Raw genomic sequence first — 72089 nt, forward strand, 5'->3', positions numbered from 1 at the left:
ATCTTCCCAACCCAAGGGACAAACCCGCATCTGTGTTTCTGCATTGGCAGGCGACAGAACAACAACAACAATTAAAGTGCTTAGAATAATGTGAGACGCCTGGAAAGTGCCATGGAAGAATTTGTTCTTCGCAGTGGTGATACTACAATTACTTTTGTGGTGATCCCTAATGGAGACATTACTTTGCCGACTAAGTTCCATCTAGTCAAGGCTATGGTTTTTCCTGTGGTCATGTATGGATGTGAGAGCTGGACTGTGAAGAAGGCTGAGCACCGAAGAATTGATGCGTTTGAACTGTGGTGTTGGAGAAGACTCTTGAGAGTCCCTTGGACTACAAGGAGATCCAACCAGTCCATTCTGAAGGAGATCAGCCCTGGGATTTCTTTGGAAGGAATGATGCTAAAGCTGAAGCTCCAGTACTTTGGCCACCTGATGCGAAGAGTTGACTCATTGGAAAAGACTCTGATGCTGGGAGGGATTGGGGGCAGGAGGAGAAGGGGACGACCGAGGATGAGATGGCTGGATGGCGTCACTGACTCGATGGACGTGAGTCTGAGTGAACTCTGGGAGTTGGTGATGGACAGGGAGGCCTGGCATGGTACGATTCATGGGGTCGCAGAGTCGGACACGACTGAGCGACTGAACTGAACTGAACTGAACTAATGAAGGAAAGCTTTCCTCAGTCAGCCTGTCAGATCAGTCGCTCAGTTGTGTCCCACTCTGCAATCCCATGGACTGCAGCATGCCAGGTTTCCCTGTCCATCACCAACTCCTGGAGCTTGCTCAAACTCATGTTAATCAAGTCAGTGATGCCATCCAACCATCTCATCCTCTGTGATCCCCTTCTCCTCCTGCCTTCAATCTTTCCCAGCATCAGGGTCTTTTCAAATGAGTCAGTTCTTCGCATCAGGTGGCCAAAGTATTGGAGTTTCAGCTTCAGCATCAGTCCTTCCAATGAATATTCAGGATTGATCTCCCTTAGGATTGACTGGTTTGACCTTCTTGCAGTCCAAGGGACTCTCAAGAGTCATCCCCAACAATACAGTTCAAAAGCATCGATTCTTTGGTGCTCAGCTTTCTTTATGGTCCAACTCTCACATCCATACATTACTACTGGAAAAACCATAGCTTTGACTAAACAGATCTTTGTTGGCAAAGCAATGTCTCTGCTTTTTAAAATGCTGTCTAGGTTTGTCATAGGTTTTCTTCCAAGGAGCAGTGTCTTTTAATTTCATGGCTGCAGTCACCATCTGCAGTGATTTTGGAGCCCAAGAATATAAAGTCCCATGCTGTTTCCATTGTTTCTCCATCTATTTGTCATGAAGTGATGCGACTGAATACCATGATCTTAGTTTTTTGAATGTTGAGTTTTACCCCAGCCTTTTCGCTCTCCTCTTTCACTTTCATTGAGAGGCTGTTTAGTTCCTCTTTGCTTTCTGCCATAAGGGTGGTGTCATCTGCATATCTGAGGTTATTAATATTTCTCCTGGCAATCTTGACTTCAGCTTGTGCTTTCTCCATCCTGGTATTTCGCATGATGTTTTCTGCATATAAGCAGGGTGACAATATACAGCCTTGATGTACTCTTTTCCCAATTTGGAACTAGTCTATTGTTCCAAGTCCAGTTCTGTTTCTTCTTGACCTGCATACAGATTTCTCAGGAGGCAGGTAAGGTGGTCTGGTATTCCCATCTCTTGAAAAATTTTCCACAGTGTGTTGCGGTCCACACAGTCAAAGGCTTTGGCATAGTCAATGAAGCAGCATAGCACTGAAGTTGCTTAGTTGTGTCCAACTCTTTGCGACCCCTTGAACTGTAACCTACCAGGCTCCTCCATCTGAGGAATTTTCCAGATGAGTACTGGAGTGGGTTGCCATTTCCTTCTCCAGGAGATCTTCCCGACCCAGGAATCGAACCCAGGTCTCCTGCGTTACAGGCAGACGCTGTACCGTCTAAGCCACAAGGGAAGCCCCAGTCAATGAAGCAGAAGTAGACGTTTTTCTGGAATTCTCTTACTTTTGCTATGATCCAACAGATGTTGGCAATTTAATCTCTGGTTCCTCTTCTTTTCCTAAATTCAGCTTGAACATTTGAAATTCTTGGTTCATGTACTATTGAAGCCTTGCTTGGAGAATTATGAGCATTACTTTGCTAGCATGCGAGATGAGTGCAACTGTGTGGTAGTTTGAACATTCTTTGGCATTGCCTTTCTTTGATATTAAAATGAAACCTGATCTTTTCCAGTCCTGTGACCACTGCTGAGTTTTTCAAATTTGCTGGCATTTTGAGTGCAGCACTTTAACAGCATCACCCCTTAGGATTTGAATTCCATCACCTCCACTAGTTTTGTTCATAGGGATGCTTCCTAAGGCCCACTTGACTTCAGACTCCAGGATGTCTGGCTCTAGGTGAGTGATCACACCATTGTAGTTATCTGGGTCATTAAGATCTTTTTTTGTATAGTTCTTCTGTGTATTCTTGCCTCTTCTTAATATCTTCTGCTTCTGTTAGGTCCATACGATTTCTGTCCCTTATTGTGCCCATCTTTGCGTGAAATGTTCCTTGATACCCCTAATTTTCTTGAAGAGCTCTCTAGTCTTTCCCATTGTTTTCATCCATTTCCTTGTATTGATCGCTGAGGAATCTTATGTCTCCTTGCTATTCTTTGGAACTCTGCATTCAGATGGATATATCTTTCCTTTTCTCGTTTGCCTTTAGCTTCTCTCCTTTTCAAAGCCGTTTGTAAGGCCTCCTCAGACAACCACTTTGACTTTTGCATTTCTTTTTGGGGGGGATGGTCTTGATCCCTGCCTCCTGTGCAATGTCACGAACCTCTGTACATAGTTCATCAGGCACTCTATCAGATCTAATCCCTTGAATCTATTTGACACTTCCACTGTATAATTGTAAGGGATTTGATTTAGGTCATACCTGAATGGTCTAGTGGTTTCCCATACTTTCTTCAATTTAAGTCTGAGTTTTGCAATGAGTTCTTGATCTGAGCCACAGTAAGCTCCCAGTCTTGTTCTTGCTGACTGTATAGAGCTTCTTCATCCTTGGCTGCAAAGAATATAATCACTCTGATTTCGGTACTGACCATCTGGTGATGTCCATGTGCAGAGTTATCTCTTATGTTGTTGGAAGAGGGTGTTAGCTATGGCCAGTGCCTTCTCTTGGAAAAACTCTGTTAGCCTTTGCCCTGCTTCATTTTGTACTCCAAGGCCAAACTTGCCTGTTACTCCAGGTATCTCTTGACTTCCTACTTTTGCAATCCAGTCCCCTATGATGAAAAGGACTTCTTTTTTGGTGTTAGTTCTAGCAGGTCTTGTAGGTTCTCATAGAACTGTTAAGTGTCTTCAGCATTAGTGGTTGGGGCATAGACTTGGCTTACTGTGATACTGAAAGGTTTGCCTTGGAGACAAGCTTTCCTAACCCTATTCTAGAAAGCCCTCCCAGAGGAGGTTATACAAACTGCATCCAGTGCTCTGTGGGTATCCTCAGGGGATTGGTTTAGGACCTGAGCAGGTACCAAATTCCAGGGATGCTCAAGTTCCTTACAGAAAATGGCTAGTACAATCATAGACCATAAGGGATATATTATAAAGGGTCTGACATATCACACTAAGGAATTTGGACTTTTAAGTCTCAATTTACAGAAAAATCTTTTCTGGAAATTTGCAGAGGGCTGACTAAACTCTATCTGCTAAGATGAGCTGAACAAGAAAATTGAGAAAAGTGACCTCAATGGTCAATTTCAGATAATAAGAATGGAAGGTCCCCACAGACTCCTGGATCTGGCTATGGACCCTTGGGGATGTGTTGATTGTGACTTATTTCCTGTGATTTCTTTTCTCAGATCCTGGAATCATTCACCTCTACCCACATAGCGTGATGACATTCAAGGCTGCTACAAACTCTTCTGTTATCCTCCCCAACACATCAGAGCCTTCACTTCTTGTTCTAGCGTCCACCCTTCTCTGCCAGTCAGGAATCCAGCAGGATTAACTTAAATCACTCATGCAATTCTGTCCCCTTTCCCTATGATTGGCTGAGGGAGAGATGTGCCAACAGACAGGAAGGAACCCGGAGGCTTCTGGGAAAGTTTTCCTCTCTGCAAAAGACACACACAAGCCTACTGTCTTCTCTTTCTTTGTACATTGTATTGGTGTGTGACAGCTGGAATTGCCTGTCCTCTACAGCATCCAACACAATGTCTTACATAGTGTAGTTATATAAGTTTATGTTTCACTGAAAACGTATAGACTTCCTATCAGTAGGATGGCTGTTATCTCTCTTCGGTAGATTAGGAAACTGAGAGAGATGTATTAGCATAGATTTGGCCTAGAGAATAAGTGGGAATAAACCCAGGTCTCATGATTGCTAGTGCTTCGACATTACCAGCATGCTTCTCTTTTATCAGATTCAGACCAAAAGCTTCATAAAGATTGGCATTTATTAATTCAGACAGAAAGACAAATACTGTATAGTATCACTTATATGTGGAATCTAAAAGTACAATAAACTAGTTCATATAACAAAAATGAAGCAAATTTACAGACATAGAGAACAAACTACTGGTTACCAGGGGTGTGGGTAGGGATACAGAGGTGGGGGAGTGGGTGATACAAACTTTTGAGTGCAAGACAGGCTACAAGGATATATTATACACTATGGAGAATTTAGCCAATATTTTATAATAACTGCAAATGGAGTATAAGCTTTAAAAACTGTATGTTGCTGCTGCTGCTGCTGCTGCTAAGCTGCTTCAGTCATGTCCGACTCTGTGCGACCCCATAGATGGAAGCCCACCAGGCTCCCCCGTCCCTGGGATTCTCCAGGCAAGAACACTGGAGTAGGTAGACATTCCCTTCTCCAATGCATGAAAGTGAAAGTGAAGTCACTCAGTTGGGTCTGACCCTCACCGACCCCATGGACTGCAGCCTTCCTGGCTCCTCCATCCATAGGATTTTCCAAGCAAGAATACTGGAGTGGGGTGCCATTGCCTTCTCCGTTAAAAACTGTATAACAGTTTTTAAAATAAATTTTTAAAAAGATTAGCATTTGTACCTAGACAACAAAGCTAAGTTTGAAGGTGAACTAAATTATTAGATAAGATTAAAATGACTTGAAATTGATCATATCATTATATAAACCATCTGAGGTTGATCTACAAAAATATGAAAAGATGGATTCCAGAGCTTTGTCAGGTTGAGAGATAGGCACACATCTAAGTCAGAGAGCTATCCTATCCAGGAACAATAACCAATAACAGCTTCCCAATCAAGAAAAATTATGACCAACCTAGATAGCATATTCAAAAGCAGAGACATTACTTTGCTGACTAAGGTCCATCTAGTCAAGGCTATGGTTTTTCCAGTAGTCATGTATGGATGTGAGAGTTGGACTGTGAAGAAGGCTGAGCGCCAAAGAATTGATGCGTTTGAACTGTGGTGTTGGAGAAGACTCTTGAGAGTCCTTTGGACTGCAAGGAGATCCAACCAGTCCATTCTGAAGGAGATCAGCCCTGGGATTTCTTTGGAAGGGATGATGCTAAAGCTGAAGCTCCAGTACTTTGGACACCTCATGCGAAGAGTTGACTCATTGGAAAAGACTCTGATGCTGGGAGAGATTGGGGGCAGGAGGAGAAGGGGACGACAGAGGATGAGATGGCTGGATGGCATCACTGACTCGATGGACGTGAGTCTGAGTGAACTCCGGGAGATGGTGATGGACAGGGAGGCCTGGCGTGCTGTGATTCATGGGGTCACAAAGAGTCGGACATGACTGAGCGACTGAACTGAACTGAACCAGTGTGCCTCAAAAGTCCCTGGGGAATACAGACAATGTTTTATGCATTGAAGAACCTCTTTCCTTATCCCCATGTCACAGTCAGTTCTGGCTGCTATAACAAAATATCTTAGATGGGGCAGCCATAAACAACAAATTTATTTCTCGTAGTTCTGAAGGTTGAGTGCTTGAGATGAGTTGCATGCTCAGGGTCCAGTAAAGGTACTCTTCTGGTCTGCAGACTGCTATCTTCTCTTTGTGTCCTCACAAGGCAGAAAAACAGCAAGAGAATTCTTTGGAGTCCCCTTTATAAAGGCACAAATTCCATTCATAAGGGTACCACCCTCATGACCTAATTATCTCCCAAAGGCCCCACCTCCTGATACTATCACATTGGGGGCTAGGATTTCAGTAGATGAATTAGGAGTGGAGGGGAACACAAACATTTAGTCCACTATACCCAATGTACTATACAAATACATGTGCCGAGACATGAAAGAAGTCTGGGAACCACAGGCCTATTTTTCCATGTCTTTTCCATATCTCCCACTGCTGTCTTTCACAAATCTTCCAGGTCAGAGAACTGATCAGTTCACTGTTCCCCAAATACTTTTTGACTTGAAGACTTCCCCCTCTGATTCCTCTTGCCTTACATCCTGCACCTCCCCTTGCATATTTGAAATGTTTGAAATCCCACTCGAAGTGACCTCCTCCAGTAAACTTTTGTGTTATGGAAGGCACATAAGATATAAACCACTTGGCCTATACTATCACATTGCAGTTTTTCTATCTGCATATCTTTTCTCTCTAGGCTACAAATGATATCTCTAAAGCTTGTCTTAAAGAACCTTCCTCAAAGCAAATAGTTCATTCTTCATCTATTTATTGACCGTTGGCACATCTTACTGTGTTCTTACGTTCTAATCTGCTTGATCTTGTAGCTCCCGTAATGTTGAATGTGATAATAAGGTCAGACTATTTGATTACATTTTTTCAGTCACAACATAGTGTATGTCTCCTCTATGGAAAACATAGTGCTGGATGTATGGAGATTCACAGAAGGGCAAAAAGGAAGAAAAGAGAAAAACATATTAATAAAATGGGATAGTGATAAGGCCAAGGGGGTTCTACCCTGAAAAATCTGGGGATACAACTAGTAAAGAATTCCTTTGTGTGGAGGAAGTATCTACCTATAGGAAGGAGACACTGGCCATTATTTCTCCCCTGAAACAATGACTACATATAGGCAAATTTTAGGGGTTATATTAGGACTTGGGGAAGAGCAGGGTTCTTGATCTGAAACCACTAAAAAAAAGTCTGAAGTATTTGCAAGTTAAGTCATAGAACAGACAATATTTGCATAATTGGACTTAGCTGAGTAGTTCCTACAGAAGCAAGAAAATTCAAGAGGAGGAGTCTAATATTTCTGAAATAATGTGTATATGTACATGTGTGTGTGTGTGTGGTTGTCAGGACTTAGTCTCCTCTATCTGTTGAATGATCTGGGGAACAGAGTTGGCCAAGCTTATGGTCCCTCTGTGGTCAGCCCTAGCAGCCCCAAACTGCCACTTGTACTCCACCCACCTACCTCTCCACACATTCCAGGTAAATCACAGCTTGGCCAGCTCCTGTGGGGTGGCTTCTTGGTGCCTCCCTCAAACCAACCAAGAAGGCTAACTTAGAAGCTTCAAAAGCCACCAGGCTCCTATGGGAGTATTCCTTTACAGGAATACACTTTGGAAAGCTGATAAGATCCCTCTAAATATTTGAGAGGCAGCCCTTGAGTTAATGGCTTACCTGTTGATATCAACTTTTACAGCACTGCTTATAGAAAGGTAAGATCTAAGAGGCCTGTAGTGAAAGGAGACAGATTAGACAGTCATTTATCTCTCAGATTAATTGAGAGAAACTCTTAATTATCCATTTCCAAGGAACCAGTGAGGCCAAGGTTATGTTTACTTGTTGTCCCTGGGCCTCAGTGGAGTCCATGAGAGCCTAGGTTGAAGGATGAACTCTGGTACGGAATGGAGGCCCTTCTCCTCCATTCCAAACCCTGGAATGGAGGAGAAGGGCCACTGTTTCAGGATCTAGAAGGAAACGAGGTTACTGGAATATACAGAGCTGCTATAAAAGTGACTGAGCATGGCTTTTCTAAGGATTCTTCACTCCCCTGGGAATCAGGAGCCACCTCCCAGAGACCCTCTCACTGGTGGGGCAGTACTCAGCTCCCAATCCACTGACACTAAGAACCTATTTTATCTGCAGTCAATCACTGCTCTCAAGAAGTCTCCACCCCCAACACACACACACACACACACGCACACATATACACGCACACATACACATTGTATTTTCAGTCTGAGCCAGTGATATTTTGGAACCTAAATGTTTTGAAAAATAGAAAACTGTCTCATCAACCTAAGGAAATGAACTTCCAGACCTTGTCTTTGAAAATGTTCAGCTTGATAACCAGTCCCCTGGATCACTTAGGTTTCTCTTCCCTCATCCCTCAGTTACAGGGTATGAACAAGGGGTCATACAGGGTATGAACAAGGAGTCCATGAGGGAAAATCCATTGAATGGGCTTTGCAGGACTAATGGGTTTCCTTTGGCTCTTTAAAATCTTCCCACCAAGCTGACTCTCTAATACTGTAGCTAGGAGGCCTTTCTCTCCACTGAGAACTAACCAGAAAAATAGTTCACGTGTGCGTGTCTCATAAATGCATATTTGGTTTGATCTATGTCATTTTATAATTGGTTTGCACTCTCGAAATTAAAAAAAAAAACAGTTCGTAGAGTAAAAAATACATATAGTTTTATGCTTAGTTCTCTGTGTGTGCTTTAACAGGAAATGCATTTCTTACACTTTTAAAATGAGCAATCACACGTATAATCAACTTGGTTAAAACTTCCTTCCTGGTAACTGCAACACTTCCTCTGCATCTGGATGTGAAGGGAGACCCAGAAAAGCGGAAGAGTTTAGAAGCACACTGGGTACGTTTGAATTTGTTTTGTTTTTAGAAATTAAACAAATGATCCTTCAACATCGTCGCTTCTGCTGCTTTATCAGGTATTGCTTCCTTCTATTTTTTGCCCTTTGTTGGGTCTGACTCAGAATAGTGACACTTCCTTCTCGGCCAGAATATTTTTATCTGGAACTGCTGTCGTTCTTCTGACGATGCTGCCACTGACTGTCTGTTTCATCATCTAGTCCAACCCGTGTGTGTGGATATCCACAAGGTTCCGGCAATAGCTTTGCAGGTGCATCAGTCCTTTTTTGTTTTTGTTTGGGAGGAAGAGGGAGGGCCAGCCAGCCTTCAAGTTCTAACAAATGCATGATTCGCGATTAGTGTGCTAAACAGTGTTTTTAACGTCTCTCTCATAAAAGGCGAAAGCTTCACAGCCTCAACCATGAAGGAAAGCAGTGAGTATTTAGTCAGCCAGTTTTCTTCTGCATCTCTTATCTGTAAGTCTGTTTGAAGGGAGAAGTAATTGCTGTGTATTTGCATGTTGCCTAAATTTGGACCTATTTTAAGTTAACCCAGTATTCACAGCTTACATTTCTCTTCTTTGTCATTCTGTAAAGTAGCAAAAGACCAAATAGTGAAGGGCTTAAGCTGCAAGAGACAGTTCTTTGGGACAGTTGGTTTCGTGTATTTAGTAAGTGTAACTTCAAAATATCTTGAGAGAGGGACTGTTGACTTTAAAAGTAAATTTAAGTCAAGATTTGAACAAAAGTTTGGATCTAATGAAACTTGCCTTTCTTACCTTTTAATCAAACTCTTTTTGGTATATATCAAATGTTCCACTGTTTCTTAAGGAAATAAATAATTACTTATATATTACACTAACATTAGTCCTTTTAGAATAATATTTTCTTAAACATTAATTTTTGTTTTACTAATTGATTCTTATTTAAAATAAGAACTACTAAATAGTAAAATCAAAATACCTTATTTGTATTTCAATTTTAACATGTTAAGCATTTCAATCATTATTTGAAGAGTTTCACACTACAATAAGTAACATTTATACTTAAATGCTTTGTGAAAGTAGGTCCTTATTAACTATTTGTGGAAATAGTGGATAAATTATTGAGACTATATTGGTGAATTCTAGTTATAGAGATGAAAATATTAGAGCAAAAAGAAGTTAAATAGTCAATAGGGGTCCCAAGCAGGTCCTTCCTTCCAACCTGTAGGTTCTCCAGAGGTAGATGAGATGAATTGGTACAAAGGTAACACTACTTGAAAGTTCATATTTGGAGAGTACAGCCCTGGGGAGTCCCCTGAGATACTGCCCTAATGGAGCAATGACAGCCAAGATCCTGACATATTTCATGATTCACAGTTATCAATATCTGCAAATGTTCTTAAGAGGAGCTTCACCAATTCTGCTCTTTTTGAGTTTTATCAATGAAATGACTACCTCTCCTCACTAGAAAGAAAAATATGAAGAGGAAAAAAAAATAGACAGGAAGTTGATGAGGGCACAGATACCTGATCCAGACAGTTTGAAAAGGGATCATGAAGTAACTTGGATAAGGTGTCTGAGTCCCCCAGGAGACGTGTGAGACTGAACAAAGAGGAAATAAGCCAAAGGCCTGTTTTCAAAGGGAGTTGTTTCAGCATCTTACATGGCACCTTGTAAAGTAGGACCTGATGGTCTAACTGGATTATTTGACTCATCCATGCATTTCAATATGCTTAAAACAATTACCACTTAGAGCCATTACAGTTCACCCGACAGCATGCTAGATCAGGGCTTGACTTCTCCCTTTTTTAAAATTAAAATTTCAAACATAACAGAAGTAGAGAGAGTAATCAATGAGTCCCTATCTAGCCATGGCCCACATTCAGCAAGTTATTACCTTATTTAATGCTCCTGTCTACCCTCTGAAGTACTGCTAACACCATTTGATGGATAGGAAACAGGCTCAGAGATTATTTAAGCAGCTCCTCCCCCAGTTTCTAAGTGGTGGGGCCAGGATTCCTCGGCCCCTATTCCCAACCTCCTGTGTCCTCCTGCACACATCCCTGTCATTCGTCTACACCTTCTCCTTGCCAGCTCACGGGCCACCATAAAAGGCAAGCACCTTCCCTCTAAAGAGCCCTCTGTTCCTCTCTCTGCTCCCAGGTCACGTAGGGCATGGAGCTGGAGAACCATGAACAGCCTGTGGTGCTGAGAGAGGACAACTGCCGCAGGCGCCGGAGGATGAAGCCACGCAGCACAGCGGCTAGCCTGTCCTCCATGGAGCTCATTCCCATTGAGTTCGTGCTGCCCACCAGCCAACGCAACACCAAGACCCCCGAAACAGCGCTGCTGCATGTGGCCGGCCACGGCAACGTGGAGCAGATGAAGGCCCAAGTGTGGCTGCGCGTGCTCGAGACCAGTGTGGCCGCCGACTTCTACCACCGGCTGGGCCCCGATCACTTCCTCCTGCTCTACCAGAAGAAAGGGCAGTGGTATGAGATCTATGACAAGTACCAGGTGGTGCAGACCCTGGACTGCCTGCACTACTGGAAGGTGCTGCACCGGAGCCCCGGGCAGATCCACCTGGTTCAGCGGCACTCGCCCTCGGAGGAGACGCTGGCCTTCCAGCGCCAGCTCACTGCCCTCATCGGCTACGATGTCACAGATGTCAGCAACGTGCACGACGACGAGTTGGAGTTCACACGCCGCCGCCTGGTCACCCCGCGTATGGCCGAGGTGGCTGGCCGCGACCCCAAGCTCTACGCCATGCACCCCTGGGTGACGTCTAAGCCTCTCCCGGAGTACCTGCTGAAGAAGATTACCAACAACTGCGTCTTCATCATCATTCACCGCAGTACCACCAGCCAGACCATCAAGGTCTCGGCTGATGATACCCCGGGCACCATCCTCCAGAGCTTCTTTACCAAAATGGCCAAGAAGAAGTCCCTGATGGATATCCCCGAGAGCCAGAACGAACAGGACTTCGTGCTGCGTGTCTGCGGCCGCGATGAGTACCTGGTGGGCGAGACGCCCATCAAAAACTTTCAGTGGGTGCGGCAGTGCCTTAAGAATGGTGAAGAGATTCACCTGGTGCTTGACACTCCGCCGGACCCAGCCCTGGACGAGGTGAGGAAGGAAGAGTGGCCGCTGGTGGATGACTGCACCGGAGTCACTGGCTACCATGAGCAGCTAACCATCCACGGGAAGGACCATGAGAGCGTGTTCACTGTGTCCCTGTGGGACTGTGACCGCAAGTTCAGGGTCAAGATCAGGGGCATCGATATCCCCGTCCTGCCCCGGAATGCAGATCTCACGGTTTTTGTGGAGGCAAACATCCAGTATGGGCAGCAAGTCCTTTGCCAAAGAAGAACCAGCCCCAAACCCTTCACGGAGGAGGTGCTCTGGAATGTGTGGCTTGAGTTCAGTATCAAGATCAAAGACTTACCCAAAGGGGCTCTGCTCAACCTCCAGATCTACTGTGGCAAAGCGCCAGCTCTGTCTGGTAAGGCCTCTGCAGAGACTCCCAGTCCCGAGTCCAGAGGCAAAGCTCAGCTTCTCTACTACGTGAACTTGCTGCTCATCGACCACCGATTCCTCCTGCGCCACGGCGAGTATGTGCTCCACATGTGGCAGTTATCTGGGAAGGGGGAAGACCAAGGGAGCTTCAACGCAGACAAGCTCACATCTGCCACCAACCCCGACAAGGAAAACTCAATGTCCATCTCCATTCTCCTGGACAACTACTGTCACCCCATAGCCTTGCCTAAGCATCAGCCCACCCCTGACCCGGAAGGGGACCGCGTACGAGCAGAAATGCCCAACCAACTTCGGAAGCAACTGGAGGCAATCATAGCTACTGATCCACTTAACCCTCTCACTGCGGAAGACAAAGAATTGCTTTGGCATTTCAGATATGAAAGCCTTAAGGATCCCAAAGCATACCCTAAGCTCTTTAGCTCAGTGAAATGGGGACAGCAAGAAATTGTGGCCAAAACATATCAATTGTTAGCCAGAAGGGAGGTCTGGGATCAAAGTGCTTTGGATGTTGGATTAACGATGCAACTCCTAGACTGCAACTTTTCGGATGAAAACGTAAGAGCCATTGCAGTTCAGAAACTGGAGAGCTTGGAAGACGATGACGTTCTGCATTACCTGCTCCAACTGGTCCAGGTAGGGGAGGCACTCATCTCAAGGAATTTATCTGCCTGTGCAGACAGGCACCATATTAAGCCATCTTCCAGTGCACATTGTCCAAAGAGTGTCAATGATCAGTCAAAGTAGATCTACTTGTTTACTACTCTAGTAAACGTTCCCTTTTACTTTTTTTCTGTCTTTGAGGGCTTTCTGACCAGCATTTTGATGACATGAATAATTCTACTTTTTTAGGAGACCTGGCCCAGTGGGAATGAGAGTTTACTCTGTTAATGATAGACTTGACTTATTGAATGCTCCCTTATGCCAAGGCTCCAAGTGATCTATGTATTTTTCATGTATTATCACATTTAACTCTCCCAACAATGTTGATAGCAGTCCAGTTAATATTTGCATTTTATATATAAGGAAACTGAGGCACTGAGAGTTTAAGTAATGTGCCCAAGGCCACATATTTTGAAAGACAAATTCAAACCCAGAGTTCCGACGACAGGTCTCCTCTTTTTATTGCGTCCCAGTGTCCGCATGTATGCACGATAGTATGTCCTAGAGAGAAAAGGTCATACTCTCTGCTCATGTTTGTCACAATTCATAGAGTAACATCTCAATTCTGGATGGGACCTTGAAAGCCCCTCTCTTTAGACAGGTCTGGTACTCTGTTTCCACTCTTCTTCATATGCCTTTCCCTGTGTCCAGAGAGACTAAATCATTTGTTAAAGGTTTGCTTAGGAAGTTAGACAAAGGAGGACTGGTTCTCTTGCTCACTATAGTCATTCTCATAGTGTATTGTGCTGCTTGACAAGGAGGAGGGAAGACAAGAATTGGAAGAGAATTCTATTTTACAGAGCAGATGTGCTCATTCATTAATTCAACAACTCAGACTGAGTGTTTCCCCTTTTCTGGTTACTGGATATAGAGAAGTGATCAAAACACAGCTGGACTCTGCCCTAGTGTAGCCTGTAGTTCATGGAGAAAGACATCAAATGAGTATACATACAGGCAGATACTGAATAACATACTGTGACAAACGCTTTGAGGAAAAGCTATAGAATGTTATGAGAAAATAGTCAGGGGTCCTGAGGACACTTAATTTACATTGAAGAAGCCAAGGACAATTCTGAGTAGGTGCTGTTTTTCAGGCTAACTGTTGGACACCAAACTGTCTAATCATTATCTATATTTATAGGCAGTTTCTGGAGTTTTCTGATACAAATTTTGGATAGTCTAAACTTTGAATCTTCACCTTCTCATTACTCAGATACTTGAAACATAGTTGGCCTTTATCTTTATCTAATCAAATATAACCAAAGTTTTTCTCTGCCCATGAGTTCAGAGACTAGCCTAAACACTAATGAAAATTTAATAAAAATCAAAGTATCCTCAGTTTTCTAGCTCTCCATAACAAAAAGAACATGAGGCAAATTTGCAAAGGATCTGTTTCAAATCCCAAGGCCATCATGAATTATTTTACATTGTCATTTTCACAAGTGAACTTTGCAGGCTTGGAAAATGAATAGTACTCTTCTTAGAAACGTGTAAATAAAAGAGGTCAGTGATATTAACATTGAGTTTGTGGTCCTAAATTTGAAGAAGAGTAGTCATTTGCAGATATGGCCAAATGACTCATTCATTCCTAATTAAAATGGTCTCCTGGTTGAGACCTGCATCATCTTTACAGAAGTGAAACATGAAGAAGGTCAAAAAGACTCACATTTGGGTTAAAAATTTAGTAGCATTTCTGAAGTGACTACTGGTGGCTAAATAACTACATTCTCAGAATTAAGATCTTAACTACAGTTACAGCGGCACCAATTTGAGCATACGTCATCTTTGAAAGCATGGGATAATTGAAATATTATCAAGTCAGTGTTGATCATTTCCAAACTGGAAAACCAAAGTAAGGATTAGAAATCATACCCCAAAGTTCCCAGGCCCTAAAACAAAGTGAATGGAAACTTCTCTTTCTTAGGGAAAAGGATAGACCATGTCTATTTATAAAGGAAATACTCCTGAGATAGTTAATTTTAAACTTCTCTTTATGCTTATAAATCCCATCTATCCTGTAACTTTATATATGCACCTCTAATAATCAAACAATATTTGTTAGTCTTACTGCATTTAAAATTATGATCTATTGCATACATGCAGAAAAGTACAGAAAATGATGTAATAAATATCCATGCACCCACTAGAATTTAATTATTTTTCAGGGTTTTTTTTTTTTTTTTTTTTTTGGCCAAGTAGCATATGGGATCTTAATTCCCCCACTAAGGATGAACCTGTGACTTCTGAATTGGAAGCACAGAGTCTTAACCACTAGACCATCAGGGAAGCCCCTACATTTTATTTTTTAATTGCCCAGGCTGCCCTGGGGAAGCAGTTGAGGTAGGGGGTCAGAGTTTGGGGCAGCCACCGACCTGGGGCCTATTTTTTTTTAACTTTTGTTCTTTTCTTTTTTCAGCCATAGGGCTGCCACCTATGTAATATTTCCATATTAGCCAAGTGATGCGAAAACTACTAAACACTGCTAAACCTGGGGAAGCAGATAAAACAAGAGATTTTCAGGCAAAAAAACCCTGTATACTCTGAATCATAGAAGGGAGTGATGATTAGTCTGTTACAGTAAGAACCTGGGAGGCAGTTCTCTGACTTGCTAGTGAGTTGCCAAGCACATATCTTGAGCAGAAGAGGAGCTACACAATTTTTAGGATCTTTATATCTAACATATTTTTCTCCCCAAGTGTACAATATCCCCACTGTCTATTTTCTCCCCAACAACCTTTCTTTCCTTCCACTTTTATAGATTTGTCTTCAACTTTCTCTTCTATCCTTCCAATAAAAATCAGGTAAGCCCTTCATGGGAACAAAAGCCCTCACCTCTTCATTTTTAAAGTTATCAAAAGCACATTATTGTGAGTCAAGAGTTCTGGCTTCTAATCTTGGTCCTTAAGCAAGTGGTTCACTCTGGCCCAAAGTGTCCTTGAAGAGAAAGGGCTGAACTTAAATGACTGGTCAGATTCTTATCCTCCTATCCACACAAACCCACTAAGGCAGAGACCAATTTTTCTCCATTTCCTGTTTCCTGATTAACCAATAGAGAATGCAGTCCTACAAATGCCAATGTGTTCTTTCCTTAGGCTGTGAAATTTGAACCATACCATGACAGTGCCCTTGCCAGATTTCTGCTGAAGCGTGGTTTAAGAGTAAGTACTTCCATTTTGATAAAAGCATAAGCTTTAAAAGGTTATCAAGAATTGACTGATAGATCTGGAGCATTAGTCATAATAATTTTATACTTCTTGTTTCCACCCTCAGAACAAAAGAATTGGTCACTTCTTGTTTTGGTTCTTGAGAAGTGAGATTGCCCAGTCGAGACACTATCAGCAGAGGTTTGCAGTGATCCTGGAGGCCTACCTGAGGGGCTGTGGCACGGCCATGCTACGGGACTTCACTCAACAAGTCCAAGTAATCGACATGTTACAAAAAGTCACCATTGATATTAAATCACTCTCTGCCGAAAAGTATGACGTCAGCTCCCAAGGTACGGGTGGCTTGATTTTCTTGGTGCTCTTTGCAAATGCCTTTGTCTCCAAATACCATCCCTGGGATCCTTCTTCCTTCTGGAAGGCAAGGCACACCTTCCTCAGGGTAGCCAAGAATACATTTTTAAATTTTCTGTCTTTCTTCAGTAAGCAAATTTCAAGTTCTCCCTTTAAAAGTTAATAAGTTTTGAAATTACACTTATATTCTAATGATGAATGTATTATAATAGATGTTAAACTGTTTGAAAAATTAAAACTACATTATGCAGATGTAAGATGTATCTTTAAAGAGCAACTGTGCACGTACACACTCACAAAGATTAGTTATTCCCAAATATTTACCCTTTCTGCTCCATCTTTCAAAACATGCAGATAATTTTCAAATCTTCACTCTCTCAAAGTAATGAATTATTGAGAATTTTTTCAATTTTTTAATATATATGTATACATCATATGTTGCAAGATGTATATATATTTATATATGTGCTTCTTATAAAATATATATATCACCTCCTTTATGTTCCAGTGTTGTCTTATCTCTAAGAAATTCTAAATGAATCACTCTTTATCTATATTCCCATTGGTTTTAGTTGACACTACATTAAATTAAAGCTATTAACACATTTTTCTGGTCTATTGAGCTGTATGAGCCGTGAGCTAGGAATTCTCTCTTATCATGCTTGTATACCTAGATTCAGCATTATAGCTCATAATGGACCCTCACTAACATACTCAACCAATTTTAAGCTTTTGAATATTTCGATTTTCCACTTTTCCCTTTGATTCTGTTCCAATATACTAATAATGCTCTCTCCTAAAAATAATGGTGATAATAACCTTAACTTTTTTGTCGTTGTAAGAAAGAAAGGGGAAAATTTGTACTAACCACCAGTCTGTTACCCAGGCAGTAATTTTCCATTTATATATTTGCCTTTAGAATTTTGAGGCTGTCATATTATTTCCATACAACCTAACTTCCTCTTTTGAAAAGAATTTACCAAACCCTAACCAAATTCCATTTAATATGGTCTTCAGATATGTGTCCTAAATCAGATGGCAGTTTCAAGTTTCACATGTTGGAAAGAAAGCTACAGTAATTCCCTAGAATTATTCATAAAGCGTCCTTCTGTGCCTGTCTGGGTATGCCATATATATTCAGATACTTCTGTCCCCTGTTTTAACGTGCGTGCAGAGTTTATTGCTCTCAGTAAGCCTGTCACCCTGAAAGGTTAGTTCCTCAAGGACAGAAACCTACTCCCTTTTCTCCTATTCTTTACCTTACCAAATGTATAGAATGTTGTGAATATGTGTGACTTCAGGAAATGTTATAGGTGATATTGGTAATTTCTTGAACTCATATAACTCTTGTGTGCTTTTGACAATTACAGTTATTTTCCAACTAAAGCAAAAGCTTGAAATCCTGCAGAATTTGAATCTCCCCCAAAGCTTTAGAGTTCCATATGACCCTGGACTGAAGGCAGGCGCATTGGTGGTAGGTATCATCTTGATACGTCTTGACAATGTCTCTGCCTGCTTCACCAGGCCTTAGTGGATGAAAGCTGACATTTACAGAGAGACAGGGAAGCTGGAAAGTCCCTGGATGGGCATCTGTCAAGCCGTTCCTCAACTGCTAGATACTAAAAACCTCAGCACTGGGCAATCTCCCATCCATTTTAAGTCAGCTTTCTTGAGGAACCATATGTATACAATAAAATGTATCCATTGCAAGTTTACAATTCAGTGAGCTTTGCCAAAAGTACACAACCACATAACCATCACCACCACTTCCAATTATTTTGGCCACCTGCTGTGAAGGGCTGACTTGTTAGAAAAGACCCTCATGCTGGGAAAGATTGAAGGTAGGAGGAGAAGGGGATGACAGAGGACGAGATGGTTGGATGGCATCACTGACTCAATGGACATGAGTTTGAGCAAGCTCTGGATATTGGTGAAGGACAGTGAAGCCTGGAATGCTGCAGTCCATGGGGTCGCAAAGAGTCGGACATGACTGAGCAACTAAACCGAACTGAATCATCACAAAATCAAGACAGAGAGTATTTTCATAGAAATTTGTAGAAAAAATTCTTTCGTATCCCTCTGTGATTAGTCTCCTTCTGTACTCCATCCTGGATAACAGATCTGTTTTCCATCATGAAATTTTGCCCCTTCTAGAATGTCACAAAGTGGAATCATACAATATGTACTTTTTGTTATAATCAATCTTTTTAATTTTAGCCATTCAAATGAGTATGAAGTAGTACTTCACTGTTATTTTTAGTTTCATTTAGTTTCATCATTCCCTAATGATGTTGAGCATCTTATCATGTGTTTATTCTTTTTTTTTTTAGAAGCTTTTCATATCTTCCAATCATTTTTAATTTGGGCTACCATTTTATTCTTATTTACGAGTTGCTTATATATTCTGGATATATATCCTTTATCAGGTATATAGTTTACAAATATTTTCTCCCAGTCTATGGATTACTTTTTCATTTTTCATTTTAATGTATTTCAAAGAGCAGAAGATTTTAATTCTGATTAAGTTCAATTTATCATTTTTTCTTTTATGGTTCACACATTTTGTGTCCTAAGAAATATTTGCTTCATCCAGTGATTTTCAACCAGGAGTGAACCCCCACCTCCTCCACCAAGGGATGTTTGGTAATGTCTGGAGACATTTTTGATTGTTCCAACTGGGACAATGCTACCAGCATCCAGTGGGCAGAGACCAGAGATGCTGCTAAATATTCTATAATACACAGAACAGCATCCCCCTACAACCCACAAACAAAAAATTATCCAGTCCAAATGTTAGTAGTGCCAAAGTGGAGAAATACCTCCTAATTCAATGTGACAAATTTTTTTCCTAAAGTTTTAATTCTCATATTTAAGTCTTTAATCCATGTTTAGTTTTATATACAATTAGCAGTAAGCTGGCTCTTTAGCAAAAGTACACACTACCTACTGTCCTTTTGAAGTTAGAAACTGATGCATGCTCAGTCACTTCTGACAGAGTCCTATCTGACTCTTTGCCAGGCTCCTCTGTCCATGGGCTTTTCCTGGCAAGAATAGGGGAGTGGGTTGCCACGCCCTCCTCCCAGGGATCTTCCCCACCCAGGGATCAAATCGGCATCTCTTGCACTGCAGGTGGATTGTTTCCTGCTGAGCCACTGGGGAAGCCCTAGAACTTGGTAGGAATAATGATATAGTAATACAGCTTCATATCATTTGCTTTTTTTTAAGATCACATTTTTGATCCATAATGAATTCACTGTTGGCTAAAACTCCTAAGATTTTCTATTTGGAAAGAGTGGCTGCTAAATCACCTTTCTCCCACCTTGAATTCATTTCAATGTTATGTAGTGTTTTTTGGAGGAGAAAGGCATTGTGTAATATCTGAGTGCAAGAGTTTCATTTATTGCTGTTAAATTTCATCTTGTTAGATTTGGCCTAGAATTAGATTGCATCTAATTTTGCAACAACCATGCTTAGACACTATGGTAGCAACAGAACTCTTTTTTCAAATTAATTCTTAGAATGAGGCCAAATATATAAAAAAAATAATGGCAAAATTGCCCTGTGTTAGAGGGAACATAAAAGTACAAGAGTCCTGTGAGAGTGGAATATCAGAAGATAGGATATGCCATGTCTCTTAGGCACTCCACAGATGCTTGGGTTTCCTGGAACACACTTTGAGAACCACTGGTTTAAGCGTTGTGAATTGCTTTCACTAACATTTTTGGATTTGGTGAAAATGCCATCTGCATTTTTACCCAAATCACTAAAATCCTTCTCCAACTGAAAACTTTTTCCTAGGTGTTTATAGTGATGCTTTGCAGGAAGATGTATGTCTCCACAATGTGTTTTCAATTGTGCGTAGGAAACATGTGGCTGTTTTCTTACAGATTGAAAAATGTAAAGTGATGGCCTCTAAGAAAAAACCCCTGTGGCTTGAGTTTAAATGTGCTGACCCTACAGCTCTATCAAATGAAACAATTGGAATTATCTTTAAACACGGCGATGATCTACGCCAAGATATGCTTATTTTACAGGTATACTGCTGTTAAGGATTTTTTTTTCAGTTGTTCAAAAACAGAAATCTGTACTAGTTGTAAAAAAAAATACCTTCTACTGACCCTGTTCCAGTCTTCTATTTTGTATAATGAAGAGTGATCAAAGGTAACATAAGAGTTTTCCCTAGGGGAGTATGGCCACAGACCATCAGATATGAATCTAGTGAGCCTCATGGTTCTAGCCACTGCCAAGAGATGCATATGCAGCATTCCCAAATAAGCTGAAACACATCCCTCACCTAACTTCTTTTCTGTATACCCCATTCCTAGTGTGGTAACGTGGAATGGAAATACACTGACCCCCCAGCATCCACTTTGTTCACATTCATTGACATTCATTGATTCATTCACATTCACTCATTCATTACACACTCAATGGACATGAACTCGAGCAAACTCCAGGAGACGGTAAAGAACAGAAAGACTAGCTGCAGTCCATGGGGTTCCAAAGAGTTGGACACGACTTAGCGACTGAACAACGAGCAACATACACTCACAGATGTTCTCCTTTCACACGTCACCTTTGGTTTATATCCACATACACAGATTCAAGTGAATGATCTGATAGGATAGAGGGAGAAGATGAATAGGGAGATGACTGGAGAATTCATGCAGTTTACATAACAAGATTGAACAGATTTTTAAAACAGAAGGTGGATGACAAAGGTATCAATGTTGATCATTTTCATATTTTTGAACATACATTTTAGCTTTGCAGATTTGTAAAGTAATATATGCTGTACCCTAGTTGTTCAATACTGTAGAAGTAACATAATTTCTAATATGTCATGTAATTTATTTAAAATAGGAAAGCCATGGTATCAAAAATATGGTACAAATACTTATTTACAAAACAGAAATAGACTCACAGATATAGAAAGCAAAACTATGGTTACCAAAGGGGAAAGGGTGAGGGGGATAAAGTAGGAGTTTGGAATTAACAGATACACACTACTACATACAAAGTAGGTAAACAAGGACCTACTGTATAGCAAAGGGAACTCTACTCAGTATCTTGTAATAACCTATAATGGAAAAGAATCTGAAAAAGAATGGGAATAATAATCATACCCACACTGGAGGGTTAATACAAAGGATCAACATAAAACAGCCTCAGTGAATGTCAGGTATCGTTATTGTCATCGTCATTGTGGCCCTGATTGGAGCCCAAGAGTGCCTTATGGATAAAAATGTGTAAAGATGTTAGAATGGAACTTATAGTCATTATGGCAAAATATACATAACTAGGAATAACAGATGAATCATGGCTAAAACCTACCCCCAAAGAAATCCAACTTTCCTCTTTTCCAAAGTACCACTCTGGAGCCAAAACTGAGGCTCCCAAGGAAGGGAAACACTAGAGTACCAGGTTGACAAATAAAAGTACATTCATTACTTATATATTTCACATTCACTTCAATAGTTTGTGTTACCAGAAAAGACTGTTGTCATTTTTAATGGAGAAGGGAAATATACATTTGTAAGAGAAAAGTTTTTGTGTTTTGATGCCCAGATTCTACGAATCATGGAGTCCATTTGGGAGACTGAATCTTTGGACCTGTGCCTCCTGCCATATGGTTGCATTTCAACTGGTGACAAAATAGGTATGTGGGGACCTTGGGAGATGAATACACTGCTCAGCTCATTTAAAAGGCCATCATCCCATGGGACATCCCTGGTGGTCCAGTGGTTAAGACTCCCATTTTAAGGGGCGTGAGTTCAATCTCTGGTTGGGAAACTAAGATTCTGCATACCACGTGGTCCCCCCAGAATTTTTAAAGACCATCATCCCTTCAGTATAGGCCTTTAATAGATGAAAAATTACAATCATAATCCATGTAAAAGGAAGATGTTCCCAGGCTAGTGAATGTGACTCTCAGTTTAGTATGGACATGTTGAAAATACATGAATGCATGATTTAATTCCTTGTGACTACATATGGAAATGATTTTAACAAGAACTTGTTCCCTCCTCTAAACTTTCACTCTTTTCATTGTACAGTAAACTTCTCTGTCACAAAAAACATTCAAAAGTAGATGGAAAGATCTGCCGCTTGTTTTACGAGCCTGACTTCACATTATCAAAGCTATTATGTACTCTCCTCTTAGGTGCTTTTGTAGACATTTCACATTTTAATTTCAATTAAACAAATTTTTATTCCAATTTCCAACTTGAGAAGTAGAGAACAGCCTTCTCATTTGACTCTGGAATTTTAAAAAGAAAAAGGAACAGGTTGCCAAGTGAAGAAAGATGCGCTTGGCATATTAATGATTTTGCTTATCAGAAACCAGCCCTTTCCTCTTTTCATTCATGGATACTGAAAGCAGGTCCCACACAACTTCCCTATCCGCCTCCTTTTCTTTCTCTTCCTCATAAGGAAACCACCAGCACGAACCTGGAAAATAACCTTCTGGTTGAGAAAGCTCTCTGCCCTCTACTGAACAAAGACACAGCCATTTCTCCTCTGGGTCCGGTGCTTGGCTCCAGTTCACATCAGATCTGTGCATCTTCCCACAGGAATGATTGAGATTGTAAAAGATGCCACAACGATCGCCAAAATTCAACAAAGCACAGTGGGCAACACTGGAGCCTTTAAAGATGAAGTGCTGAGTCACTGGCTCAAAGAAAAATGCCCTATTGAAGAAAAGGTGAGCTCCTGCTTCTCCCCACTCCAAAGGCTCCTGAGAAATTGTGAGACACAGCAGTCTAATGACATGTTTTCAAAGGGTCTGCATTGCATGCCTCCTAACACACTGTGGAACACTTTCCTCCTGAGCTCATGGGGGTTTAAATGCTGGTGACATAGTAGATCTGTGCAAAACAGAGGTGCTCATTCAGACCTCACTGAGCATTTGCTTCTCTTTTGATTATCAGGCCTGCTTTGCATAAAATTTGGTTCTGGGACATAATTTGTTAGCATCTTTTCACACCATCTATTTTTGTCATTCAGCAGAAAAATTTAGTTACCACAGACAAACTCCTTCTGATCTGGAAACACTTCAGATCATAAAAAGTAATTTGCAATTTACCCCTGCACCCTAATCTAAATGGTAAATTAGGGATGTTGAAAATGCTACTTCCATTACTCAGAAGTACCTGTGTGAGTCCTTCACAAGCTGTGTGGTTAGGCTGCTTGACTGCTTGTTAAAATTCTGCTGTACAGGATTAGCCCTTCTCGTTTGCATGGGTAGCCCCCTTTTGGGGGAGGGAATATAATTAGTAGCATTTATTAGTCTGTGATACGTGTGGATTTGTGAACCCATGCATACTTTAAGTGGTCACAAGCAAAACATATGTTCACCAACAAAGGAGAAATCATTATGGGGTCTGGATTGTTGTTGGCCAGTGATGCATGGAGAGGCAGTGAACCCTTTGATTATATTACTGTCGTCCTTTGACTATTGTTTCCTTCTCGTGCTGAGTCACTGTATCTTCACCTAGAATGTAAGGAGAGCAATGGAGAAAGTTGGCACCTCTAAGATGAAACTTTAATAAAACCAGGCACCACTGACTTGCTCCCTGAAAATGATTCCCAGAATGGCATCTTTGGGGGAGTCCTCTGTAATAGATTCATGCTGCTCTTTGCAGTAAGAATGTAACTAATATTCAGATACATTTTAATTAGTTTCAGGCAGCAGTGGAGAGATTTGTTTATTCCTGTGCTGGCTACTGTGTGGCAACCTTTGTTCTTGGGATAGGCGACAGACACAATGACAATATTATGATCTCAGAGACAGGTGAGTTTTGTTTATTATAGAGTAATGTTTTCTGATTATGGTAAAATATGCCTAACATAACATTTACCATTTTAACCAGTTTTAAGTATCTATTTTGGTGGCATTCACTGCACTCACATTATTGTACAACCATACCCACCATCCATCCCCAAAACTGTTTCATCTTACTTAATGCTGTTGCTGCTGCTGCTAAGTCACTTCAGTCGTGTCCGACTCTGTGCGACCCCATAGATGGCAGCCCACCAGGCTCCCCTGTCCCTGGGATTCTCCAGGAAAGAACACTGGAGTGGGTTGCCATTGCCTTCTCCGTCTTACCTAATGGGAATTCATTAAATACTAACTTTCCAGCCTCACTCCACCCACCTCCCCTCCCCCACCCAGCACAGAGTAATTTTTAAATGGAAGTCAAGGTTGGAGCACAGATCTAGAAGTCATTATTGTGCAGGGACACAGAGACTGTGATCACCCTAGGGCGGGACCCAGGAGTGAGTAATGGAAGAAGATACAGGAAAGGAGACTTCAGAAGTACAAGCTGGACAGTAGCTGGAAAGCTAGGAAGGTGGATATGATCAACAATGTCAGATAGTACAGAGAAGCAACAAAAACGTCACCAGTAAGGGACTTTGCTGGGGGTCCAATGGTTGGACTCCATTCTTCCAATGCAGAGAGCACAGGTTTGATCCCAAGTAGGGGGACTAAGATCCCACATGCTGCTCAACCAAATAAATAAGATGTTTTTAAAGTCAGTGGTGCCCTTAAATCTAAAATGCTGCACCTTCATAACTTATCCATCCTTTCTGGTTCACTGTCTAACAGTGGTCAGTATTGGTGGCATACCATGACATTTTTCTCTAAGAAATCTGATTCTTTACCATCTGAGCCACCAGGGAAGCCCCAATTTAAGAGTGAAGCCTGGGGAAAAAGAAAACAACAACAACACCGTATTGGGGTAAATTGCTGATTATCTTTGGGAATCAAGAGATAATGCACTTATGGACCATTCAGAGGACAGAGGGCTGAATAAACGAAAAGAGATGAAGGGAGCTGCAATGGTGACGGTGGTAGAAACTGACCCAAAGGAAATTCAAATGTTTTATTTGTAAGAGTGAGACATCTGTCTCTCCTGAGTTCCATAAACGGTGTAAGAGAGTCTTGGGCATGATGATGACATATATATGCCAGAGGGTTTGGATTTTTGTAAGAATAGTTCTGAGACAAGAATTTTTTTAATGGTATTTGGCTGTCATTTAAAGAGCATCAGAAGGATATCAAAACTATGCATGTTTCAAAGAGTGCTTTGTGGCTACTTACAGCACACACCTGCTAAGACAAAATATATCACAAGCAGAGAGTAAAAATAGCTCTCACACCCAAGATAGCTCATTTTCGGTCAACTGCGAAATATGTCAAGAAATGAACAGACCCGTATGTTGTTTGCAAGTGCCGTTGCCGGTATAATGACGTCAGACATTTCCTTTTCTTAAGGAAATCTATTTCATATTGACTTTGGGCACATTCTTGGGAATTATAAAAGTTTCCTGGGCATTAATAAAGAGAGAGTGCCATTCGTGCTAACTCCAGACTTCCTGTTTGTGATGGGGACTTCTGGAAAGAAGACAAGTCTGCACTTCCAGAAATTTCAGGTAACTGCTTCCCTCTTGCCTGCCTGCTGGGAACACCGACCAGATGGTGCTGCAGCCCTCCCCTCTCACTTTGAGTCTCCTCTTGCCTCTGCCCACCCGCCTCTTGCATGCCCCCCCCCCCCGCCCATCACGGCCAACCGCCTTCCAGTCTCTTCTGTCCCTTCCTCAGTCACCCCCTCCTAAAACCCAACAGCAAGTAGGAGTATTCCATCATCAATGGGACTGGTTAGTATAGTCCTGTTGATATATAGCAGGATGATGCGGCCCTGAAGAGAGGGCTTTTAGGAAGAACTCCTGGCAGGCAGGTTTAGCCTTTGACTATTTACCTAATCAAGATGCTGCCTAGAAGATCCAGATTTTACATGTCTTTTCAGGACTCACCAATGACGGTGAGCTTCTCTTGATTTTTGCTCCAGGTGTGTATTTGTCAGTTACTATGAATAGCACAAGGAATTCTTGCTTGTCTCTTTCTGTAAAGGAAGGTCCCTTCTCTCAATGGAAACCTTGTCAGCTCTATTATAGGCTGTCCCGAGAGCGTTGGATTGGCCTGCTCACCTGTCTACCCGCTCCTCCGTGGGTCTCCCATCTCTCTAAGGGCATCCACATTTGACTTTCTCTTTTATTCCTTCCTGGTCTACATCCACTTTTGACTATCAAATAGTGTTTCACATACCCGAGGAGTAAAATGTTTGCTCTTTCAAATTTAATAACTGTGAATGAACTCAGAAAAGTTGTCATGACTATTGCAATACACCTATTTTAAAGCCATCAAAACACAAACCAGACCAGCAGAGGCAACAAGTGATTACTTTATAAGCATATTGGTCTCGAGCTCCCTTTAAACAGCCTCCCCCTTAACACCTTTGAAACATGGTTTGATTGGCATCCAGCCTTTCAGGACGCACTCTCTTTTCTGAGTGTCCTCTTGAGGCTCATATTAACCTCGGGAGATGACATGGGCCTTGACATTCAGGGGAACAGGAACTGGAATGTATTGTTTTGAAACCTGCTTGTGCTTGTTTGTTCTCCTGGCTGATTTTCGATGTGGTGGTTACCGGACTTCCCCTTCCACAGCACCAGGGGAGTTGTCAGAGAAACTGAGATCTCTGTGGCCAGATGGTCTTAGGACTAATGTTTTTCTGTGTAAACTCAACTGGGTTGCAGACTATTTCCAGGGATTTGACACATTTCAGTCCTGTTTTTCTTTAAGGTTAAAAAAAAATCACATATGACAGCTTTCTGGAAGAGAAAAATGGTTACACACACACACAACCTGGAAGAGTTTTACTATTTAATTTAAAGCAGGAGGGACATGGGGAGTGGCGAGGGAATACTCATTTAGGGCCTCCCAGGCGGCTCAGTGGTAAAGATTCCACCTGCAGTGCGAGAGCTGCTGGTTCGATCCCTGGGTCAGGAAGATCCCCTAGAGAAGGAAATGGCAACCCACTCTAGTTTTCTTGCCTGGAGAATTCCATGCACAGAGAAGCCTGGCAGGCTAGAGTCCATGGGGCAGCAAAAAAGTTGGACATGGCTTAGAAATGAAACAGCAACAAATAATAAATCCTCATGTCTCGTCTCCTGGAGATGGGGTTCATCTGCTTTGAACAAACACAGCAGCAATAGTGCCATTTAAACACTCAGACAGACACGGGGATCTTGACCTCACAACAGTCTCTCCGTGTTTCTCCATGTATGTTCTTTTCCTTCTGGCCAAGGGTTGTCCCTAAAATGACTGCTCATCTGAACTATTGTTGATAAAATTCCCATCCTATAGTGCCCATATCACGCCACAAATCCCAGCAATACTTCCCCTTTAGTCTTCCTTGTTGTCATTTTTAAGTTTCAAAATATTCTTTAATGAAAAGACTTGGGGTTTGGGGAGGCCACAAACAGGCTCACCCCCTGTCCAGACAGCTTCCTCCCAAAGCAACAATTCTTTGCAGAAAGTCTGTCCCTTCAGTCTAGAAGCATTTCTACATCCTCTGTGACCGAAAGCTTATTTTTTGAGCCATTAAACTGCTTTCATTAAAGCACATTCTAGGTGCATATGTACTGCCAAAAACATACCTTTGTCAATTTTATTGTATTTATCTATGACTGTTTTACAGTATTGGCATACTCTATAAGTGAAGTGAAGTCGCTCAGTCGTGTCCGACTCTTTGCGACCCCATGGACTGTAGCCTACAAGGCTCTTCCATCCATGGGATTTTCCAGGCAAGAATACTGGAGTGGGTTACCATTTCCTTCACCAACCCAGGGATTGAACCCAGGTCTCCCGCATTGTAGGCAGATGCTTTATACTCTATAAGTGCCTATAAATGAACCTTAAACAGATCAGCATGGCATTGTAGCTGAAAGGATGGCCTTTGGAGCAGACCAACTTTAGTGTGCATCTTGGCTCTGCTGCTTAAAACCTCGAATATAATACAAATTACTTATCCTTTCAGAACCTCGGTTTCCTCCTCTGTGGGGTGGGAACTCTAAGACCCACCTCAAGTAGGGTTTTTAGGGATTATTTACACGAAATATGTAGAATGCTTGGCTCAGGACCCAGATTACAGCAGGAACTCAATCAACGAGGCCTCCATTGTCACATATATAACAGTAGTTCTTCAAACATTGAACACTTTTAGAATGAGAAGACCTCTGTGAAATGAGATCTCAAGCAGCACTATAATATAGAAAACATGAAAAATAGCATTGCTCCTATTAAGGAGCAAGTAGGGGTCTGAGCTCTGCTTGTTCTGCCTGCCCAGCCCGCCCTCTTCTCTGCTGGTCTCCCCACCTTTTCCTCTCTTCACTATCAAGAGGAAAAAGGCTAAACACTTACATTATACATGTATGTATACAATGTTACATATGCAGAATTTCTAAAATTTCCAGCTTGACAAAGATGAGCAGCAAGTTTTTTCATCATTTGACTCAGACCTGCTGACAGTTGTGTGTGTGTGTGTGTTTACATACTATTAAGCATTCTAGAATATTTTCTGTTTCTCACCTTGTGCTCCTTTTTGAGATGAAGTCTTGCAAGGTTAGGGGAGGGGAGCATCTTCCAACTCTCTAAAGATCATCCAGGGATCTTGTATGACAAAGCTGCCATTTCTAGGTTGGGTAGGAAGCGTCGTATATATTTATTCTTTGAAGGAAAGGTGTCCTTGGTTCCAGAGAACCACTAAATTTGAACTGATAAGGTTCATGAATGCACGCAGCACATTTGAATCACCTTAAAGAGCTGACCCACTTTTGTCAAGGGTGAGGGGAGCCTGCTCCACAAAGACAGAAAAGCCTACTGAGTTTGTGATGAGAGGACTGGAGCCAGGGGAACTGAAAGAGGAAAGTGTGGCTCTGTCCCACCCCCTCTCCTTTCCGATGTAGCTGGTCGATCCTAGGACCAGATTCATGAATCATTTCTAGAATAGGGCAGAGTTCAGGAACAAGCTGAAATAAGACACACGAAGGCCCACTTCTTGAACTCAAGATCATCTGTTTGCTTTCAGTAGCACCCTATACACGAGGTGCTAAACAGATATGTTGCAATGATGATGATTTTGATCAAAAAATTCTGTGCATGGGGGGAAATAACTCTCCCCTACTAAAGAGATTTAAAAAAAAAAAAAAACATGGTTTTCCCACTGGTGGTGTATTTAAGGATCACTTTGTTTGAAATGTCCCTGAACAATTATAGAACATACTCCCAAACAAATACAGTGATATCACTGGAAAATGAAATTTGGCTTCTATTTACTTTATGTAAGAAGGCAGGGTTTTTTCCTAAATTTTAATTTTGTTTTTTGGTCCCATCACGTAGCATGTGAGATCTTAGTTCTCCAACCCAGGATGGAACCCAGGCGCCCTGCATTGGAAGTGTGGAGTCTTAACCAGTGGACCACCAGGGAAGTCCCCTAAATTTTAAAAGTAGTAAATGTTTCCTTAAAAAAAAACAAAAGCCAATAAAATATTTAAAATATCTGGATATAAAATGTTGCCCACTATCCCACCTTCCAAAAAAACACTGCCAACATTTTAGTTGATGGTGTTGTTCAATCACTCAGTCGTGTCTGACTCTTTGCCACCCCATGGACTCCAGCAAGCCAGGCTTCCCTGTCCATCACCATCTCCTGAAGCTCGCTCAAACTCATGTCCATTGCGTTGGTGATGACATCCAACTATCTCATCCTCTGTCATCCTCTTCTCCTCCTGCCTTCAATCTTTCCCAGCATCAGAGTTTTTTCCAATGAGTCAGCTCTTCGCATCAGGTGGCCAAAGTATTGAAGCTTCAGCTTCAACATTAGTCCTTCCAATGAATATTCAGGATTGATCTCCTTCAGGATTGACTGATTTGATCTCCTTGCAGTCCAAGGGACTCCCAAGAGTCTTCTTCAACACCACAGTTCAAAAGCATCAATTCTTCAGTGCTCAGCCTTCGTTATGGTCCAACTCTCACATCCATACATGACCACTGGAAAAACCCTAGCTTTGACTAGACAGACCTTTGTTGGCAAAGTAATGTCTCTACTTTTTAACATGCTGTCTAGGTTAGCCATAGCTTTTCTTCTAAGGAGCAAGCGTCTTTTAATTTCATGGCTGCAATCACCATCTGCAGTGATTTTGAAGCCCAAGAAAATAAAGACTCTCACTGTTTCCATTGGTTCCCCATCTATTTGTCATGAAGTGATGGGATCAGATGCCATGATCTTAGTTTTTTGAATGTTGAGTTTTATGCCAGCTTTTTTGCTTTCCTCTTTCACTTTCATCAAGAGGCTCTTTAGTTCCTCTTCACTTTCTGGCATAACGGTGGTGTCATCTGCATATCTGAGGTTATTGATATTTCTCCCAGCAATCTTTATTCTAGCCTGTACTTCTTCTAGCCTGGCATTTCAACTTTCTATTGTTTCCTTTATTCTATTAAGCATTTTATCTTTTACCTAAAGAAGCTCTTTCATCAATGGTATCATTGTAGATTTAAATATTTCAAACTTTTTACTTCTCTTTTGTCATTTGGATTAGGAAATGAGAAGAGAACATTGTAACTGGGAAAATGCTGAATTTGAGTTTGGATCTGACTTCTAATCCCATTTCAACCACTATCACCTTCAAGACCAAATGAATCAGAATTTGGTTAAAAACTGAACCTAAGAACCAGACACAGTGTTACTCCCTTTCCTTAAACTGTTTAGTGGCTTCTCATCTCATTTTGAATTAAATCTGAACATCTAAGCTTGCCCTGCCAGACGCTGTTCCTCAGAGACCCTGCCCCCCTCCAGCCTTACCTTACTGCTCTCACCTGCCTTCTCTTACTGGGTCAAGAAGGCCTTCCTCTGCTTTTCCACCAAGTTCAGCTGCCCCATGCTTGGGCCTCCTCCCTAGAACATTCTTCACTGCCCTTCTAGATGAGGTCCCTGGTGTTATCCCAGCCACAGCCCCCTGCCTGTTGCCTTCAGAGGATCCATCACAAGAGGACCATGTCTGACCTGCATCCTGCACGTGGTACCAGTTGGTAGAGGAGCAATGTCTGCCCCAGGAGGAGTTAGATGAGACTAGGGAACCCCTCAGCTTTCTTCCTTCCCCACAATTCATTGTATTTAGTGAGTTTATGAAGTGGTGACAGGCACAGACTCACAGGTTGCCATTGCCTGGATGTTAGTTAATAAGACTTTACAATGCATTTTAAATACCATACATCCAGAGAGGAAGTAAGCCTAATTATGAAACCTAATATTTTGGTAAATAATACAGACATGTAAATGTCATCTGATGCCTAATCACATTTGTAGAGATTTCCTTACTGACATAAACATGACTATCCCCCACCCCCATCAGGGCAGTAGTCGTGCCAATAGGACGTGCAGTATAGACCTAGAGTGTACATTCAATATCGTTTGCAAGGAAAATGAAACTTGGCCTTATGGAGGCAAGCATTTTGAAGATGTTCTTTGCACACAGTAGGCACTTAGCAATGTGTGTCAGATGGAGCTGAAGAAGTCAAGAGAGTCAGATAACCTCTTCACATGCACAGTTCACACACGTGTGGTGATAAGCATACTTAAAAGGCACTCGCCCCTAGGTGTCACTCTTCAGAAGGGTTTGATAAGAGGTCTGGAGTCTATTCATGGTGTTGCTTTAATATATGAGGTCCTGATGTGTCGTCACCACAGGCAGTGTTGTCCCCAAGCCAAGGCATCCCCAGGCCCCTCAACCATCAGGCTCAGCCCTGCACCAAGTCGCTACGCAGAGTCGTAGCTCCAATGCCTAGAAACTTTTATTCAATTTCTGCTGTGGTCTCACTCTTATCTCAGATCCTAGGCTATTATAGGAAAAGCTGAGGCTTTTCCTATTAACGTGTTAGCCCTGCCTGTTTACTTGCCTCTAGAACTGGGACCATGCTCCCTCCTACTGCTGCCTTGGTGGAGAGTCAGGTGCGCTCCCTGACTCCAGCCACAGGGACCAGGGCACCACGGAAACCCCAGCATCCGACAGTCCTCTGAGAACTGAGGCCACCTCACCATCACTTCCCCGTCCTAGGCTCCCATTCCCTTCCTTGTGTTGTGACCCCTGCATTTGTCTACACCTCTGATTGTCTATACCTGTTGCCTGCCAGGCCGGGCTTTCTCAGCCTCCTGCTCCATCCTGTTGGAGTCACCAGGCGTTGTTTCTCCCAGTCCACGAGGATACACCCATTCAACTCATGACTACCTTTTGGGACCTGTACGAGGTCCAGGCAAGGCTTGCACCTTTACAGTTTAACCCTCTTTATATATGACTGGTCCCTGATTCACCCTCATTTTATTATTTTTTAGGATTATTATTTTTTTGATATGGACCATTTGTTTAAAATCTTTACCGAATTTGTTACAATATTTTCTGTGTTACGTTTTGGCTTTTTGGCCAGGTGATATGTGGCATCTTAGCTTCCCGAACAGGGACTGAACCCACAGCCCCTGCACTGGAAAGTGAAGTCCTAACCGCTGAACCACCAGGGAAGTCTCCACCCTAATTTTAAAGCAGTGAGTCTTGCCCCACACTGAGCTTGGCTTTGGCACAGAAAGCGTTCATTCATCATGCACTGGCAGATTATTAGTGGTGTGGCGGTCACACTGCTGGGCCCAGCTGACAAGAGCAGAGGATCGGTCCAGCGCACCACAGAAGAGATGTGCACACAGCTGTCTGGTTGAGGGTTTTAGCCAAGGTTTGCAGAGGGAGCAATGACTCCTGCCCTGGCGGGTAGAAGAGGGGTGTGGCAATGAAGGAAGTGTTTTATCCGAGACCTTAAGATCTGAGTTCACTTGTATTTTGCCAAGCAGATGCAGGGTGGGGAAGGCACAGCCAGGCAGAAAGAAGAACATGAGAAAGGGCATGGAGTTATTATTTAGTATCAATATTTAATGAACGAAAAGTATAGTTGTCTGGGGAACCTAGGTATATGTGGGAGAGTATCGCAGAATTTGAGTCAAGGAGGGAACTTTGTGAAGCAGTGAATTGGCTGGATTGGGGGGTAGAGAGCCAAGCAAAGAAACCACTTGGAGCTCAATTGATTCATCACAAATTAATGTGATCAAGGCCTACTATAGCTCAACAGGGCGATTAGTTTATCTATTGAATTGCTCATACTATACTGAGTTGATAAAGGATCTGCATCCTCTCGGGATTTGCACCCTGGCCCACTAACGGCGTGGAGCTCAGCCTCCTCCACCCAGGTCTGAAGCCTGAAGTTTCACCCTTTCTTCACTCTCTCCGTGGGAAGATGCCCTCAGAGAAGGGTTTGCATCAGCCATGGGTAGGAGCTGGAATATTTTGGTGTGGCTTCTCTGCCAGATACAGGCTTGCATGGGCTTGTAGAATTGCTGGAACTTAAGCTTTCCTGAATTTTATCACTTTTCTGGAAAAGATAGGAATACAAGACTGGAGAGATGGCCTTGGTTTGGATTTGTGCATTAATCCACCAGCATGCGATGTCACTCCATTCCTAAGATCAGACCCCTTTTCTTCTAAACATTTATCAAGAGTAACCTTCCAACTGGCATCCTTCTCTGTGTTTTGTTTCTCTTAGAGAACTGTTTTGTCTACCACCAGAATATTATCAAAAACATTATTCACCATGTTACAAAGCGTACTCCTTATAAAGGTCTTCTTGCAAAAGTTCTATCAGGTCTTGGTCTCCAGAAAAGCTGGGTTTCTCCTAAACAAATAGATTTTTTGTTTAATCTTCTGAACATTGGATGAAGTAACAGATTCACCTTTCCTTTTGACTGAAGATTTATTTGAAGGCTGCTCTTAGCAAGTCTGTAGGATTTGTGATATATAGTTTTAAATTAGTCTCTTTTCCAAACGCATTGTGGATCATGTCCCGTCTTATTCCCTTTGCTTTTAATTCCCACTTCTAATTAATGTTATTGTGACTCTTATGTATCTAAATAATCCACCTTCAACCCTCTTTTGGAACAAAGCTAAAAGACAAATACACACACGCACACACCCCTACATACTGTCTATTTAGAATATTTAAAGTAGAACAGTTTAATTGTAACCTTTAGATTTCTAATGAGTGCCTAGCTAAGTACTTGAGAAGATGGCAGTACAGCCCTTCCCCTGGTAGACAGAGCTAGTCTGGGAATCATTCTAAGTCCCTATAACAATCCTAAGTCAAACTCTGCAAATGCACAGCAGAGAGTTGGACACACTCTTCTTTTGGATTTTACCAGATTCCTACATTGTTAGGTCTGCTAATTAGTGACCTCTGTTTTGCCAAAATAACTTCTAAAGGCACTGCTGAGTCAAGTGATTGATTTTTATTTAAAGAAATGAAATCCTCTTCAAATGAAATATCATTTTCCCCTTATCTCCTTCCTCTAACAGACAGAGGCCACATTACTAATTAGGAAAACTAGGAGGGTGAGAGCATTTCTTTCTCATTGATGAGTATTTGTGAGTGTTATTTTCCCCTCTCCTCTCAGCACTGAATGCTTCTGGAGTTTCTGTTTTATGGCCCTGAGGTTACTTCCTCATCCTTGTGACTGTACAGTAGTATTTCACTTCCTCTTTGTTTCTAGTTGAGAATGGAGGCATTTGGTTTTAAGAAAAAGTGGGACTATTACACCACATGACTTTGGACCATTTAAGCAGCCATAGCTCACTGGTGGTTAAAAAAAATCAATAGATTATGCATTTGTTTTCAGTACAGTGAACTGATAAGTTGATGATATATCAAGTCAAAGTGTTGACCCTGAAATGGTTATGAATTCCTTTGTTCCTAAGACTTACAAGAAGGGTAGCTCTATAAAGGAATCTTTCTTTTGGTTCTGGATATTGTCAGTTAAGGTATTTGAATCAACTCTGAAATAAAGAGCAGAGGTACTATGTAGGCTCAATCTACTTATTCATGAGTAGTGTTCCAGCAACGACAGTAATGATGTTACACTGTTCCCCAGGCTCACACTTGTTAACAAGTGCTTAAACCAAGTCCTCCAAATCAGGGCCTTCCCTTCCCCCTTCTCCTCCACTCAATAATAGTACAAAGACTCAACCGACAGCTGAAGGAGGATGCCTGAGGTCAGTGCCCCACAGTCCTGGCACAAGGGAAAATTCCGTTGCTACAGCCAGCAATTTCTGTATTCTGTGCTTCCTCCTGAGTTCCCCCAAGCCACATCCTCACAGCTGCTCAAACCAGAGGCCTGTGGTGAGACAGCATGGTCAGGACGCTGGGACAGACCCTTCATCTGAGTCTAAAATCAAACCCCTGGGGTTTGAGTGGAAGGAGCGAGAACCTCCTACAGACGTAGCTGGGTACCATAGGCTTCCATCATCCTGCCCACCGCAGGGGCCAGGACCAAGACACCTCCTCCATCGACACTGGTGGGAGTGGGGCTTATCTCCCCAGCTCACCCCACCCCTAGGCCTCTGCTGTCAGAGGGATATTTTGGACAGGTCTAGATGGCAAGGTGAACTCCTCAGCATTGAGAAGTGTGTGCTCAGTCAGGCAACACCTCATCCTGTCAATAATAATAGCCAACCGCTTATAACAGCACTTGAATCTCATCACAACTGCATGGCATGGGGTCACTGTTACTGTTATTCAGATTCTGAGATGAGGAAACTGAGGTCCAGAGAGGTTAAATAACCTCTCTGATGACAAACAGCTTGTCAGTAATAAAGCCAAGAGTTCAATCCAAGCAGTGGAATGTGACTCTGTGTTTTTAACCACTGCCCCACACACCTTTAAGCAAAGGATAATTAAGTCTGCACTACATCTCTAAGTCTGTACCACCAGTCTGAACCTAGACATTGTGTCTTACCAATATGGGGTGTGTGGTCTTTCTCACAGAACTGGCCCTTGCCTGTGAAAGTTAAAATTAACCAAATAAATTCAAGCCAGTAGAGAGTCCTTATATAGAAAAGATGACTCTGGAGAGCAGCAGAATGGTTTTTCCCCTTTATGTGTGTCTCTGTGGCTATAACGATTAGTGGATAGGTGCCTAAATATTTTCTGAGCACCTATGGATTGGTGTTATAATAACCTGATTCTAGATTTATTTTCCTCCTCAAAATTATTCTGTTAAAAAGCTTGACCACACAGTGGGCTCAGAGAGCAGGGGGTTTGCCCAGAGCCCTCCGTGTACAGAAAGCTAGAAGATGATTAAAAATCAGAACGTCACCTAAATTCAAAATCAGAAGGCATCCTCATCTCCGCCCTTGTGAAGATTGTGCAAGTTGGCACATTAACAAGACTTGTTGCCTGGAGTGAAGTCTGCTTCTAGCCTGTATCATTACCAAGAGATGAGCGAGATGTCAGTGGGTCCTAGGGATGAGCAAAAGACAATGATTTCCAGTCGTAAGTGGAGTCATTAAGAATGCAAGAGTGCTAATGCACCAGGGCTGCTTCCAGGCCAGGGTGATGGCTGGGCCACGGCAGGAACAGCCCCACCAGTGCTGTGGGTCTGTGGGTCTCCTGCTTTGTGGTGACTAAGCAGAGAGGAGATGCAGAGTTGCTCTCCCCTCCAGGTAGGGAAGGGAGAGAACTAACATTTATTGAATCCTCCCCATAGGCCAGCCTCTATGCTGGGCATTTGGTACATATTGTCTGACTTCAAAAATGCCAGAAGAAGAGTCCATGGGATTTTGTATCTGGACAGGGTGATATATACACAATCCAGCCTTGACGTACAGAATGACAGAGGCCTGACCCCCACTATCAGTGCAGTTACACTGCCCCATTCAGGCGACACAGACAAGACCATCTCTAAAGGCAAAAGGAAAAATCACTACTCACATTTTGGCCTGTAAATTTACATTCTTTTTTCCTATGTAAATATTTTGTGTCCACTTACCAAAATGGGATTATACTATATGTGTTGCTGTGTACCTGCTTTTTAACTTATTTTTACATGCTTATTATATACCCTTCTACAGAGTCATTACAGTCGTTTCAGAGCATGAAGCTGCAGAAACTTTCATAAACCCTTCTTACCAACCTCCAAGTGTAGGATATTTAGGTTGCTTTCTAGTTTCTACAATATTAAACAATGTTCTAATGAAAATCCTTACAGATAAGTCACTGCAATATTAACCAAAAAAATTTAAGGTAAATTCCTAGCCTGGAAATTGCCAAGTAAAAAGATGCTGACATTTTTTAAGTCAAGTTTTTACTGAAACATAATTGAGAGAACAGAATTCAGTCTTTTTAGGTATACAATTCTATGAATTTTTACAAATGTATCAGTTATGTAACCATCACAATTAAGTTTTATAACATTTATAAGTATTTTAAAGCTTTTGATACATGTTAGCAAGTTTTCTGCTAGTGAAAGTATAACCATTCCCATCTACCATCAGTTTATGAAAGAGAACATTAGATATTATCCTTAAAAATTAAAAAAAAAAAAAGACTTTTCAGTTTGATAGGTGAATGTTTCCACCTCATCTTAAGTTACATTTATTTGATGGACTAATGAAGTTGCATGTTTTTTTCAAGTGTTTATTATCTGGCTTTACATCTTGTAGTATGATATACTGTGGTCCTCCAGCGTGGCACTAGTGGTGAAGAACCCTCATGCAGGAGACATGAGAGGCGGGTTCAGTCCTTGGGTTGGGAAGATCCCCTGGGGGAGGGCATGGCAACCCACTCCAGTATTCTTGCCTGGAGAATTCCACGAACACAGGATGCTCGTGGGCTGCAGACCATGTTGTGAAGAGTCAGACATGACGGAAATAACTTAGCATGCATGCGTGGTCTACTGTAACCTTGGCCTACATTTCTAGCCAACTCTTTGTCTCTTTCTTACTGCTTTGTAAGAGCTATGGAGGGGAGGAGGCTAGGAATAAAGAAGTGATCTGTCATGTTGCAAATGTCTTTTTTTGTTGTTTTTTACCTCTTTTAATATTGTTTATAGCTTTTTTCCCTCAAAAATTAGAAGTTTCCATAATCTCTCCATCTTCCATTTCGATTCCACCTTGGAAATCATCTTCTTAAAGTCCTTCCTTTCTCATTTCCTAATTGTTTAAAATAATGTTTTCCCTTCTTACATTTTTTTTCAAATTTTCCTTAAAAAAATTTTTTTTTTAATTTCACGGCGCTGGGTCTTAGTAGTGGCATGCAGGATCTTCAGTCTTTTCTGTAGAATGTGGAATCTTATAGTTGTGGCATTCAAACTCTAGCTGTAGCATGTGGGACCTACTTCCGTGACCAGGGATCAAACCCAGGCACCCACCCCATTGACAGCATGGTGTTTTAGCCACTGGACCACCAGAGAAGTCTCCCCTTCTTACATTTAAATGTTTAATTATTTTGGAATTTGATATATCATATGGAATAAACTATTTCTCCCCCACTCCAAATTAAGAGTCAATTGTACCAGACCCATTGACCAAATAATACATATTTCCCCCACTAATCTGAGAAGTAGCCTTTATTTTATGTTTACTATGTAATATATAATATTTAAAGTTAGATATCTCTGAACTTTCCCTACTATTCCACAAAATTTATTATCTTTTTTGGAACAGAATAGACACAGTTATAAACATCATAACCTTAAAATGTGCTTTAATGGCAAGCACTGTTTTTTGTTACGATACTTGTTCAAAATGTTGTCTCAAGCCCTAATGATTCCAGACGAACTTGAAAACTTATCTAAGTTTAAATATCCAATAGGAATTTTTATTCAATTTCATTATATTTATATATTAATCTCAGAATATTTATCTTTATAATAAGCACTTTTATTAGTGAGGAACATACCTTGACATTTCACATGTTTAAGTTTTCTTTTGCATGCTTCAGTGAATTTTTACAGTTTTAAAAAATGAGTTCTGCATGTTTTTTGTATAGGGGTTTACCTCAGAAATCACAGGGGGGTTGTTACCGTTATTCACAGCATGTCTTTCTAACTGGTAGCTCCTACTTATAGCATTCTATTTATTAATTTCATAGAAAGTTAGTTTAATAAAAACTAGTTTCAATAGTATTTTAGTTCTTCCCTCCTTCAGTGTTCTAAGAAGACAACTGTTATTTGTAAATACTAATGATTTTACCTTCAGTTTTCTAATTTTCTGCATTTTCCCCCAACTCATTATTCAAAATGATCTTTACTGGTAATTTCATATAATTCTTCACATTATTCCATGCTCATTATATATTAAGTTACATGTTACTTTTATAAAACTCAAAAGTGGATTTTATCCCAGTACCTTACGATGAACTACCTTGCAATTTTGTGATAAACCCTAGTTGGCTATGGAGTGTTATTCTCTTAACACTTTACCCAGTATTTGATTTAAAATATTTAAACCCATAATCATTCCTTTCAGTTTTCTTTAACACACCACCTTTGTCAAATTATGGTATAAAGGTTGGGCTGTCCTCATGTTGTAAAATTGGGAACCTTGTAGCTTTTCTTCACATTCAGGCATGCCTGCTGCTTCAGAAGTGAGTTTAAATCACCTGTGTCACCTGTTCTAAGGCTTTCAGAGGAGGCAGCAGCCATGTCATTGTTGTAAACTCTCTCTCAGTATTCAGAGTTTTTATTAAATTTCCAAATGTCATTCAACAACTTTGAGAGTCGGACAATGGAAAGCTAATTCATCTGTTTTCTTAAAATAGGACACATTGGGAAATAAAGAAGAAAACTCGCTAGATCTCAATACCCGCGTTTCCATCTCTTCTTTGCCTTCTGTTAGCTCATAGCAAACATTATTTACGCTTACATAAACTTAATTGATTCCAGCATGGTGTTCAAAAACTGACTCATTCCTCTTCAGAGACTACAGAAATGTCCACCCTCAATTCCCTAGGAAGGAAATCGAAGTAAAAAGACAGAATAAGAAATAAGATGAAACTTTCTGTATCTGTTTCCTTTGAGCATCCCCTAGGTGTTTGTGACCACTCTACATTGCTTCAGAGACCGTAAAAGTGGTCTGCGTTCTTGTCGAGTGTTTTCATCTGAGGCAGGGGACTGCCTTGCTTGTGCTGATTTTCTCACAGGGACAGGATAATGCCATGTAAATTCCAAACCAGTCTGCTGGTCCTTATCCTACTTTGTTACTGTAACAACAGTTAATAAGCTTTTTCTTTTCTTTTATCCAGGATGTGTGTGTCAAGGCTTACCTAGCCCTTCGTCATCACACAAATCTACTGATCATTCTGTTCTCCATGATGCTGATGACAGGAATGCCCCAGTTAACCAGCAAAGAAGATATCGAATACATTCGGGATGCCCTAACAGTAGGGAAGAGCGAGGAGGATGCTAAAAAGTATTTTCTGGATCAGATTGAAGTTTGCAGGGACAAAGGATGGACTGTGCAGTTTAACTGGTTCCTACATCTTGTTCTTGGCATCAAACAAGGAGAGAAACATTCAGCCTAATACTTGGGCTAGAATTAAAAAGCTTTAAGTAAGCACAACAGTCATTGAACTTGATTTAAAATGCCCTAGAACATTATGAAAGCTGCCCCTTGAGAAACATAGTTCTTTTTCTAGCTGAACTCTTCATTGGAGAAATATCGGCCTGATTGTTTGTTTAAGTGCTGTTCAGTTTTAGGTATTTGAGGTTTGTTTGTTTCTCATTTGTCTCAGTGATGTTGGAGAACATTCTAAGTTTAAACAGCCTAATTACCCCCTCACTGTGACTGATGTTTTGGCTATCATATTATTGGGTGCTTCCCGAAATTCTTCAGAATCATTGGTAACATCTCTTCATCTGGGTTTCCTCTCAATTTTGGTTATCCTTGTCTTTCTCAAATTCTTTATGGGAAAAAGAAAAAAAAAAAACACACATGCTCATTGTAACCTTGGTCTCATTCCTCCTAATGCTTCTAAACATCCCCTCTGTGTCTGCAGATGTTACTAATGTGCCAAAAGCAAGGAAAGCGAGCTCTTCTTTTCAGGGCCTTTTGTCATCAGATTCTATTACCACAGAGACTCACAAACACCAAATGGAAAATTGGAACCTTTGTACCCTGACCCTCATCTGCTGCTCTGGTTCCACGATTACAAATTGCAAAATTTGTCTCAACTCTGCCCACAGGGTAAACCTCTCAAGTACAATTATGATAGCCTGCTTCCAAATAACCAAAGGGACTCATCTGGGGCCTTTATATTCCTCCCCCTGAGCCCTCCCCACCTTCCTCCCTTTCTCTCTTCTTCCTCACTTTCAACCTTCTCAAAGTTCTTTATGTAGAGTTGTGAAATTTTCAAGAACACTCTAGAACTCAACAATCCGTTGAAAAACAATTTCTCCTCTAGGGATACTAGAATTGTAGGTACTTGTAGAGATGTTTGTTGGGGTTTTTGAAAGGTACATTATTAAAGAAGATAGTCTAGAAAATATGCATGAATTTCCAAATGCCTTAATTTTAAATTTTGGCCTGAGAAGTTTTTTCTTTCTTTTTAATGGAATAAGATACTTAATATCTAAAAAGATCTCCAGGTTAGGAAGAACACTACTTGCCCTATGCATCTCACAACTTAAAGGACCTTTACACTCTGACACAGTCTTCAAATTTCCTAGAAATAATTAAAATGTCTTCTTTAAAAACTATTTTCATCTCTTAAACATTTTACTATTTATTGGAAGTGTTAACAGAGAAAGATGATTATTTATAAAATATTTTAGAATTATCTATAGTTAATACTTGACATAGAAATAACTGTTAATGGTGTCTGTGTTTAAGTATGCATGCACGCTAAGTCACTTCAGTCATGTCCAACTCTTTGTGACCCCATGGACTGTAGCCCACCAGGCCCCTCTGTCCATTGGATTCTCCAGGCAAGAATACTGGAGTGAGTTGCCATGCCCTCCTCCAGGAAGTCTTCCTGACCTAGAGATTAAACCTGCATCTTACATCTCCTGTATTAGCAGGTGGGTTCTTTACCTCTAGCACCACCTGGGAAGCCCTATGTTTAAGTATACTGGGATATAAATAAATATTTAATTTTTAAATGTTCTACATAGATACATGTTGGACTTTGGTGTACACCAAACTTTTCTTTATGAGTACACAAAAGTCCAGTCGGTCTTAACTCTAGCTACAAATCAGAATAACCAAGGATACTTTAAAAATACCCTGCCTGAGTGCCCATCTTGGGTTGTAATTAGTTTGGGATGAGGCCCAGACATCAGTGTTTTTCTAAATACCTCCAGGAGATTCTAACAAACAACCAGCATTCAAAAACCCTGCATGACCTTTAAAGGTGCAGATAACACTGCTTCCTTGCCACTGAGCCTTTCCTTGACTTCTAACGTATCTAGAAAACACTCCTCTTCCTTGACAACTCATCCTTTTAAAATCACACTTATCGTCCTGTACATAAGACCATACCTGTAACCAAAAGTTTATCCCTCTGTGTTAATGGAGGATGGACATTTTATAGAATTTTTAAACCATCTATTCCCCACCATTCTTTCTCAATAACAGGAAGATTGATGCTTTCTCATTCAGAAGAGAATGTTTCGTTAATTTCATAACACATAGTCAAGCCCAGACCTTGCACAGATTCCACTTATTTGCTTTGCTGAAGCAATCATCTTGATAGAAGAATTACAGAGGAATGTATTTATATTTAGCCCATTGGTGCAGGTGTGTACAAACTTGCTCAAGTGAACAAGTTCTTTAGTTATGCTGATTCTATACCTATGCATATCACATTGAGCTTAATTTTTCCAGGTTCCAATGAAGGTACAAGTTTAATTCTATAGACTTGCACATAAACAAAAGCCACCTTTGTGTGCTTCCTTCATTGTCCCTAATGAATCACATGACCCATAACTTTTATACCTTTGTAAATGTCATCTTTTATGGAGCTGGCACCAGGCATATTTGAATAATGGCTTTGGCGCTCAGCTTATATTTAGACCACATCTGCATGAGTACAGATAACAATGGACCCGATAAAAATGTTGCTTCTGCTCTAATTGAAATACTTCATCTCTATGGCTGTACATGAGGTCTAACACTGATCCAAGGCTTTGGAACTAGGACTATGGCCACTAACATAAAGTAAAACATAGAGAATATTCTAGACCTTGTCCTGGCATTTGCCTGGCTTTGGTGATACTGGTGAAAGAAGAGAGACATTGTAATAAAATATATCAACTCCTAGAGCAAACCCTTGATTTTAAAAAAATTAACTTTGTTAAATATATCCTTTACAAGAGATGAATTAGTTAAAAAAGAAAAGTTTAGATGTTGGAATTCTGCAGCATAATTTGGAGGCTGTTAATTCTGTATAAATGGAAATTATTTTTTGAAATGAGTCTGAAAAGTAATTTAGAAAGTAAGTTTCTGGAGCAAATTCTGGCATTTATTTGCTAAGTGAGGCTCCTTTGCCCTGTGAAATAAATTTTCAATTATACTTTACTATATAAGGAAAAAAGAAATTTGGAATTTTAAATGTCCTGGTGTATTATTTTAAGTTTAATCCAACCAAATAACTCTGGTCACAAAATCAAATGGTTTTATTCTAGGTGCTTGTCTGCATTTTATCAAAGATTCATTTTCAGGGCAGATGCTAGGGAACTAAAGCACATACTTTGGCTTAAGTGAATCCAGAGAGCTGGTCCACTCCCTCTCCAGACAGCCCCAACCTCTCTACTTGAGTGTGTATTTCCATTGTAAATTGTTATATGTAAATTTAAATAAAAGAAGGAATCTTATCTTGTGTTCTCTGCACACATTTTTTTAATGTCTGAAAGTTAAGATAGTCCTAAAACTCAAATTCTTTCTTTCAAGAAATCTTTACTAAGTGCCCCCTACCTATGAGGCGCTGTGTTAAGTATTGGATATGAACAAAGCTGACCGAGTCCCAGTCCTTAAAACATGTAGAATTTGTTGGTGATAGCAGACACTTCATGATGGGGGTTGTTGTGGGTTGCATGTCCCCCCAAAACATATGCTGAGGTCCTAACCCCTGATATCTGTGAATGTGATCTTATTTGGAAATAGGGTCTACACATGTAATCAAGTTAAGATGAGGAGGGCCCTACATTTACCTGGACAAAACTATAGTTCAAAAAGATACATGTACTTCTCTATTCTTTGCAGCACTATTCACAACATCCAAGACATGGAAGCAACCTAAACATCTATAGACAGATTAGTGGATAAAAAAGATATAGTATATATATGTGATGGAATACTACTCAGTCATAAAAAGAATGAAATGATGCCATTTGCAGCAATATGGAAGGAACTAGAGATTATCATCTAAGTAAAGTAAGTCTGAAAGAGACAGATATCATATGATATCACTTATATGTGGAATCTAAAATATGGTTTAAATGAACCTATCTAAAAACAGACTAACAGACATAGAGAACAGACTTACCATTGCCAAGGAGGAGTGGGCAGGGAGAGGGATGGACTGGACGTTTGGGGTTAGTAGATGTAAACTATTGCATTCACAATGCGTAAACAAGGTCAGGCTTCAACAGTACATGAACGATGAACTTCCAGATATTCAAGCTGGTTTTAGAAAAGGCAGAGGAACCAGAGATCAAATTGCCAACATTTGTTGGATCATCAAAAAAAGCAACACTTCCAGAAAAACATCTATTTCTGCTTTATTGACTATGCCAAAGCCTTTGGCTGAGTGGATCACAACAAACTGTGGAAAATTCTGAAAGAGATGGGAATACCAGACCACTTGACCTGCCTCTTGAGAAATCTGTATGCAGGTCAGGAAGCAACAGTTAGAACTGAACATGGAACAACAGACTGGTTCCAAACAGGAAAAGGAGTACTTCAAAGCTGTATATTGTCACCCTGTTTATTTAACTTATATGCAGAGTACATCATGAGAAACGCTGGGCTGGATGAAGGACAAGCTGGAATCAAGATTCCCGGGAAAACATCAATAATCTCAGATATGCAAATGACAACACCCTTATGGCAGAAAGCAAAGAAGAACTAAAGAGCCTCTTGATGAATGTGAAAGAGGAGAGTGAAAAAGTTGACTTAAAATTCAACAGTCAGAAAACTAAGATCGTGGCATCTGGTCCCATCACTTCATGGTAAGTAGATAGCAAAACAGTGGCAGATTTTATTTTGGGGGGCTCCAAAATCACTGCAGATGGTAACGGCAGCCATGAAATTAAAAGACACTTATTCCTTGGAAGAAAGGCTATGGCTAACCTAGACAGCATAATAAAAAGCTGAGACATTACTTTGTTAACAAAGGTTCGTCTAGTCAAGGCTATGGTTTTTCCAGTAGTCATGAATGGATGTGATTTGGACTGTGAAGAAAGCTGAGCACCACAGAATTGATGCTTTTGAATTGCAGTGTTGGAGACTCTTGAGAGAGTCTTCATAAGAAGGACTGATGCTGAAGCTAAAACTCCAATACTTTGGCCACCTGATGCCAAGAACTGACTCATTTGAAAAGACCCTGATGCTGGGAGAGATTGAAGGCAGGAGGAAAAGGGGATGACAGAGGATGAGACGGTTGGATGGCATCACCAACTCAATGGACATGAGTTTGAGTGAACTCTGGAGTTGGTGATGGACAGGGAGGCTTAGCATGCTGCAGTCCATGGAGTTGCAAAGTCGGACACGACTGAGTGACTGAACTGAACCGAAACAATGTCCTAATGAATAGTACAGGTAACTATATTCAATATCCTGAGATAAACCATAATGGAAAGGAATTTACAAAAGAATGTAAAATTTTTTAAATAAAAAGATGAAGTGGGCCCTAATCCATCATCTACTTAACAGAAGAGGAGGAAGAATGCCTTGTGAAGGAACTAGCGATTATAAGGATGTATCTACAAGCCAAGGAACTCCTGGGGCTACCAGAAACTAGAACAGGAAAGGAAGGATTCTCCCCTGGAAGCTTCAAGGGAGTATGGCCCTCCTAACACCTTGGTTCCAGCTTTATAGGCTCCAGAACTGAGAGAGAATACACTTTTATTGCTTTATGCCACCCAGTTTGTGATATTTTGTTATGGCATCCCTATGAAACTAATACAGTATCAATAATGAAAAATGATGTGGGATTTGGGGGGCTAGGAGGATCACAGAATTTAGGTAACTATATCTATTTATATTTTCTGCTATTACAAAAGAGATATATTTTCTGCTATTACAAAAGAGATTGAATTGTAAGCAAAATATATGACAATGTGCTTATATTATGAATAAATTTTAAATGCTCTAATAATTCACTAAGTGAAAGACAAGTATCTCATTAGAAAACATTTAATTCATACACAAAAAAAATGCACTGTGGCTATTAAGCACATCACAGCAGAGTCCAAATTACTGCTGATTAAACAAATGCAAATTAAAACCTAAGTTCCTTTTTACCATCCAATAAACAAATATTGGTAATACCCAGAATTAGTGGTAATTTGAGAGAAAGAGCACTCTATTACACTGTTGAAAGCAGAACAAGTTGGTAAATTCACATATGGTCTTTTGTCAAAGTTAAGAACACGAAGAAGGAATCTATTCTCTAGCCCAGCAAGTCCACATTCAAGAATTTATCTTTCAGAAATTCTTGGACAAGTACACAATGACTTTGGATAAAAACAGTTACCAGCATTCTTTGTAATAACCAAAAATCGGAAACAACTGAAAATTCCCTCTCAGTAGCAGACTGGTAAAATCACATCCTTACAATGGACTGTTATGAACCCTTGAAAAGGTAGATCAAAGTCTATTGATAACCAGGTAGATCTATGACCTGCTGAGGAATGAAACAACGTGGTAATAAAACAGTGTTTCTTTAGTTATATTCAAGCTAAAATGTAGGTTTGTATATGCCTTGAAGACTGGGGATATACTCATATCAAACCATTAGTACTGACTCTATTTTTTACCTTGCAGTCATTTTTTCCTCCTGGATCTTGGGGAATTTGAGTTTCTATTAGTTGGATTTCTTAACTAGGGAAAAAATTTAAGTCATTCATTTTGTGAGGGAAAATGCAGTCTGTGTGATAATCTTATCCTATAGCTTACCATAGAGCCTCATTAAAAGCTAAGAAAATTTTGTTTTCCAGAGGGAAAATAATCATGTGAAGTCAATAATTATCAAGCACTGGCATTAAAGTTGTTGAAACTTCTTGGCATGAAGACGACCCTGTCAAAGCCTTCTGCCTTACCTGACCCTGCCTGACTGTTACCTGCTCTATGCTAAGACAGCCCCATCCATCTCCTAAAACGTCAATGCTTTTGGAGGGAGGCCTCCAGGGATGCTCTCTTCAATCATTAAGTGATGTCTTGCCCGACTGAGCTCTCAGCTCTGCAAACCTGTACAGCCAGTGCAGCCATGCTGAACTCTCTAGCTCATGGTTAAGGCTCCCCTCAGAGGTGCAAACTGTCTTATTTCCACTTCTCATGAATGTCAGATTTTTTTTTTCTACATTTGCTTATCAGTGTGGCTTAAATCTCACTGCCTACTGCTTTGGTAAGAATTTTCCTTTCTGGGAGCTGAGCTCTGAGTCTGGGTTCATCATGCACGTGTTTTTCTGACTTGGAGGATGTAATGGAGATGTAAACAGACCTACTAAGGAACACAAACTCCCTTTGCAGCATCTCAGCAGCACTTCTCTCTGTCCTCACAGCAAATGGCCAGTTATCGAAGTTTTATACTGAGAATCAAACTCAGAATTCATTTGATGACACTCAGAGTTAAAATGGGTGCCTAGTGTCTGCAATTGCACCCACCACTACCCCTATCATTTCCAGCCACAAGCAAGGTCTGTGGCTGAACAGCATCTCCCACCGTCAGTCATATGACTCCAGTTATCTGGGACCAGTCTGGCCTCCAACCCAGCAGCTTGCGTTTGCGTCATCACCAAGCACCTGTGCTACAAAACAGCTGGTCTGTGACTACAGAGGCCTTCCATCGGGGAAATCTCATGCCCACAAACCACTGACAAACCCCTGACCTTTCTCCAACTCACGGTTCTGGAAACCAGAGAAGACCATTATTCATTTTGGAAGCACCTCCTTGCGAGATAATCACTGTTCATGGTGACAGAGCACATTCTGCAGGTTTCACTGGGTAAATGGTTTTGACTCCTTCAATCTATGCAGACTGAGAGGAGTCTGAGATCTGAGAGATCCTGGTAGAAGTGCTGGACCTTAAGCCAGCATTTTGGCGAAAATCTATGTGAGAGTCTGAACCAGATGCTGCAGCAGCAGTTTGGATTAGGTGGGGCAGTAAAGAGAGCAGTTAAGTGACTTTGGTATTAGATCATTCCCCATTCAAGCAATGATTGTCTCTTGAAAAAACTATCTAATCTCTAAATTTCAACCCTCTCCTCTGGAAACTGAGAGGACAGTAGTCCCTCATTTGCAGATCTGACTGTGCAGATTAAATGAAATAATGAAAATGAAGCATTAAGTAGAATGTCTGCTGCTGCTGCTGCTGCTAAGTCGCTTCAGTCATGTCCGACTCTGTGCGACCCCATAGACGGCAGCCCACCAGGCTCCCCCGTCCCTGGGATTCTCCAGGCAAGAACACTGGACTGGGTTGCCATTTCCTTCTCCAATGCATGAAAGTGAAAAGCGAAAGTGAAGTCGCTCAGTCATGTCCGACTCTTCAAGACCCCATGGACTGCAGCCTACCAGGCTCCTCTGCCCATGGGATTTCCCAGGCAAGAGTACTGGATGTCTGGCTCTATATTATTGCTATTATTCAATAAACAGAAGTGTCATTTCTCTGTTCCTTTTCAATGAAGGCTGAAGAATCTTGAGAAATACAAATGAAAAGTTCAATGGCATCATCCTTGGAGTGTGACCCTTCAGAGTATTTTCAATGATGGAAATCTTAACAACTTTCTAAGTATGGTGTCTTCCAGAAAGGATTTCAAAGGAGAAATCATAGAAATAAAAAATATTTCTATTTTATGCCAACATCAGATACCAAAGAAATCTAAATAGCATCTTTATCTGATGAGTTATTCCAATCAATACAAATTAGTCCCGGGGTTTTTCTGGGCCTAAGGCAAGTCAGATAAACTAGAATCAATTCACAAGGCAACTACTTTCTATTTACATTCTTCCATCAGCTTTATTAAAAATCAGTTTACATAAAATTCAATTTAAATGTGCAAATTGATGAGTTTTGACAAATATATGTATCCATGTATCAACCACCACAATCAAACTATCAGTTTCATCATTCAAAAATTTCCTCTCATGCCTCTTTGTAGTCAATACCCTCCCACAGAAATGCTTCCTATGACTTCAGTTTTGTCTTTTCTATAAATTCATATAAATGGAAACATAATATGTGGTCTTTTGTGCCTGGCTTCTTTCACATGGCATGCTTCTGAGATTCATCTATATTGACTAGTAAAATATAATTTTTCCACAGTTTATTGTGATCCACACACTTAAAGGCTTTGGCATAGTCAATAAAGCAGAAATAGATCTTTTTCTGGAACTCTCTTGATTTTTCCATGTGCCAGCGGATGTTGGCAATTTGATCTCTGGTTCCTCTGCCTTTTCTAAAACCAGCTTGAACATCGGGAAGTTCACGGTTCACGTACTGCTGAAGCCTGGCTTGGAGAATTTTGAGCATTATTTTACTAGCGTGTGAGATGAGTGCAATTATGCAGTAGTCTGAGCATTCTTTGGCATTGCCTTTCTTTGGGATTGGAATGAAAACTGACCTTTTCCAGTCCTGTGGCCACTGCTGAGTTTTCCAAATGTGCTGGCATATTGAGTGCAGCACTTTCATAGCATCATCTTTCAGGATTTGAAATAGCTCAACTGGAATGCCATCACCTCCACTAGCTTTGTTCATAGTGATGCTTTCTAAGGCCAACTCGACTTCACATTCCAGGATGTCTGGCTCTAGGTGAGTGATCATACCATCATGATTATCTGGGTCATGAAGATCTTTTTTGTACAGTTCTTCTGTGTATTCTTGCCACCTCTATGGTTTTTCCAGTGGTCATGTATGGATGTGAGAGTTGGACTGTGAAGAAAGCTGAGTGCCGTAGAACTGATGCTTTTGAACTGTGGTGTTGGAGAAGACTCTTGAGAGTCCCTCGGACTGCAAGGAGATCCAAGCAGTCCATTCTAAAGGAGATCAGCCCTGGGATTTCTTTGGAAGGAATGATGCTAAAGCTGAAACTCCAATACTTTGGCCACCTCATGCAATAAGTTGACTCACTGGAAAAGACTCTGATGCTGGGAGGGATTGGGGGCAGGAGGAGAAGGGGACGACAGAGGATGAGATGGCTAGATGGCATCACCAACTCGATGGACGTGAGTCTGAGTGAACTCTGGGAGCTGGTGATGGACAGGGAGGCCTGGCGTGCTGCGATTCATGGGGTCTCAAAGAGTCGGACACGACTGAGCAACTGAACTGAACTGAAAATATAATTTAGGAAGTCTCACTTTCTGGACAGATTTGCTGCAGTTTACTCTAGAGCCCCAAAAATCTCTCCCTGCAAACCAGCTTTTCTCCTGTTAGTTGAGCAGGTAACTAAGCAGGGCTACTTCTCAGCTCTCCTCTGGTATGACTGTCTAGTTAAACCTCCAGCACATTTGAGATCCAATTAAATTGCACTTAAAGTTATGATTGACTCAGGTTTGGTTAGGTGTCCACCACAAGGCCAAGCAGCTATGACCAGGGAGGCACAGTCACATGGTGAAAACATGGCTACAAGGATTCTCCACTACTACACTGGAAACAAGGGCAGGGTGACAGGCTAAGTTTCTGAAAGAGTTTGACCTTGAATGAAGATATGTGGGTATAGAATCATTTTGGTCACGTTTTCTGATTTTCTTGCTTGAATATTTCTTTGAATATTAAAAAATATGCATAAAGAGATGCTATTGTATTCAAATATTGTACATAGCCTAATATAGAATCTAACTGGTAGGACACCGCTGCTGAATGCAAACATCACTGTGTATCTTTCATTGGTAACTATCACAGTAACATGGAACAGAGGCAATTCAACCAAGCCAAGTTAGGCTTCAAGTTAGGCTTCTTTACCTTTCACCCCACAAATGAACCCAGGTCATTTACTTCTCACCAGCTAAGTGTACACTGACATTTAGGGCAGGAAACATAAAAAATGACTTCTGGCCATGTGGGTGTGTTTCACGCAAACACTTTTTTTCAGCAGTTTCTGACTTCAAATAAGAACTCCAGACACTAAAAGGCACATTTAGTTCTTAATATATTAAATAAAAAAGGACAGAAGTTATATCACTAACCTGAAAACATTTTCTAAAGAAACTTGCACCTGCACATTCTCAAGAAACAGGTATCACAGCCGGAGAATTCTCCCCTGTCCCCCACCCCTGAAGCCATATATTAAAGGGTCAAGTCCAGGCTTCTCAGCTGTAGTTCCAGGAACAGTGATTGGTCTTGCTTATTTTGCTTAAGCAAAATATTTGTTATTATAGTATCAAGGGGCTTCCCAGGTGGCCCAGACAGGAAAGAATCTTCCTGAAATGCAGGAGACCCAGTTTTGATCCCTGGGTCAGGAAGATCCCCTGCAGAAGGAAATGGCTACCCACTCAAGTATTCTTGCCTGGAGAATCCCAAGGACAGAGCTTGGAGGGCTACAGTCCATGGGGTCACAAAGAGTTGGACATGACTGAGTGACTAACACTCACTCTAGTATTAAGTCTTTCTTTACCAGTTGGTTGTATAAGATAACTTTTCCCAGGTAGCTTTTGGCATCTTCTGAAGCATTTGCAAGTTCTGATTTACTGAAGGGAAGTAGTAAGTCCTGTAGTATGTATCCGAATGGGTGGTGGGGATTCCTCCTCTTCCTCAAGCTAGCTCATGGATTATGATTAGCTATTTGAATCTGAATTCTCAATTCTCTCATGTTCAGGTTAGAATAAAAATGACTTGGAAAAGAGCCATGCATATTTGGTATCAGTTCTATAACTTTTTTCAATAACTATGACCTTATAGAGTTCTTGGGTAAATTTACAAAAACAAACCCAACCTATCAGATTTTACATAATTTTAGGAAATTATTGAGACCTTGATTCCCAAAGTGCCACAGGATCAAGGCTGAGAATGAGTCTCACTTGGCTCAAAGGAATATATTACAAATCATGAAGTTTATATAAGTAACTCCTTCTCCTGCTACAACACTTCACAATTCTCTTCCTGTTTCCTCCCCTTCCCATGTTCATAATAATCAGGGTTTTTATCTAGGAGAAATTAGCCTGCCTCTCCAAATTTTGCCTCTAATTTAGGAAAGTATATCTTGAGAGGTCCACGTTATTTCTTCCTTGGGAACTCTTGACATTTTAAGGCATCAGCTCGATATCTTGGTTTTAAGGTCCTCTCCCATGTTTAAAGCAAGAGAAAAAAAATGAAAATCAAGCAAACCACATAGGAAAAGAGAGTATCATTCTAAGATATGGAAGAGACTGCTTGATTCTAGCTAATAGATCAGGAGCAAAAGTTTAACATTGATTATTCTTGGATGGACAAAAGAAAGAAATATTAGGACAGCACTTACAACAGATCCCTTACTAAGCAAGGCCTCCAAGACAATAGCCCTGTTTCCACTTGACGTCATCCTTACCACTTAGGATGCCATGAAGCCAAGGCTGAAAGCATCCAACTTACCTTCAAGATAATGTCCTTGTTCTTTCAGTGAGATTATCAAACATGTATGTGTCAGGAACCATGGGCAATCTTTGAAATTCAGAATTGACAATGGACAATTGCTTCAGAAACAGAGTAATTAAGTCTCCTGTCTATATCTTTTCCTGGCTCAAACTTTTTGGAAAAAAAATCACATTGCCTAATTAATCCTGATAAAACAATATTCAGGAAAAACTTTCATGTATCAACTTGGCTTTTTAAATTTTCTAAAACCCAAGAGTTCAAGTTCTTCAAATGTTTTTACTGATGAATCACTGTTATCTTTCCTGTCCCTTGCTCTTCTTAGAAGGAAAATGGAGCAAGCAACCCAAATTAACATAGGATTTGTGTAAGCAAAAACTATCACTACTCTCCTGCAAAATTCAGTAAAGGCTCATCATTTTTCTAGTGGCTCTGCCCTTTAAATTCAATCCTCTGTTTCTGCAAATCACAAGTGAAATATGCTGTTGATTCAAAACTAAAAGCTGTGCTCCCTTTTCCTCAAATTTTCTGGAACTCTCTTTAAATTTTATGTTTATCTTAGTAAAATATGTAGGGCATGTTTTGAATTCTTGGAATATTTTGTCTTCACCAAGTATGTCAATTGACTTAAGTCAATAGTCTGAAGTTATGCAGTGGGGGCTTCCCTGGTGGCTCAGAGGTTAAAGCGTCTGCCTGCAATGCAGGAGACCTGGGTTCGATCCCTGGGCCAGGAAGATCCCCTGGAGAAGGAAATGGCAACCCACTCCAGTATTCTTGCCTGGAGAATCCCATAGACGGAGGATCCTGGTGGGCTACAGTCCACGGGGTCGCAAAGAGTCAGATACGACTGAGCGACTTCACTTTCACTTTATAGAAACTGCAGAACAGAATCAAAGATTTCACAATAATTGGACTAAATAATCAAAGGACTGATATTGTGACAACTAGAATTACTAGGATCTAAATGTATTTAGATTTTCAAAAAACTCATTTCAAACTTTCATGAGACAAGTGCAAAATACACCATGAAAACCTGCAGATCTAACATCCAGGAGTTCAACTACTGATGGGCAACTGTCAAGGTCCATCCATGGTATGCATTAACTGATTCTTTTATAGGAAACCAAGTTTGAACCCAAGCTTTGAGGCTCATGTAGAGTTGAGGCATTTAGCTCATCTAAATTAGCATTTAGTGAGCTGTTAGGACCCATCATATCCACATCTCTATAATCCTTTTGGGTATCCATCAAAAGCATACACAAATAATGTAGCGTCACATGCTTTGCATGTTTGGTAGTGGTCTGTATTATGCTTTTACAGTTGGAAAGTCCACTTTTTCACTTGTGTATCAAAAATTAGTATGAGTTAGTCATTGGGAATTCTGTAGTGAACAAATACAGGGAAAGTCCCTGTTCTCATGGACTTAAATCATATGGTAAAGATAGAAAGCAAACAAATGAGAAAATTATAGACTGTAATCTGTGATTTAAAAAATAAGCTGGGTAATGTGTTACTAAGTAAATGCAGGAGGACAACCATGCATAAGTGGGTCAGGAAGGGCCTTCTAAGAAATTAATATCTGAGCCAAGACTTGAAGGAAGAGAATTAGGGTGCCAGCCCCTAATTAATTATTAGCTTTTGCTGGAGAAAACTAAGTACCTATAGAAGTAGATGATGCTATTTACCTATTCCAGGGGTACTTGAGTATCAAAAGCCATCCTGTGGAGAGAACAAGATGGCAAAGGAGTAGGTGGATGTGGAGTACATCTCTCTCCATGGATATATCAGGAATACATCTTCAGACACAGAAATGCATGCAGAACATCAGCTGAAAGTGGACAGGAATATCTGACTAGCGGAAAAGAATATATAGAACCATGCAAAACTCAGTAGGATGAAGGAACTAGGAGGTGAAAAAGGAGAGTTAGTAGGACTGGACCTGCCCTCGGCGGGTGGGGGCACTGAAGCAGGGGTCCGATCGCCACATCAGGGCAATTGTCTGAGTCAGAGGAGACACATTTAAGGTTGAGAGGGAAACAGCTGATCTGTGACAGCCTAAATGGAATGAGAATCAGACAGTCCTTGCCGCAGCCATACATACCCCATAGATCCCCTGGAAGACGCAGTGGCTGGGAACTAGACTTTAGGAATCGTGGAGCAATTCCAGGGCAAGGGCTGCTATTGACTGCAGAGAGACAGATCCAGGGGATGTGAGGGAGGAGACTGTGGTGGGAAATGCCTGCGGAGGAGAGCCCGGCAGCCACCGAAGCTAGGGGATACTGCTGAGTCATGCGTAGGGGGTGGAGCCATCACCATAGCCTCTCTCCCCCAACAGGCCAGCACTGGCAGCTGAACAAGAGAGAGGCTGGCCCATCAGATGCCTGAAGCACTGAACTACAGAGTAGGACCCCACCCAGGGTGCCCCTTTAAGTGCCTGACTTGCCAATCTACAGAGTAGGACCCCAGCCAGGCCCCCCCATTCTATGTGCCTGACACAGGGAACAATAGAGAAGGACCCCAGGCAAGGGAGCCCTCTGAGTGCCTGAACTGGTGGAGTTACAAAGACTGGCCAAAGGCCTTCTGATCACCAGCTACAAGAGGCTAGAAAAAAAGACTCTGATAGGGCCATAACTCCTGCAGCAGAGGCAGTCCATGTCCCTGCACACTTGGCCCTGTCAGGGTCCCCATAAGCCAAGCAGCTGTGCCACCTTCACACTCAGCTCTCACTGGGGCAGAGCTCCCACAGGCAGAAAAAAAGTCTCGAGTCTAGGCACGCAGGATCACTTTGGTAGTGTTTGACTCTTTGTATGCTGTGGCCTTCCAGGCTTCTAGGTCAGGGAGCGGGGCTCTTCAGGCAAGAATACTGGAGTGTATTGGCCAATACTGGTTGCCATACCCTTCTAGAGCACTATATTTCCTGCTGCCCTAGCTGCCAACTCCCCTGGTACCTGGTGCTGCCAGAACCCCTGCAACCCAAACAGCTGCACCATCTGCACATCTGGCCCTCACAGGGGCAAACCCAAGCCCTCCAGGGCAGCCTCAGGAACAAACCCCAGTGGAGGACCCACATGCAGAGGTGGAAATAAAACCACAGCTGAAACCCAGGGGCAGTTGACAAAGGAATAAGACCCAAAACTTTTCCACCAACTGTACAAGCTGCAGATTAAATCCACAGGATCAACTAGGGTCCAGGTCTAGACATTGGGTCTATGGAATACATAAAAGGTCATTGAAAGCTTCCACAAAAGAAAACGCACTAGTTCTGGTAGCTGTGGATACTGGAGGCGAGAACACAGAGGACTAGGACCAGATTAGAATCTGAGCTGCCCCCACAACAGGTCCAGAGATCAGCACAGTGTTGGAGGGCATCCTGGGGAGGTGAGGTGGACTGTGACTCCCAGCAAGGGAAAGGACGCTGACAGCAGTGACTCAAGAAAACATTTATTATTCTTATGTTTTGATTTGTTCTGTAGAGTCTGTTAGATTTCTTTCGCTTTTTTCCCCCACCTTTTCCTCCCCTCTCTGTTGTAGTTGTTGATTTTATTGGCACTATGAAATCCAATTAAGCTTTTGAGCTTTTTTTTTTTCTTCAGTCACATTTTTTTGTTGTTGTCATTATAAACCTCTGCCTCTATGTTGGGCTTTTGCAGTTCTAGGGAGTTTTCTTTTTTTTTTCTTTTCTCTTTTTAAATTTTAATTTTTTAAACCTATTATTATTTTTTCTAATATATTCCTTTGTTTGCTTTTCCTACTATTCTTTTCCCCTTGCAGTTAACCTTTAATGTATACAAATATTTTTATCTACCTCTATTAAACTTTGCATATCCATTTTTTTTTTCCTTTCCTTTCAACATATCTGTTTTATTTTCATTGTTTTATTCCCCACTTGGCACCTTGCTGTAGTTTTGTTTTCCAGTTTGTGCTTTAGTTTTGTTCTTAACTGGTAAATATAATTATGATTTCATTTGTTCACCAGATCTATTGTACTTTATTTCTGCTTGTTTTGACTTTGCTCATGGGTGTGTATGTATATGTGTATATTCCATTATTTTAATTATTATTTTCCTGATTTTGCAACTGCCATTTGTCTGAGATTCATCTTTGGTTTTTTTGTTTTTGGATATTTGTTTTAATCTCATTGCCATAACAAACCACTTGCAGAATCTTTGTTCCTGACTAGAGATCAAGCCCTGAGCCTTTGGAGTGGGAACACTAACTCTAAGACCCTAGACTACCAGAACTAACCCCAGGGAGTATTGAATAGTGAGAACTCACACAAAGGTAACCACTGGAATACAAGATTTGGCATCACCCAACCACCACTAGCACCCTGTGCAGGACACCTCATCTAAACAATAAACAAAACAAAAACACAAGCCCAGTCATCAGTAGACAGGATTACCACTTCACTCAGCCTTGCCCTTCAGAGGACAAACAAACACTCAGCACAAATCTCACCCTATACTAAGCTTACCCAAACCACTGGACCAATCTTCAGTTCAGTTCACTTCAGTCGCTCAGTCGTGTCCAACTCTTTGTGACCCCATGGACTGCAGCACGCCAGGCCTCCCTGTCCATCACCAACTCCTGGAGTTCACTCAGACTTGCATCCATCAAGTCAGTGATGCCATCCAGCCATCTCATCCTCTGTCGTCCCCTTCTCCTCCTGCCTCCAATCCCTCCCAGCATCAGAGTCTTTCCCAATGAATCAACTCTTTGCATGAGGTGGCCAAAGTATTGGAGTTTCAGCCTTAGCATCATTCCTTCCAAAGAAATCCCAGGGCTGATCTCCTTCAGAATGCACTGAAGAGCAGAATAAAGTGAAAAGAATAAAAAGAACCAAAGATAGCCTCAGAGACCTCTGGGACAATATAAAACACACCAACATTCAAATTACAGGTGTCCCAGAAGAAGAAGAGAAAAAGAAAGTTTATGAGAAAATTTTTGAAGAGATAATAGTTGAAAATTTCCCCAACATGGAAAAGGAAATAGTCAAGTTCAAGAGGCACAAAGAGTCCCATATAGGATAAACCCAAGGAGAAACACCCAAGACACATACTAAGAAAACTAACAAAGACTAAACACAAAGAAAGAATATTAAAAGCAGCAAGGGAGAAGCAATAAGGGGCATACAAGGGAACCCCATACATTTAACAGCTGATCTTTCAGCAGAAACTCTGCAGGCCAGAAGGGAATGGCAGGATATATGTAAAGTAATGAAAGGGAAAAATCTACAACCAAGATTACTGTACCCAGCAAGGATCTCATTCAAAATTGATGGAGAAATCAAAAGCTTTTCAGAAAAGGAAAAGTTATGAGAATTCAGTACCACCAAACCAGCTTTACAACAAATGTTAAGGGGACTTATATAGTCAAAATATACAACAGAAGAAAAAAGATCTACAAAATCAACCCCAAACAATTAAGAAAAGGAACATATATATCAATAATTATTTCAAATGAAAATGGATTAAATGCTCCAACCAAAAGACACAGACTGGATGAAGAGATTAAAAAAAAACAAAAAAAAACAAGACCCATATATATGCTGTCTACAAGAAACCCACTTCAGACCTGAAGACACCTATAGATCAAAAGTGAGAGGATGGAAAAATATATTCCAAGCAAATGGGAAGCAACAGAGAGCTAGAATAGAAATCCTCATATCAGACAAAATAGACCTTAAAATGAAGATTACAAGAGGTAAATAGGGAAAGGAGTATGTCAAGGCTATATACTGTCAAGGCTTATTTAACTTATATGCAGAGTGCATCATGAGAAACACTGGGCTGGATGAAGCACAAGCTGGAATCAAGATTGCCAGGAGAATTATCAATAACCTCAGATATGCAGATGACACCACCCTTATGGCAGAAAGCAAAGAAGAACTAATGAGCTTCTTTATGAAAGTGAAACAGGAGAGTGGAAAAGTTGTCGTAAAGCTCAGCATTGAGAAAACGAAGATCATAGTATCCAGTCCCATTACTTCATGGCAAATAGATGGGTAAACAGTGGAAACAGTGACAGATTTTATATTTTGGGGCTCCAAAATCACTGTAGATAGTAACTACAGCCATGAAATTAAAAGACACTTGCTCCTTGGAAGAAAAGTTATGACCAACCTAGACAGCATATTAAAAAGCAAAGACATTACTTTGCCAAAAAATGTCTGTCTAGTAAAAGCTGTGATTTTTCCAGTAGTCATGTAAGGATGTGAGTGTAAGACTATAGAGAAAGCAGAGTGCGGAAGAATTGATGCTTTTGAACTGTGGTGTTGGAGAAGACTCTTGACAGTTCATTGGACTGCAAGGAGATCCAACCAGTCCATCCTAAAGGAAATCAGTCCTGAATATTCATTGGAAGGACTGATGCTGAAGCTGAAACTCCAATACTTTGGCCACCTGATGCGAAGAACTGACTCATTTGAAAAGACCCTGATGCTGGGAGGGATTGGAGGCAGGAGGAGAAGGGGATGACAGAGGATGAAATGGTGGATGGCATCACCAATTTGATGGACATGAGTTTGAGTGAACTCTGAAGTTGGTGATGGACAAGGAGGCCTGGCGTGCTGCAGTCCATGGGGTCACAAAGAGTCAGACAGAACTGAGAGACTGAATTGACTGACTGACTCCCTCTACATATAAATTAAATAAACAGGGTGACAAGATACAGCCTTGACACACTCCTTTCCCTATTTGGAACCAGTCTGTTGTTACAGTTCAGTTCTAACTGTTGCTTCCTGACCTGCATACAGATATCTCAGGAGGCAGGTCAGGTGGTCTGGTATTCCCATCTCTTGAAGAATGTTCCGCAATTTGTTGTGATCCACACAGTCAAAGGCTTAGTTATAGTCAATAAAGCATAAATAGATGTTTTTCTGGAACTTTCTTGCCCTTTCAATGATCCAATGTATGTTGGCAATTTGACCTCTGGATACTCTTCCTTTTCTAAATCCAGTTTGAACATCTAGAAGTGCACGGTTCACGTACTGTTGAAGCCTGGCATGGAGAATTTTGAGCATTACTTTGCTAGCGTGTGAGATGAGTGCAATTGTGTGGTTCAGTTCAGTTCAGTCACTCAGTCGTGTCTGACTCTTTGCGACTCCATGAATCGCAGCAAGCCAGGCCTCACTGTCCATCACCAACTCCCGGAGTTTACCCAAACTCATGTCCATTGAGGCAGTGATGTCGCCCTATGTCGTCCCCTTTTCCTCCCACCCTCAATCTTTCCCAGCATCAGAGTCTTTTCAAATGAATCATCTGTTCGCATCAGGTGGCCAAAATATTGGAGTTTCAGCTTCAACAACAGTCCTTCGTAGTTTGAGCATTCTTTGGCATTGCCTTTCTTTGGGATTGGCATGAAAACTGGCCTTTTCCAGTCCTGTGGCCACTGCTGGGGTTTCTAAACTTGCTGGCATATCGAGGGCAGCACTTTCACAGCATCATCTTTTAGGATTTGAAATACCTTAACTGGAATTCCAGGATGTCTGGCTCTAGATGAATGATCACACCATCATGATATCTGGGTCGTGAAGCTCTTTTTTGTATAGTCCTTCTGTGTATTCTTGCCACCTCTTCTTAATATCTTCTGCTTCTGTTAGGTCCCGACCATTGAGCCCATCTTTGCATGAAATATTCCTTGGTATCTCTAATTTTTTTGAAGAGATCTCTAGTCATTCCCATTCTGTTGTTTTCCTCTATTTCTTTGCACTGATCACTGAGGAAGGCTTTCTTATCTCTCCATGCTATTCTTTGGAACTCTGCATTCAGATGCTTATATCTTTCCTTTCCTCCTCTGCTTTTTACTTGTCTTCTTTTCACAGCTATTTGTAAGGCCTCCTCAGACAGCCATTTTGCTTTTTTGCATTTCTTTTCCATGGGGATGGTCTTGATCCCTGTCTCCTGTACAATGTCACCAACCTCAGTCCATAGTTCATCAGGCACTCTGTCTATCAGATCTAGTCCCTTAAATCTATTTCTCACTTCTACTGTATAATCATAAGGGATTTGATTTAGGTCATGAAAGTGAAAGAGGAGAGTGAAAAAGTTGGCTTAAAGCTCAACATTCAGAAAACGAAGATCATGGCATCTGGTCCCATCACTTCATGGGAAATAGATGGGGAAACAGTAGAAACAGTGTCAGACTTTATTTTGGGGGGCTCCAAAATCACTGCAGATGGTGACTGCAGCCATGAAATTAAAAGATGCTTACTCCTTGGAAGAAAAGTTATGACCAACCTAGATAGTATATTCAAAAGCAGAGACATTACTTTGCCGACTAAGGTCCGGCTAGTCAAGGCTATGGTTTTTCCTGTGGTCATGTATGGATGTGAGAGTTGGACTGTGAAGAAGGCTGAGTGCCGAAGAATTGATGCTTTTGAACTGTGGTGTTGGAGAAGACTCTTGAGAGTCCCTTGGACTACAAGGAGATCCAACCTGTCCATTCTGAAGGAGATCAGCCCTGGGATTTCTTTGGAAAGAATGATGCTAAAGCTGAGACTCCAATACTTTGGCCACCTCATGCGAAGAGTTGACTCATTGGAAAAGACTTTGATGCTGGGAGGGATTGGGGGCAGGAGAAGAAGGGGACGACAGAGGATGAGATGGCTGGATGGCATTACTGACTCAATGGATGTGAATCTGAGTGAACTCCGGGAGTTGGTGATGGACAGGGAGGCCTGGCATGCTGTGGTTCATGGGGTCACAAAGAGTCGGACACGACTGAGTGACTGAACTGAACTGACCAAGATACAGTAATCAATACCATGTGATACTGACATAAGAATAGACATATAGATCAATAGGCTAGAATTGAGTCCAATTTAAAAATGAGTAAAGGATCAGAATAGACATCTCTCTAAAGAAAATATTAAATATCAATAAGCACATGAAAAGTTGCTCAGGATTTTTAGCCATCTGGGAAATGTAAACCAAACTCTCAATTAAATGCCACTTCCTACCCACTGGGACAGTTACAATAAAAAAGAGAATAATGAACATTGGTCAGGATGTGGTGAAACTGAAACCCTCATACACTACTGGTGGAAATGTGAAATGGCACAGCTGCTTTGGAAAATAGGTGGTTCCCCAAAAGATCAAACATCAAATTACTATACGTGTGTGTCAGTCCCTCAGTCAGGTCCGACTCTTTGTGACCCCATGGACAGGAGCCTGCCAGGCTCCTCTGTCCATGGAATTCTGATCCAGCAATTCCATTCTTAGATATATAAGAATGAGATATAAGAGAAATAAAAACTATGTCCAGACAAAAACTGGTACAAAATATTCATAGAAGCATTATTTACAACAGGCAAAAATTAGAAACAACACAAAATTCACCAGTTGATGAATGGATTAAAATGTAGTTTATAATTGAATATTATTCAGCAATAGAAAGAATAAAGTATTATTATGCTATAGCATGGGTGAACCTTGAAAACACTGCAGTTTATGTGAAAGAAGCCAGTCACAAGGGTCACAAAGGGCATGTATTGTATGATTTCATTGATATTTAATGTCCAGATTTGGCAAATCTAACACACACATATAGTATATACACACAGAAAGTAGATTAGTAGTTACCCGGGCCAGGGGCAGGGTGTGCTAGGGAGGAAATGGGGAATGACTGTTCATGGTAATGGGGTTTCTTTTTGACATGATAAAAATGAACTAAAATTGATTGTGATGATGGTTACATAATTCTGTCACTATACTAATAAAGTACACACTTTAAGTGGGTGAATTGTATGGCATGTGAATTATATCTCAATAAAACTTTTATATTAAAAAAAAATGTAAATCAAAAAGAATGTGTAGGGCTTCCCTGGTGGCTCAGTGGTAAAGAGCCTGCCTGTGAATACAGGAGACACCAGTTTCATCCCTGACTCTGGAGGATACCACATGCTGCAAACAAGTAAGCCAGTGCGCCACAGCTATTGAGCCTGTGCTCTGGAGCTCGGGAGCCACAACGTGAGTGCATGTGCCACAGCTCCTGAAGCCTGTACACCCTAGGGCCCGTGCTCCGTAACAAGCATAGTCACCGCAGTCAGCAGCCCACGCACCACCCCTGGAGAGCAGACCCCGCTCTTTGCGACTAGAGAAAATGCCCACACAGCAGTGAAGACGCAGCACAGCCAAAAATAAACAAACAAAATTATATATAAAAAAGGAAAGTCTATATGTGTATAACTGAGTCACTTTGCTATAGGGCAGAGATTGGCACAGAATTTTAAATCATCACTTCAGTGAAAACCAAAAATTTTTAAATAAATAAATAAATGTAAATTGGAGATATCAGGAAATTTCAATGCTCCTATCATTTTCTGAACTTTAAGATCAGAAGAGTTAACAATGTATTATTTTCAACTTACCTATTTTGCTTTCATAAGTGACCTCTTTGGAATGGTACTAGCTGAAAATCTGTTCTGTTTACTGGCTTTAAAAGGAGCATCCATCAGGTACCTCAGTAAACAACTCCAGTCCTGACAACAATTCCATGAACCAACAGTCTTCCCTAAAACCAACCTCATCTTAGATTTTTGGCTAAGATTAATTTCCCTTAGGGAGAAAGATTAATACAGTAATTACAAGGTTTCCTTTTTCTCTTTTTTTGGTGTTTCTCTTTCTTATCTAGAACCATGACTGTGGTCACATCATGCCTCTGCTCTATTGGTATCATCTTGGGCTTGATTCTTTATTGCAAACACTGAGTAAAAGTCCTTCATCTTAGGACAAAAGTGATGCTGTACAGATAAGTGACTTGCTCCCTACTTTCATTTCTCTCTGATGTTATTCCTTTTTTCCTTATAATATTTATTTATTCATTTGGCTGTGACGGGTCTTTGTTGCAGCACGGGGATATTTAGTTGTGGAATGCAAACTCTTAGTTGCAGTGCGTGGGCTCTATTCCCCGACAAGCAATTAAATCCAGGCCTCCTGCACTGGGAGTGCGGAGTCTTAGCCACTGGACCACCAGGGAAAACCCCCTGTCATTATAAAATGAGACTATCTGATCATGTCAATTTCAAGGAATACTATGATAAATGAATCACATAAAGAAAGAAAAATGATTACCTAGTAGCAACAGCATCATTTTAAAACATGATATGATACTGATTACTATTTTACAGCTTTGCCAAACCCAAAAGATCCTGTTTTCTTTCTGTGAGTGCTTTTAAGTGCCTTAATTTAAGGTTATTAACTTTTTTTTACTATACCACAGCCTTCTGAAAATCTGAAACTAGTATAGTCAAAGCTATTGATTTTCCAGTAGTCATGTACGAACGTGAGAGTTGGACCATAAAGAAGGCTAAGTGCCAAAGAATTCATACTTTTGAACTGTGGTGCTGGAAAAGACTCTTGAGAATCACTAAGACAGCAAGGAGATCAAACCAGTCAATCCTAAAGGAAATTAACCCTAAATATTCACTGGTAGGACTGATGAAGAAGCTGATGCTCCATCTAATTACTTTGGCCACCTAACGCCAAGAGCCAACTCACTGGAAAAGCCCTGATGCAGGGAAAGATTGAGGGCAGGAGGAGAAGAGGGTGACAGAGGATGAGATGGTTAGATGGTGTTGCTGACTCAATGGACATGAGTTTGAGCAAACTCCAGAGGATAATGAAGAACAGGGAAGTCTGGTGTGCAGCAGTCCTTGGGGTTGCAAAGAGTCAGATATGACTTAGCAACTGAACAACAACAACGGTGACTGGAGAATGTGAGGAAAAGGTTCGAAAAAGTAACTTTTCTTAGGAGAGTTCTCTGAGAAGGTAGAAAGAAGGAAGAGAAGAGTGACAGGTAAAAGCGAATATGAAGCTTTTATTTGGTGTTCTATTAGTTTTCCTTCTACCCAGCCTATTTAGATGGGAGTCTGTCCTCAGTTTATGCTTCATATTCATTGCCTCTGAAGCTGTCCTAGAGAGTTCTGGCTGAGGTGTTTCCCATCTAAAAAACTTTAATAATGGATCATGGAATAACTATAATTTATTTTAATGCAATAAGAGCTTGCCACGCTATGATAGCTTTTTCTCCTGATTATGTTGTACTTAATTTATGCTTTTTTCAGATTTTTACCCTAATGAAGTCCTTGTTTCCTTAAAACTGTGAAGTTTGTGTCTTTAAGTGAAATTCCATTTCGGCACAATGCTTATTGAAAGCTTTGTCGCTGTGAGGATAAAGAAGGTGACCTGGCTACAACACTCTAGGGTCTTAGAGTGCAGGAGGGGATAAAGGACAAACAACATAGACACAAGCCAGAGCGTGACAAGTGTCAGCCATCAATATTGGTATTTAGTTGATAATTTTCCCCAAACTTTCCCTCCCTGTTTAATTCCCAGTGGCAAGTAAGAATTTGAATAAAATGCAAATATTGCACTGGCCAAAAGTTTGTTTGGGTTTTTCTTTTTTCTTTCTTTTTTTTGATGTGGACCAGTTTTATTGATTGTGGACAGGCTGTATTGAATTTGTGACAATATTGCTTCTGTTTTGGGTGCATGCTCCGTCATATCTGACTGTTTGTGACCCTATGGACTGGGGACCAGCAGGCTCTTCTGTCTATGGGATTCTCCAGGCAAGAATACTGGAGTGGGTTGCCATGCTCTCCCTCCAGTGGATCTTCCGACTCAGGTATCAGACAGGAATCTTTACCACTGAGCCACTGAAGAAGCGCTTGCTTCTGTTCTATGTTTTGGTTTTTTAGCTCCAAGGATCTTAGCTCCCTCACCAGAGATCAAACTCAACTCACAACCCTGTATTGGAAGGCAAAGTCTTAACCACTGGACTGCCAGGACAGTACCACATTATGGAAAAACCCAAATGAACTTTTTAGCTAACAATTATCCCAATATGAGGCCTTCTACACACTATTATATATTATTTTTTCTGGTTTACAGTGCTGCTCAATAACAATACTCAAGCCCTCTAATACTCTAGCACTTTGATCTCTTTTCAGTAGATTTACTTCCTCTAAAAGAACAAATCATGATAAGCCAGAAAAGCAGAGGAAGTCTCGAAAGTAAGCCAGAGACTCCAGTAGAAAACTGTTTAATTCTCTATGATCTTAGAAGATTCAGCTGTTTTTAGATTGCCTCAACAGTTGGATCCTTCTTTAGATAGCTCTCACAAAAGCACAGGTAATACTAACATCTTAAAATCCACCAATATGATGCATAAATATTAGAAACTTCCACAAATAAAAACTCCAACTCCTTTATATACCAAAGAATTAATGGAGTGTTCTCACAAAGCAGACAATCAGGTCTCTCCCTGGCAGAGATACAGAAAAGCATTTTCTTTTAGAAGATGGCTGTAAAGGCTCTTAATCTCTAGATGTGCATGCCATCTATTTGAAGCATGTGTCATATCCATTATATTTTCTCATTTTCCTCTAATGCTGCAACCTAGTATGCTACCCACTATTAAACTTGAGAGTTTAGTCTTAGATAGGCCAACCAGATAGAGCTCGCTGAAAAGTTTGACTGCCCAGCAGATCTAGTGAACCTGTTCAGTATTTCTTAGTTGCACTGCTATGGGCAAAAATCCCTGATCCCGTACAAATTCACCTATGTCTCCTAAGGCCGGTTGTTTCTGCCCTCAAGAAATTTTATTGAAGTTCATTTGCTGATGTTCAAAATCCCTACATGGATCTGGGTTTCTTTTCTAGGAGGAGACAATAAAAAACAAACAAGCAAACAAAAAGAGTAAGCACTGTCCACATGAGATAATTCAGAGGATGTCCCAAATATATGAGCCAAGATGCCTGTCCCACCACAGTGCAAGCTAGGGAGCTCTGCTCTGCTCCAAGAGACTGTGACTTCACCTGGAGACAGTTGAACATGAGCCAGTCAGTCCATAGCTTGGCTAATGACTTGTGAGGTATCCTAGCATGGGAAGTTGATGAATCCTTGTCTTGAAAGTTTTTAACTAAGAAATATCGAGATGATAAGGGCATAATGATCTCACACTCTCAGTTGCTCATGCTCATAGTGGAAATGGTAATATAAGTATTCACAACATAGCAGGGAATAATCAATAATAGTAAAGCATTTGGAATAAGATCTGGCACTTAATAAACATACAATAAATACATTGTCATCATCATTATCATGAGTGATTGTCATTTATTCAAAAAATCTTGCATGAGAATGCATATGTATATATGTGTAATGAGGTGCAAATGAAAGGAATAAGAGATGATTAGCCCTACCAGATGTGAAAATAAAAGAAAAATAAAGCTACTTTAAATGAAATGATATATAATTCATTAGAAAGAGGCAGATAGAAATTGTTCTTGAAATTGATCCAAATATATATGGAAATTTAGTATATGATAAAGGTGGTATTTCAAATGAGTGAAGAAAAAGTATATTAATAAATTATTTTTAGAATTTGGCAGTTATTTGGAAAATAAATCTCTAACTCACCTCTGATATAAAAAAGTCTAGTTGGGTCAAAGATTTAAATATAAAAAAATGAAAGTAGTAGAAGGAAATATGGATGAATATTTTATAATATTAGAGGATGCTTTTCTAGGATGAAAAAATTCTGAAGGCATTCAAAACACCTGTAATTAAAGCAAGCATTGGAAGAAAAGTTAGAAGCAAATATTTGGGGACAGAAATACTGAAGTGAAAGACAAATAGCAAATAGAAATATCTGTACACAAATGAAAGTCTGAGGACTAATTCCTATAAAATACAGAGAACTCTGACTTCCCAGGTGGTACAGTGGCTGGGAATCTGCCTGCCAACACAGGGGACACGGGTCCAATCCCTGATCCGGGAAGATTCCACAGGCCTTGTAGCAACTAAGCCCATGCGTCCCAGCTACTGCAGTCTGTGTGCTCTAGGGCCCAGGAGCCACAACTACTGAGCCTGTGTGCTGAAACTACTGAAGCTAGTGCACCCCAGAGCCCGCAGGCCACAAACACTGAGTCCCTGTGCTGCAGCTACTGAGGCCCACATGCCTAGAGCCTGTGCTCTGCAACCACAGTGGAAAGCCTGTGCACCACAGAGTAGAGTAACCCTGCTCACTGTAACTAGAGAAAGCCCGAGTGCAGCAATGAAGACTCAGCACAACCAAAACTAAAGTAAATAAATGAAGTCAAGCATCTCTTTAAAAAATACAAAGAACTCTTAAAATTCAATAAGAATGATTTTTCTCTTTCTTTCAAAAGAAAAGGCACCAAGGGCGTAACTAACAAATATAGGGAAAATATTTAATCTCTGTATAATTCAATACATGTAAATTTTAAACAAAATTCAGTATCATTGCAAAATTATCAGATTAGCTAAGACTTCATTTATAACCATCTGTGTTGTTGAGAATGTGGGAGAAACTATTTGATTCACTGCTAGTGGGACAATTGGATCACATATTTTCAATTTTCCTTTTCCTAGCAATTCTCTTTCTACATACTTGAACAAAAATACAAGAGTACATATAAAGATGTTCACTGCAACATTGTTCTTAAGAACAAAATACTGGAAACAGTCTCAGTTCAGTTGCTCAGTCGTGTCCAACTCTTTGCAACCCCATGAATTGCAGTACGCCAGGCCTCCCTGTCCATCACCGACTCCCGGAGTTCACCCAAACTCATGTGTATCAAGTCAGTGATGCGAGTCTAAATGCCTGTTAATAAATGCTAGGTCATTCAGTAGTGTCCACCTCTTTGCATCCCTATGGCCTGGGGCCCAGCAGGCTCCTCTGTCCTTGAGATTCTCCAGGCAAGAATACCTTGAGTGGGTTGCCATGCTCTCCTCCAGGGGATCTACCTGCCCCAAGGATAGAACCTTCATGTCTTATGTCTGTTACATTGTAGGTGGATTCTTTACCACTAGTGCCAACTGGGAAGCTTGTTAATAAGGCACTAGTTTAAAAAATTCCATACTCTAGAATACTGTATGCTGCTGCTGCTGCTGCTAAGTCGCATCAGTCATGTCCAACTCTGTGCGACCCCAAAGACGGCAGCCCACCAGGCTCCCCCGTCCCTGGGATTCTCCAGGCAAGAACACTGTATAGTCATTAATAAAACCATGGGTAGATGTATATATTGCATGTACTGATATAATGGTGCTAGTGGTAAAGAATTCACCTGCCAATGCAGCAGACACAAGGGAGGTGGGTTCGATCCCTGGGTCGGGAAGATCCACTGGAGTAAGAAATGGCAGCCCACTCCAGTATTGCCTGGAAAATTCTGTGGGCAGAGGAGTCTGGTGGGCTACAGTTCATGGGGCCACAAAGAGGAAGGCATGATTAAACAACTGAACAGGCACTGACATGGCAAATGCCCAAGACGGATTTTCACTGGAAAGAACAAAATGACAGAAGAGAATTTTTAATAACCCACATAACTATTTCAATATCAATATAAATAAGCATGATCTATCCCATATATATTCATAGGTACATAAAATATACTAAAATATATGCATCAGGCATATGATGAATGTGTCTATAAGTAGTAGTGGTGGAGGTAGTGGTGTGCTGGTGGTGATCATGTTTGTGTATACTTTGAGAGTGTCTATGTGGTATCCCCAACTCCTAACCTGTGGGGAATGGGGTGGTAGGTAGGAAAGAAGGCAGTCAGGAAGGAAATCAAAAACTTTTACATTTTAATCTTATACATTTTTGTGCTGTTAGAATATTTTTATAATGAATGTGTATTATTTTTATCATTTTGAAAACTCAAAGAAATTATTAATCCTGTAATGGCTCCTGGTGGCAAAAAAGTAAATCTGAAACTCCTTAGGGTCACACAAAATTGGACACAATGAAGCAACTTAGCACGCACGCCATGGGACATGGTCTTTCAGGGACCTAGTGCCCGTAGGCATGTCTACTGCTGCTCCCGCAAGACGGTCCCAGATCCCAGGGTCTGGTAACATCTTTCTTCCTCTCTCCAGCCCAGCTGGAGGCAGCAGCTTCCAAGCGGTTGCTAAACTTGGAGCTGCCTCGCCACCTCTGAGGAATTACTAGCGCTTCCATTGGCCATGTAACCACTTCTCCGCATTCAGTTTTCTCCTTTTGAGATAACTGAAGTGCTATGTGTTTTCTGGACTGAGAATGATGTCCTATTCCTTCTTCCTGGGGTAATAAAAAACCATTACAGTGTGTTCTACCTTATTATAAATAAGCCCAGCAAGTACTCCAGTACCTCTGGGCTTTTGTTCAAGTTATTCCCTCAGACTGGAATGTAACTCTTTCCATTGTCTTTCAGTCAAAAACTTACTCATTCCCTAAAGCTCAGCTCAAAGCCTATCTTCTCCAGGAATCCTCATCTATGTCTTACACATATTCACCAGCAGCCTGCATTCCAAACACATGTAGAAGCAAGTGGATTATCCCAATGCACTTTGTGTACAGTGTTGAAAAAGACACTCCAGTGTCAGGGGACATTGTAGGCTGATCACCTAACACCTTACTGGCTACTGAGTTATCAATTGTTTTTTTTCTATTTTGAAAAGCTGAGAAGTAGTCACCTCATCATAGAGCCTTCTGTAACCACCCTATAAATAATGCATCCTTTTCCATGGGATCGCAAAGAGTCGGACGCGACTGAACTGAACAAGGAAGAAAGTTATTTTCTGATTTGCCAACTTAGACCAAATAGGCACTATATTTACCCTGACAATTCTTCCTTCTTGTTACAAAACCACAATATGTATCTTTTTAGGGAAAACTTACATTATGTAATATATATATATAAATTATAATTAATGAATGCTCTTCAGAAAATAGTTTCATAGATGCACACTTGTATCTGACCTCAGTTTATAGAGTGTAGCAAGGCAAACAGTTGAGAAATGTTTAATGTTTAAAATACTTACAGTATTAAAATTTCAGATTAACACTTAATACCCCTTAGTGAATATTCCTATTAGGAAAGTTGCTTCTTAGGAGAGTTCCTCCTTAGGGAAAATTACTCGATAGGGAGGAAACAAAAGTCCCAGAGTTCCCTGCATCCCAGCTAATGCTACTTTTGCCGCCCAAGGAAGCACAGAGAACAGCATAGGGCCCTGTGCATGGTGAACAACCAGGCCTGTGGCACCTGCATTAATCCAACTTTCTTCCAAGTTCCAGCAACCCCACTGTCATCCTTGGCCATTATCAACATTGCAAACCCCTCTAATCATCTATCCCCTTCCCCATTCTGCTTCTCAAATCCAATTTTCTACTATTCACCTGTCAGCTGTCATTCCTCATGTGATGGTAAACAAACCCTTTTTTTTTTTTAATTAACCTAATTAAAGAAGTTCCCCACCCTCTGTGTCCTCTGCTTTCCTTGTGTAGAAGGAAACTCCCCTCTCAGAGTCTCGCCCATTTCTGCAGTCATCTGCTGTAGAAGCTGTGCTGCATTTTCAAGCGCTACTTGAATCCAGACTGCTGCCATTTCCACTCCCATGTCATTAATATCACCGTTAGTCCCTCACTGTTATTCTCATCTCTGACCTCACCACACATTCACCTTAAACTCAGTGACTTATGTTACGACTTCTTTCTAGAGCACATTGCAAAAGACCATTCATAGGCCACCTTGTTAGTCTCCTAATACCTTGGGCTTTCAAGACAGCACCTTGAGTTTAATTGCTCCCTAGAATGTCTGTTGTTATACCCAGTCTATGCTACTTTACTATGGTAGCCCAAGCAAATTGAGACAACATCCAATATCAACCTATATACTATTCTATATGAACTTTCATACTGTACTCTGAAACAATGTTTTCTTATGCAAACTTTAGATGCACAGTTTTAAGACCAAAACATGAAGTCATCCTCTGTAATCCTCTGTCTCCTCCTCTGTAAAACAGATATGACATTTCCTGCTCTGCCAGTCTCACATCATTGCTGTGACAATCAAACACACAAGGACACACTCTGCAAACCTGTAAGTGCTAGGAAATGCAAGCATCACGTGATCAGGCTCCTGGCCACCTTTTGAGCCCAGAAGGCAGCTGCACATTATGAATGTCAGCTCCTCGCTTCCTTTTTCACCCAGAACAAACAGTTACTATAATTCTTAGTCGAAATAATTACATGAGGAATCGTCCAGAAGCAGCAGGAAAATTTCAGGAAGCCCATTCCAGGGAGTCAGCCCAGGAGGAAACCTTGGAAAACCTTAGCCAGAGAAAGGAAC

At 41.0% G+C, this 72089-nt stretch overlaps 1 protein-coding gene across 1 annotated transcript; it reads left to right on the top strand.

Annotated features, from left to right (window-relative positions):
* Nucleotides 1-8763: 8763 nt before the first annotated feature.
* PIK3CG (phosphatidylinositol-4,5-bisphosphate 3-kinase catalytic subunit gamma) lies at nt 8764-44054 on the top strand. The gene is made up of 11 exons (XM_040260818.1): nt 8764-8855; nt 10922-12928; nt 16048-16113; nt 16226-16451; nt 17841-17944; nt 20358-20504; nt 22039-22129; nt 23043-23173; nt 24151-24262; nt 25748-25905; nt 40481-44054. Exons 2-11 carry the CDS (start codon nt 10934-10936, stop codon nt 40757-40759), a joined length of 3309 nt encoding a protein of 1102 aa, XP_040116752.1. The 5' UTR covers nt 8764-8855; nt 10922-10933; the 3' UTR covers nt 40760-44054.
* The last annotated feature ends 28035 nt before the right edge of the window (nt 44055-72089 follow it).

This window comes from Oryx dammah, unplaced genomic scaffold (assembly GCF_014754425.2).
Source record: "Oryx dammah isolate SB20612 unplaced genomic scaffold, SCBI_Odam_1.1 HiC_scaffold_18, whole genome shotgun sequence".
Lineage (NCBI taxonomy): Eukaryota > Metazoa > Chordata > Mammalia > Artiodactyla > Bovidae > Oryx > Oryx dammah.

Bases quoted from the DNA above. Each gene is read 5' to 3' on its own strand.
- PIK3CG (XM_040260818.1), top strand. From the start codon at position 10,934: ATGGAGCTGGAGAACCATGAACAGCCTGTGGTGCTGAGAGAGGACAAC. The intron at 22,130-23,042 runs GTATGTGGGGAC...ATCTTCCCACAG, and splicing joins TTCAACTGGTGACAAAATAG to GAATGATTGAGATTGTAAAA. The intron at 23,174-24,150 runs GTGAGCTCCTGC...CATTTTAATTAG, and splicing joins AATGCCCTATTGAAGAAAAG to TTTCAGGCAGCAGTGGAGAG.